The sequence below is a fragment of the Euphorbia lathyris genome, chromosome 2 (genome assembly GCF_963576675.1).
Source record: "Euphorbia lathyris chromosome 2, ddEupLath1.1, whole genome shotgun sequence".
In the NCBI taxonomy this organism is placed as follows: Eukaryota; Viridiplantae; Streptophyta; class Magnoliopsida; order Malpighiales; family Euphorbiaceae; genus Euphorbia; species Euphorbia lathyris.
In genome coordinates, this window is record NC_088911.1 from 87217823 (window position 1) to 87289911 (window position 72089).

Sequence of the window (72089 nt, forward strand, 5' to 3'; positions counted from 1 at the left end):
ATGTAAATAAATAGTGTTTTCTTGACATTTCAAATCGTTTCTTAAAACATCACGCTTTAAAACCTTAGTCCGTTCCAAACGACAGATTAAACGAGCCTTGTAATTAAAATCGTTTTCATTGTAAATAATAGAGTTTTGAATCGTTTTCTTAAATGATTTGTACAAAATAAAATTGACTTGTATGTTTAACCACATTTTCTCATCAAAGGTTTTTATCTCAATGTTTTCAAACTCTCGAGTTGTTCCAACGGCGATTCGGGTAAACTTCATCAAACGGGGTTTTAAAACGCACCTAGATCGTTCCAACGACGATTAAGGTGCGAACCATGTAAATAAACTCGTTTTGGGGGAACAAGTTAGTGTAGAATAAACACACGACATGACTTTTAAATACGGTTGTAAATAAACCACTTCTTTCTCCCCCCTCTCTGTGTATGTATAACATAAATGGGTGATTCTTTACTAATATGGCTTTTCAATAATATATGCTCAAAACGGTTTCAAAAAAAGAGAAAGAAAAGGGTTTCAAATGAATTTTAAACTTAAAGAAGTATACGATTAGTCCGTTATCGCCTAACATGCTGAGTAGGAGGCCGGTGGTTCATAACCGGGCGATGTCGGGGTGCCTAGTAGCCTTTCTCCGGAAAGGAGCTAGCCTTCTCGGCTCGTACCTAAGTTTTCCGAACCCACACCGGTCTCCCGCAAAGGATCGGTGTTCATTTTCCCATTCGTGGGTGGCGACTCTTCCATATCTCCGAGCTCCGGTCCTGCCGAGCAGCTTGATTCCACGATTGGTTGCTTTCGGTGCCAATCACCGCTTACGTCGCCATGAGGTTATCCACCCCCCGGTCCGCCCGGGAGATTAGGCCACGGCACCTCATCTAACAACAGTACACTCAGCAGAACAGTCAGTGTGACTGTTGTGGACAAAGAGGACACACTATAAATGTGTGTTTGTATGCTCAGCACCATCGTGCTGACCAAAAGAGGAAATACCCTCAAAGGGTAATCTTTTGTGACTATTGTGGTAAAGATGGCCACACCATAAATGTATGCCGTCACAAAATAAAATATGATGTTTCACCTGTTTATGCTAACCAACGAGGACCCAAAAAGAATTGGGTACCTAAAGATGAATAGTTTAACTTGCAGGTGAGCCTGAGGTGCACGGAGAAGTCAAAGCTATGGTACATTGACAGCGCATGCTCGAGGCATATGACTGGTGATGAAACTCAGTTCATCACACTTGTGCATAAACGAGGTGGAAATGTAAGCTTTGGAGACAATAAAAAGGGTAAGATAGTAGGATCAGGTACTATCAGAGGAAATCCTACTATTGAGTCAGTCTCCTTAGTCAGGGGTCTCAAATATAACCTATTGAGCGTGGCTCAGCTGTGTGACAGTGGTAGAAAGGTTGTATTTGATGCCACTGAGTGTCGTATACTCGAGGGAAAAACAAATGATTTAATTTTAACTGCCCCTCGTGTAGACAATGTTTTCATGTTGAGTTTAGAAAATAAGTTTTCGAAAAACATATGCTTAGTGTAAGCATGGACCTCCTTGCCAAATTAGCTAGAAAGCAATTAGTTGAGGGTTTGCCCAAACTTAGATTTGAGAAAGATCAATTATGCAATGCTTGTCAGCAAGGTAAACAAACCAAAAAGTCTTTTCAAAGTAAAAATATTGTCTCAACCAAACGTCCATTGGAATTACTACACTTGGATCTTTTCGAACCTGTCCAGCCACTCAGCTTGGGCAGTAAGAGATTTTCCTTGGTCATTGTAGATGATTTCTCTCGGTATACTTGGGTCATCTTGCTGAGTAGCAAGGATGAAGCCTTTGAGATGTTTTTAACACTGATTAGAAAACTTGAAAATGACAAAGACTTAAAATTAGCTCACATCCGAAGTGATAATGACGGAGAATTCAAAAACCAACAGTTTGATGAATTTTGTGAATTCAGCGGCATTGACCATAATTTTTCTGCTCCTAGAACTCATCAACAAAATGGGGTAGTTGAGAGGAAGAACAGAACCTTAGTCGAAATAGCTAGGACAATGCTGAGTGAGAATAGGCTTCCAAAGTATTTCTGGGGTGAAGCTGTCAACACATCGTGCTATATACTCAATAGGGTTTTAGTTAGACCTATACTTAAGAAAACCCCCTATGAACTTTGGAAAGGACGAAAACCCAACATTGGATATTTTCGTGCCTTTGGTTGTAAATGTTTTATACTCAATACGAAAGACAACCTTGCCAAGTTTGACTCTAAAGCTGACAAAGCGATCTTTCTAGGGTAATCAACTAACAGTAAAGCATATATGGTGTTCAATAAATGAACTCAGGTCGTAGAAGAGTCTGTATATGTTGAGTTCGATGAAACTGGCCCTGTAGGAAAGTCAAGTCAGTCTGCTGAAGATGACCCATGCTCAGCTTCCGCTGACCAAAATGGAGCCGCTGAGTCATTACCACACGGGCTGACCAAAGGTAAAAATGAACCTGAAATTACCTTTGCTGACCAATCTAAAACTGCAGAAATTTTTGAAACACCTGCTCCTAAAAACTCAACATTACCCAAAGAGATCTAAATCCCAAGAGGACACTCGGATAAGTCCATTCTTGATGCTGCTGAGAACAACCTGATGACAAAAAATCAGCTCAGGAGATATCTCAGCAATGTTGCGTTTGTCTTAGTCCATGAACCAAAGAACTTCACTGACGTTGAGCACGATGAATTCTAGATCAATGCCATGCAAGAAGAGCTTGATCAATTCAAGAGAAATGAGGTATGGGATTTAGTACCAAAACCTAAGAATCAAAAGACCATAGGAACTAAATGGGTCTTTCGAAATAAGCTAGATGAACAAGGTAATGTATTCAGGAACAAAGCCAGACTCGTAGCTCAGGGCTACAGTCAGCAAGAAGGCATTGACTATGGTGAGACCTTTGCACCCGTAGCTAGGCTAGAGGCTATAAGAATATTGTGTGAATATGTTAGCTTCATGAACTTTAAACTGTTCCAAATGGATGTTAAAAGTGCTTTCCTTAATGGAGTTATAAACGAAGATGCATATGTTAGTCAGCCTCCAGGGTTTGAAGATCCAAAATTTCCAAACCACGTTTATAAACTCAAAAAGGCCCTGTACGGCCTGAAACAAGCACCACGTGCTTGGTACGAAAGGTTGACCAGTTTCCTACTGACCAGGAACTATGTCAGAGGTAAAGCTGACACAACCTTATTCATTAAGAAGAAGGGTAAAGATACCCTGTTGGCACAAATTTACGTAGATGATATTATCTTTGGTGCTACTAATGAATCTATGTGCAAGGAATTTAGTAAACAGATGCAAACTGAGTTCGAGATGTCAATGATGGGCGAACTCAACTTCTTCCTTGGACTTCAAATTAAGCAAGGGAAGAATGGCATCTTCATTAGTCAGTCTAAGTATGCCAAAGAAATATTGAAGAAATTCGATATGGAAGAATGTAAACCCATATCTACCCTAATGAGTATTGACACTATGCTTTGCGCTGACGAGAAAGGTAAGTCAGTAGACAGCAAGTTATATCGTGGTATGATTGGCTCTCTACTTTATCTAACCGCTAGTAGGCCAGACATTCAGTACTCAGTATGTTATTGTGCGAGATATCAAGCTGACCCCAGGGAATCTCACTATATAGCTATCAAAAGAATTTTTAGATATTTGCAGAGCTCAGTTAATGCAGGTTTGTGGTATCCAAACACAAATGACTTCACACTCATTGGATACACTAACGCTGACTATGGACGAGATAAGCTAGAGCGTAATAGTACTTCAGGAGGATGTCACTTCCTTGGAAGCTGTCTAGTGTCTTGGTTTAGTAAGAAGCAATCGTCAGTGGCCCTGTCAACAACTGAAGCTGAGTACATTGCTGCTGGAAGCTGTGTGGCACAAGTCCTTTGGATTAAGCAACAGCTAGAGGATTATGGAATACAAACATAAACAATCGAAGTCAAATGCAACAACAAGAGTGCCATTGACTTATCCAAAAATCCAATCCAACACAACAGGATGAAGCATGTCATCATTAGGCATCACTTCATCAGAGACCATGTACTCAAGGGTGAGATCAAGCTGACCTGTGTTCCAATAGATGAACAACTTGCGGATATCTTTACGAAGCCCTTGGCTCGTGAGCAATTTAACATACTAAGGGAAGCTATCGGTATGTCTAATCCTCTTCAATAGATTTCTGCACTTAAATGAATGTTGAGTGATTATTACATGCTGAGTGACTATTAAATGCTGAGTGATTATTGCATGATATGCTGAACTGACATGAATAAAATCACCCTATGCTGAGTAGACATATATACTGAGTGATTACCATGAGATGAGTTACTAAGCATGCTATCCCTTCTACGTAAAACTGAGCACTCAGAACTTCAAACGTTTCGTATTCTAGATACTGAGTAAAGCCACTTGCACAATAAATGCTAGCACGTGCATTAAGTATCCACCTAGGATGATGTAAGCATAATAAATAGAAAACACATGTGCCGAATGTGTCATAAATGCCAGAGATAACAGTCGATTGATCAACTCGAGGTGAAACCGCCATTCCGACCTATCAAATCAATTCAAAACGACTATAAATAGTGGATGATTTCCCACTCAACTCTCTTTACACTTGAAATCTTTGGCATTCGATTTCTCTCTCTAACTTCCCAAAATCCTCTGCATTTCTCAAATCCTAAAGAAAATCATGTCTAGTGATTCCCAAAACCATTCCGATCAAGAATACGACGACAATCGCTCCGATGTAAATCCTCCGTCTCCTGCTGAGCAGGACTATGAAGAGACTTCCACTGAGTCTCAAGAACAAGGTCAGCATGACCAATCTGTCACTAAGGTCAGCATGAACCCTAAAACTGACCGAGCAACTCCGTCGAAAAAGAAGAAAGAGAAAACCAAGGAAAAGGTGTTCCTTCCAGTCTACAAAAGCGTGCAAAAATTTAAAGTCTTCCGTTCCCGTTGGTTCTCCAAAGGATTCGTAGAAGCTCAGAAACCTTTATGCGAATGGATCTCCAAAAACGACTGGACCGAACTCTTCAAACTCCCCGGTACCACTTACCCGTAGTTGGTAAGAGAATTTATGCAAATCTAAGGGTTGCCGAAGATGATGTTGACCACTTAGTGACCAAGGTCAAAAACAAGGACATCACCATCACTCCGACCTATCTCGCTAAGCTGTTAAAACTGACGGCCAAAGGATCAGAACTCAGGTGCACCAACGACTACCCGCGCATTGACTACCCAGTTGAGTTCTGTAAACCAAAGAACCATAAAGGTGAAATCGCCAGCACCTACATGGGTCAGCCTCAGAAGATGGCGCACTACATCCTGACCAACTTCCTGTTCCCCAAGGTCAACTCCTCCTCCTCAGCGTCGAACTTTGAGCAGTGCTTCATCTGGCACATGCTGAACTATAAGCCGCTCAACATGCCCGTATTTCTCATCGGTGCCTTCCAACGCAGTACCGGGACACTCAAGATGGGTTCCCTCATCACAAAGATACTGCAGGATCACAAGGTCAGCATGGTAGAGGAAATTGAGATTTCGGGTACGGAAATCACCACAGCAGTGCTGTTCGGTTTAGCCTACAACCAACCTATAAAACCGAAGAAAGGAAAGGGGGCTATGGGTGAAGAAGAACCCGCCGAGGAAGACATAGAAGGGGATAATATGGTTGAAGGGGATAATATGGTTGAAGCAGCACAAGATGCGCTGACCAAGAAATGGAAGAAAGTGATGGGTGACAAAGAACCTGCTGACCACACTAGGCAAGACAAAAAGAGGAAAGCTTACCAATCCTCCTCCAAAGATATTAACACAGATCCGAGAAAGCTTCGGATAATCTCTAGTGTGAAGAAAGCTGCTGCTGAGCAAGCTCAAGGGGAACCTAAGTCATCGGAGAAACAGAAAAGGCAAGTTGAGCCTGAGGAAGAAAGTGAGGAGACACCTGATCAGCCCCTAAAGAGGAAGAAAACCTCCGGGTTGAAGCCAATAGAAGCTGACCCACTTGACTTCGTGATTACTAAGGAATCACACTTCGTGCGGAGTCAAGAAATTGATCTGGAAAAAGGTTCCTTCTGGTCAAGAGGAAGAACTGGGTGATACTGAGGGAGAACCTCAAGCTGACAAGATGGGTCCTGCTGAGCAAAGTAAACCAGTTGATGCTGAGCAAGCTGAGAACCCCGCTAAGTCACTAGTGAAGGACAAGGTTGTGGAAGGCCTTGATACTGACCTTAACTCCTCTTCTGAGTCTCTTGAGTTTATTCATGCTGATCCTTCTCCACCAACCAAAACTCCTAAGGACAGTACGGACAAGCGTTTCAAACGCAAAGCTCAAAAGCCCAACCTCATCGATTTGTTGGATGACTCCCCACTCAAAGATCCAATCACAAACTTGACCGGACTTCAGTTCCAATTATTCACCAACATTGTTGAACCAACCCCAGACCAAATCAAGGAAAAACAAGCCTCTGTTTCTCAAGCTGAGGAACAAGCCGACCCGAAAGCTCCTAAGGGTCTAATTTCTGCCGACACTTCTGCTCAACCTTCCACTGAGCAAGTGCTCCAAGTCCATGCTGCTCACCCAAATGAGCTGGCAATGAAAACTCCTGCTCAAGATAGTTCTGAGTTGCCTCAACTTCCAAAATCTACTCAACTTCAGACTGACACTGAGCAGGTCAATAACTCTGCTGATCCACCTCTTCCTACTCCTACAAAGCAGAATGAAAATCAGTCAGCCCTTGATGCTGACCTGGATAAAAGTGCAGTTGCTGACCAAGCTGACACCTCCACTTTCCAGCACCAAACACCTCATCTATCCGGTGTTGATAAGATTCCGGCCCCTGAGCATCACACTGATGAATCCTACGCTTACTTGAATGCCTCTGAGTCTGTAAGGAAAATTATTGACTTAGCTCAAGCTCTCCTTCAGGATATTCATCAAACTCACGCCGATGCTGCTGGATCTGTTCATATTGAGCCAACTCAAATCTCCTCTGTCACTCAGCTTCTGACCGAAATCAAGGGTCTCAAAGAACTAATGAGCATCATGACATCTTTCGTTTCTCAACAGCCCAAGCAAGAGTCAATAATGAAGCTGGCTGAACTCCAGCTGATGATGGTGAACCATATGAACTCCATCCAAGGTCAACTCAATACCTTATCAGCTGTGAACTCCACATATGCAACCTTTGCTGAGGTTAATCAACATTTCTCCCAGCTGACCTCTGAGCTAACTAGAGCTCGTAACCTTATCTCCTCCTCCTCTCAGTGCTCCATCGAATAGATTGGTGAAGCCATTCGCCTACTCAACCTAAGTAAAGAGGAAATGGACACTGACCAAGTGAAGACCAACGAGATTCTGCAATGCACTCAATCCACCCTTGCGCAGGTCCGGCACATAAATGCTCAACGTCAATCATACGACACTGCCCTGCTCAGGATGTATCATCAATCCTATACACGGATGACAGAATCGATAACTTGGATCGGGAAATCTCAAGAGTATCTGCTAAGTATGCTCAGTGTCAATATTAAAATCCCCACTTCAAGTATGGCCGATGGCATGTAGGTCTTCCAAGGTCTACAAGAGAGTACGAGTCAACTGCAACTGTACTCATCCAAACTGACTCGTGCTGTTCAACAGGGAATCTTCTATGCTCCTTCTCCTCCATCTCATGATGCTGGCAAAACGGGGGAGAAAGAACGAACAAAGCAAGCTGTTGGAACTCAACAGAAAACGGAGGAGATATCTAAGCCAGCTGCCGGAACTCAGCAGAAGCCTGGTTCAACTTCTGCTGACCCGAGTACCCACACTCAGCAACAACGAACTGCCCAAACCAAACCCAAGTCAAATCAAGTTCAAGCCAATATTAGGAAATAGTGCTGGCAAATAGTCTATAGTGCTTGCAACTTATATTTTATGGCATGTTCTTGTTAAGCTGAGTTATATGATTTATAAGCATCTTTTATTCAAACTGATTTTATATATGCGATGCTTACTTGTTGTGCTTATATGCTGATCTGTCATACTTAACTATTCATTGAACAACAAATTAAATATTGTGAACATAAGGAATATACAAGTAAAATATACTCAGCACACAACTCTGATACCTATATGCGACACTGAGTAATAACTAAATGTTCCAAGCATTGACCTACTTCTGAAGGCTGACCTAGGCTCATCTGAATTAGATCTTGGAAGGTCTATAATTGAACTAAGTCAGTAAAGGCATGTCTTAATTTCACTCGATTAAATCTTAGAAGGTTTAGAGTTAATTTAAGTCAATAGATGCAACCCTTACGGGGGAGTAACTTCAGAAGAATAAAAGGTAAATCAATCATGGGGAACCTCAATGCTGAGTTCCAAAATTAAATACTTTTGCCAACATCAAAATGGGGGAGTTTGTTGAAACACCTTTCCACATGATTTTGATTTGACAAAATTATTTAAGTTAATCCCATGATTAAGACAATTAAATTTAAGTGCTTTGATTTAATCGTACTAATGTGTTTGTTCAATGTTGAGTATATTAATAAATGAGAACAGAAATAAAAAGTAAGACAAAATGAAGTCAGCATGAGCCACAGAAGCTGAGTAGAACACAACTCAACATCATAGAAGAAAAGTCTTCTTCTAAACAAACGCTTGAAGACGAAACTGACCAAAGAAGCTGAGTAAAACATAACTCATCCCCATCAAAGGAGATCTTAAAGGCGACATCAATTAAGTCAAGCTGAGTGTTCATTAGGACAGCACCAATGATCCGTTAACTAGAAGATAAAGCCCGATAAAGGTCTGCACCAATTCAGAAGCCTCAGAATTATGCCAAGAGACCTTTTCGAGACGCATGGATCAACTGGCGTTTTGCAAGAAGACAAACCTGGCGCAAGAAGACGAAACTGGCAAGCCTGGCGCCTGCTAGATTCAGACGATAGGATTGGCCTTCAAATCTGAATGCTGACCAATGAATGACGCAAGAAGACCGTTTGATTTCAACGGATATGTCCGAATTCAAATGATTGAAGCTTCAGATTTTACTACAAAAGGACAAGTTCATCACTTGGATCCTTTGCCGAAAAATAAGAAAGCACAGACAGAAAAGCAAATCTTCACAAGAGTGAAAATCCAAAATAGAAGCTGTCTATATAGAAAAATCAAGTTCTTACGCCCAAATCCAATCTCTGTGTAAAAGTCTAGAGTGAATTTGTATTCATCTAAAGTGTTCTTCGTTTGAGAGAACAAAATTTTGTATCAATTGTAAAGGTTGAGAGAGTGAAGCTGAGTACTCGGTCTTAGTACTCAGTGGTAGAGAAAATATGAGTGTTCGGTCATAACGCTCAGTAGGGTTGAGTAGACGAATAGAGGACGGTACTCTTGCATACTCAATTGCTTTGTAAACGGTGTGCTCTACCTTTAAAGAGCTCAGTAGTGGATTGAAAAAGCCCGGAAGGATTCTGGGGACTGGACGTAGGTGGTGAGGCCGAACCAGGATAAAACTGCTGAGTAATCTCTAACCCTTCTCTTGATATATATATGTATGTGTTGCTTGCTTAAATTACTCAGTATATAATTTGTATAAGCCGACGCTGAGTAATCAGAGTGCTGAGTTGGAAGCTGACCTCAAGTGTTATTTCCCAACTCACAAGTGAAACAGTTCTAGTCAGCATCTGACTAAAGCTGTCTTACACTACGCTCAAGCCTTGCTGACCAAAACTGAGTGGAGTTAATTAAAGAATTAAGTCAGCGTAATTAAACTAAAAAGTTTCATTAGTTCCTAACCCCCCATTGGAACTAATTATATTACATTACACGGGACCAACAAGTATGTCATCAAAATATACAACCACAAACTTCCCACTCACTGGGCAAAACACTTGATTCATCAGTCTCATGAATGTACTTGGAGCATTAGTCATCCTGAATGGCATCACTAGCCATTAATACAGTTCATCCCGGGTCTTAAAAGCAGTTTTCCATTCGTCCCCAACCCAGGTCTTGAAAGCAGTGCATCCCGGGTCTTGAAAGCAGTTTTTAGTGATTTTCAATATAATGACACTAAGGTATGAAAGGTAATCAAGTCTAGTAAGTGTATTGGCGTGATTTAGTAACAAATTTCTAGTGTTTATGAGACTAATCCTAGCTTCCATATGTTTTTCTCATTTCCCTCTCTAAATTCAAGCTTTTAGTGAGATAAGCTCTCAAATTTATTTCAATCTTTATTGCCTTGAATTAAAAATGACAGCTCCCTCTCATGTTATGGCTAAATAGATTATATGTGGAAGGATTAAGGTGACTTTGCAATAGTTGAAAGCATTTCGAGGTAAGGTGCATTCTATACAGAAGAGTTGATTGACTCCAAAGTTTAGATTTCAAGGCCGACTAGCCTTATCATACGAAAGATAGTTAATGATGGGTCGCATTCACATCAAGCACCAACAGTAAATATTTTGGATTATATGGAAAGGCCGATTGACCTTAAGTTAGACCCGATCAACCTTGATAGACATTTTTCTAAGTTTGACCTTTCTCACTTTGACTTTGGCGTTCGGGTTGGATTTTAACCCAATCAAACCTACAGATCAAGGTTAACAATAATACATTATAGGTGTCAAAAAAATCTGTGCTCATATCACTATTTTCATTCAGCCCAAGAATAAAAGGCTTATTGTTCAATTTTGAAACACCTATATAAATCTTTCATTGCTCTCTTGCCCGACCATGCTCAATCCTTGTATTAACGGATTTGATTGCTAGTCATAATTGAGTCAATTCCCATCTTTGAATCTGTATTTGCTGACCCTCCTACAATGTCTCCTCCATCCCTATCCTCCTTGAGCCAAAGCTCACCACCCACAAATCTTTATCGTCTCTCGGCCATAATCCATCCTCCCCACCCTTTTAGAAAATTCTCCTTTGAGAAACAAAATCATTCGGGACAGTGCATATCACTGTGACCAAACAAACGACAAATTAACATATTTGATTAGAGGTAGGCACTTCATACTTAAACTACACCACTCTCCATGACCCACTTGCAACTTTAATCTTCTTCCATCTTTTTAGAGGATTACGAACATCCAATTGAACCCTTATATGCACGAAGCTCTTCCATCCTCCAACATTGTTCTTCATGTCATAGTCAATTAAATCCCCTAGAAATTGTCCGAGTAATTTACCCTCTTCTATTGACATGCATCCCACCAAAACTTTATGCAATTAGACCCAAATAGAGAGGTGGATATGAGAATATTACTAGGAACATCCCCTTGTTTGAGATGACTGTGTAGCAAAAAGTGAACATCACAAATGTCCACGTCCCACCCCCTAGGAATCGTTTTAAGTCTAGTGCATGACAGAACTAAAAGAGAGATAATCTTGAACCCAGATCTCAGATATTCATCTCTTTTCCCAATCTCCAAACCTCGACATCCCATATTTCATCACTAGGAACTTGATGATGCAATTCGTGAGAAACCTACACACCAAGCAAAAGTATTTACCTCTGGTTCCCCATTATCCACAGTCGGCTCTAAGACTAGTTCCTCTTCCTCGTTCAAGCTCTAAGAAAAGTCATAATGGGGTGGAGATTCCCCAAAAACCGCGACGATGCAAATCAACGTGAATGGAGAATCACCGAAATATTCGGGATGAGAATAAGAGAGAACATTTTGACTTGAAGCTGAAATGAGGATACTATCCCTGAAATGTGAGGATCGCGCCTCTGAATAAATTCTTGTAGGGTTCTTTAAAAAATCCCATGAGAATCTACAAATTGTTTTATAATTTTAATTATATATATATATATATATATATTTAATTACTTACCAAGCTAACCTAATTCAATCCACTGGCTACCTTTAACCTTTAGTTATTGATTTACTTTCCACTCTCCCAACCCAAGTCTCAACCTCTAATTTTTAGATAATAATGGTTCTACTAATTGATATGTTTCCACAAATAATTGAAATAATTTCTTGATAATTCTCTTTGTTTGTTCTAAGAATCTTATATTTTTCCATTGTACGTATATATATGGCAAATGAAAATAAAAAAAGGGAAAAAATGATTTTTTTTTTGTACATAATGTGTATGTTATCAATAGTTGATTCAATAACATAGATGAATATAACTACAACAACGTTCTGGACATCTTATATAAAAGGCGACGATTTAATAGATTTTTTTAACCATTATCATTACTTTTACTTTTACAAAACCAATAATTAATTTCTTTTTGAATCATTAAAAAAAGTTCAATAATTATTTTTAATTTTATCTTTTTGAGACGAGGATATCTTGTCTTCTCTCGGTATCCGCACAAGACGGGATACCAAGGATAGAGATAAAAAAAATCCTAAAATCCTTTAGCTAGAATTTTACGAATCTATTTATGTAAGTATTGAGAACGGAGTGAAAAATGTATCATTGCCCGCCTTCCGTCTTATTGTCACCCTTAAGGTAACGGTGGGTTAGTGAGAGAATTTTTGTTTGAGCTAGGTTTGTTTGTTTGTTTTTTTTTTTTTTTTTTTTTTTTTTTTAATGGAAAAGGTTTGAGGTAGGTTTTAATTTAAGATGCTAGTACTGTCGAGAAAGAGAAAGTAACAAAGGATGTAATTTGCTGAATATCCAACAGTCAGTATGTTTGGGCTTAACTAAGTTAAGATGTTAGTGGGCCGACACAATTCCTCCACTCTTTCAGCTTCTCTGTCTGTCTAACCAAACCCTTGCACCTTAAACCCTCCTCCTCCTCCTCCTCCACCCAAACAAGAAGCTTTCTGTTATTACTCTCTTTTCAATGGAGGACCTAAGCTCCGCCTCCGACGATGAACAAGGTACGCAATTTTTCATTATACGTATCTTCCCAATAACTGCACCAACTCCATAATTCTTTGATTGCATTACCCATTCTGCTTTGCCATTATATTCATTTTCTGCTCAAGGATTTATAATGGAAATGGTGTGATGGTATTTTCTGATCCTCATCAATTGAATGAAAAACTCTGAGAAGATTGAACTTTGTTGATATATATATATTTTCTAATCTAATTCTGTTTTGGTAACATTTCTATTGAATTCGCACTACATTTAGTTTAGTGTTGTGTGTGTGAATGTCCAGACAGAATATAAATTGTCTATTTTTATTTTTAAATTGTAGTTTTCATGGAAGAGGAGGGCACTGTGGTGCAGGGAAAGGAAGTTACGAACCTTGTTTTTAAAGCAACCCATGAAGCTAAGCTTAGAGAACTATTACATAAGATCAATTCCATTGAGATTAAGTTATGTTCGGATGCTACGAAGGAGTTTATTAAGTTGCTCAAGGGTAATTTTGGGGGTGAGTTGCTGCGTCTTTATGTACAGTCGACTACGAATTTCTCAGAACTTCTGGGAGCTATGAAGCTTCGACAGGGGAAACCTGGAATTTCTTATATATTATCCTTGATTTCTGTAATTCTTAGTCATCCTGATGGAAAGTACAAGCCGAATGATAAGGAGAGAATTGGTATAAGTGTGATTCTTGATAAATTTGCACGATTTTTTATTGAAGAGAAGTTGGAGGAACTTTATAAGGAACTGACCAGTGATGAAGGAAAGCGCCAAAATGCAGCTCTTCTGTTAATGGCCTCAATAGTTCGGCGTGGTTCAGGTCTGGCTTCAGATGTTGCTAAGAAGTTTGATTTCAAACTCAAGGGATTTTCCAAGCTTGCAGAGTATAAAAAAGGGCATAATGACAAGAAACGGAAGCACTCAACAAGAAGGGCTTTTGTTGGATTTGCAATGTCATTTTTGGAGATGGCAAAGCCGGGATTGCTGCGGTGGGTCCTACAGCAGAGGGAAATGTACTCTGGTGTTCTTCGTGGGCTTGAGAATGATGATGATGAGACTGTTGCTTACATTTTGTCAACATTGCGAGATAGGATTCTCACTGAAGACTCGCTGGTTCCCCCATCTCTAAGGAGTGTTCTCTTTGGGAGCCTTGTTTTGGAACAGTTGGTTGGTATTTCGGGAAGGGAAAATTGTGGATCCGCAGAGGTCGCTTATAATGTACTACATCAGGCTTGCACTGATCCTTGCAATGGATTGATGCCAGATTACAATAGAAAGCCAAATCCTTTGAGAGGTAACCCAAGGAGACTTTTGGATCTCATGAAGAAGTTAAAGGCAACAGAGATAGTTTATCACAGAGATTTGCTTTTAGCTATTGTTAGGGGGAGGCTTTCCTTTGGTTCAGCATTTTTGGAGAAGTTCCCTTACAACCTTGAAGATTATGCATCTCCTAGCTGGTCAGATTCCTGTACATATCTGCATATACGTGTTAACTTTGATTTATTTGTCTGTTGTTTTATTGCTACTGTACTGGTATTGTTCTTTACCATCCATGTCCAAGCATATGCATGGCAACTGAAGCTCTTGCAGGTTTTCTACTGTTTCTCTTGCAGCAAACTTGATTTCCTCCATGATTGTTGGAAGTCCTTTTGGTTTCCTGGATTCTGAGTCTGGTGATCCACCTTCATTTGATAGCGTGGATGTGCAGAATGTCATGAGTATCTTCCATTCTCGTGCATTGAGCCGATCAATGATAAACAAGGGGCTACTTCACTCAGATTTTATTGTGAAGAATGGAACTTTACGGCTTCTTTTTGAGGCCTTGAAGTTGTTTGATTCCTTTTTCAAGGCTATTAACCTATCTTGTAACCAGAAACAACAGAACCAAAAATGGAAAGCTCTTGAGCAGGAAACCCAGAATGAAATTCAAACCTTGCTTCCTGATCCACAGGTTTTGCTGACTCTACTTTCTACTTTAAGTAGCCATGTGAGAACCAGTGAGTCATCCTTGAAAAGAACAGCAGATAGAGAAAGTTTTCCTCTTGGTGGCATGCGAAAAAAGAAACCAAGAACAACTGCTATGAATGAGGAAGCTGACATAATTATAGGTGGTATAAGTTCGGCCTCTGACATCGTTTTGCCTTCAGATGGTGAAAATGTTGTAGATTCACAAATACCACCCTCATCAGACAGTACAGTGGATTTTGTGAATGTAATGTCTGAACTTTGGGTTGACGTATTCTCTGCACCTGTCACTACACTGAAAGATGCTGAAATGTTCTTCTACTCTAAGCTTCTTGACGCTCTCAAGATATATCTTGTAAGCTCAATATTTCAACGTTTGTCTATCATTTCTAGCCAAGGCCATGTTCTCTAATGAATTAAAAGTTTATAAGTTGGGTGTTACTTGTTTCAACTTCACTGTGCTACTTTTTATATGGTGAGATTTGTATAGTTCTTTTGGTTTCTCCTCTAGAATCTCAGTAATGTTACTGTCTAGCCAGTAACATAAGTAAGATATTATGAATAACACAATAAAAGGATGAAGCCTGGAGATGGAGACTTTAGACGAAGTATAATTAACTATTATGAGAAGGATAGATGAGATTTTTAATAATTAATATCTGATAATGCTATATTGAACTCATAGCATTGTATTTATAGTCCTATATGGCAATCCAACTTGTATTTGAACTTCTGGACATATTAATATAGAAGTGCTTTTGTCATGCTAGTATTCCTAGGTACATTGTTTGTGCTACATATTTCTAATGATTTAGGCAATAACAGCCTTTTCAGCTTATTCAGTTGTGAATATGTAATAATGCATATTCATTACATATTTTGTTTCTGGCAATTTATTATATGTTGTTATTGTAAAAAAAAAAGAAAAAAAAAAAGAAAAAAAAGTTTGATAGGACATCAGATACAGAACGATTAATATGCAAAAGGTTCATCATAACTTGCCATTAGCCTAGGGGTGAGCATGGTCTGGTTCGGTTCAAAAACCAAACCAAACCAAACAAAACCGGACCAAATAAGTACAATTTTTATAAACCAAACCGAACCAAACTACAATTCGGTTCGGTTCAAACCGAACTAAATTATTTCGGTTTGGTTCGGTTTGGTTCCATTCCAAACCAAATTAGAGATAATTAACTAAATAATGTTCCTGAACTTTTTTTTTATAATTTTAAAATGTTTTACATATTTCTCTTTATTTTAGTTTGTTTATAAATCATAACAAAATTTTCAAATAATGTTTCTGGAACTTGTTCCTGGAATTTTTTTCCTTTACAATAATGAATTCATTAAAATAAAAATTTCATAATAATGAATGGAATAAGTTGATGTTGGGTATTATATGTGAGTTGTGTTCCTCTTTTCGACTTTCTCTATAACTTAAATTTTTTTAATTTTTTTTTAATAATCAAATAATATAATAATAGTTTAATTGTATTTATAATAGGCTTGGCACATTGGTAGTAACTAAATTATTTGTAGTGTACTGGGTAGTAATAATTTAATTCGGTTTTTTGGTTTATATCTAAACCGAACCGAACCAAACTGAAAACCGAAGTTACATAAAAATAAAAACCGAACCGATCCGAGCTACAATTTGGTTTGGTTTGGTTCGGTTTTTTTGGTTTTTGGTTTTTGGTTCGGTTTTGCTCACCCCTTGTTAGTGCCTATCTGTAATTCGGTACCACAATCTAATATATTTTTTGCACTTGAATCCAAGGGTTCCCTGTCTTTAACTTGCTCTCATAAGATTTTTTAATGCTATTTGAAAAGATAAACACTTATTTAGCACTTTGTGAATTTCACTCTTATTGTTGATGGATTTTTGCTGGAAGTCCTGTTATTATGTTGCCCTGTTAGTTTGTGTATTTTATCGAGCAACCATCATCTGATAAAGAATGTGATATCATGGGTTTGTAATTTCTGGAAGTCATTAGAAACCCTTCTCATTATGAATTATTATGATTTCACTTTTGTCTCATGCAGCTGAGAATGCCTACTGCACTGGAGGGGTCATTTGATTTTTTTACGAACCTTCTCAGCATGCCATCAGAATTACCGTCTAATCTTCTCATGTCTTTGTTGTCTCTACTAGTTGAGTACGTTAGAACTTCCCCTGGTAGTGGATCTGCCATTAGGACACCACCACTTATGTACAAGCATCTGCAGGCATTTCTTAATTTGTTAATATTTTCACCATTTGGTGACATAAAGATCCACACTTATAAATTGGCACAAGCAGCTATGTCAAGTACAGGTGCATTTGACAGAAACTTGCATGAAATTTCTGTTTGGTTGTCATTTTTACCGGGTTATAGTGCTGTTAAATCATCGGTTGAGGACCATGGAGTAGAAGTGCTGCAGAGCTTGTCAGCAGTTGTCATCTCATTCTTGTGTGATGCCATTTCTACCATTGGGAACAATTTACTTAGGCACTGGGATGTTGTCAGGAATTATACGTACCACTTAGATGAGTTTAGAGGTAATTGGTATATCTTTCATTTTACCTTTTATCTTTGTTTCTGGTTTTGTGCTTTAAATTCACACTTTTGAAGGTTGTCTTATTATTGTGCTTCCCATCTTTTGTTTGCTTGTACTTAATGTAGCTATAGTTGAGATTCTTCTGCACCAACTTTGCTCTTTCATTTTCTGCCTGCATTAATTTATGTTGTTATTTTGTCTGAGCTGTTTATAAATGGAGACACCTGTTCTAAATACACATTGTCAAATACTCGGCGGTTAAATGCTCACAGGTTTGATTTTTCTATTTTGAAGCCTACTGGCATGAAAAAAGTATCATCTGGTGTCGTATTTCCATGTCAGAATTTAAAGGAAGGAGATTTCTGCATCAATTTCAACATGGAAATGTAATAGTCTTTTCAATCATAGTTGGATTGTGGTTAAAGTATTGGAACCTTGTGTCCCCTTGAACTTAGAGTACTTTTGGTTTGAATATGACAAGACAGAGATAGACAACATGCTTAATATTGAAAAGACAATTAAGAGTATATTGAACACAATTAAGAGTCACGGTGAAAGCAGGGTGAAGAGCAGACATCTTCAGTTACATGATATGAGAGTATACACTGTACAGCCTTTGAAGTGATGACATTAGCATTTTGTTTTAAAACCACAAACTGGTAGTAATAGTCTTTTGGTTTGTGGTTAAAGTATTGGAACCTTGTGTCCCCTTGAACTTAGAGTACTTTTGGTTTGAATATGACAAGACAGAGATAGACAACATGCTTAATATTGAAAAGACAATTAAGAGTATATTGAACACAATTAAGAGTCATGGTGAAAGCAGGGTGAAGAGCAGACATCTCCAGTTACATGATATGAGAGTATACACTGTACAGCCTTTGAAGTGATGACATTAGCATTTTGTTTTAAAACCACAAACTGGTAGCTGAATATCCTCAGTTTTTGTTTGCTTGACTTGTTGCTTGTCCTTTTCTAGATGGAACTGATCAGTCTGCAAACCTGTTCTTGAATATGCTCTTAAATTTTTTATTTTCAAATTGACACCTAGATGCATGTCCAGATTGGAGTGGATTTATTTTCAGCTTAATATGGTATAGTTTGTAAGAGGGTCAACGTTGTTGTTCCTAGTGCACCGGGCCGCCCTTTTTTTATGGTATAGTTTGTAACTTTTGCTTCAGGAAAATGTACTTCACTTCCTTTTGAATGATCACTTGAACTGTAAAATGAATGTCAGGGTTTTTCATTCTATGGAATGTTCTTGTGAATTTTTTGCACAATTGTAAACCTAGGAGCAGTTCCAAAAAAACTGCATGAGGCCTTGATTTATTTCTTCTACTTCTTTATGTGCCCCATCTGGAACCACGCATCATGAAGTTCATTAAAATTTATGCTATGTTTGTTTGGAGGGCATGCGTCTTCATGCATCCAACTTCCTTTCCTTCCTCACTTCCCTCCTAACAAACGCAGTATTAGTGCCTTAACTACAAGCTTTTCTGGTCGAGAAATATTTCTTCTCCATTGAATCAAGTACATGAGCACACATTCCCTTCACAACAAGAATTATTACTGTTTACCTAACTGTTACACAGTTATTGATGTTATTTAGAGCATTGGAAATTCAGATTTTTTTATTTAATTTTTTTTTTCTTCTGTTTCCAGTTCAATGGATTGCATGAGATTGGCGGCTTGTTGTTTTCCCCAAAAAGTTGGGACAAGCCTTGGTTTGCATTTTGTAATACTTTTCCTGTTTCCTTCGCAGATAGTTCACCTGAATTCAGCCCTCTTGTCCCATGTGTCCTGCAGAAGTGCATAAGGTTACTCAGTTCAAAATCTGGAACCTTTTCTTTACCAGAGAAGTCTATGATATCTGTATATGTGTGCAATACATTGAAGTATCTATTGCAAATTCAGGTACAGTTTTTGTGTTTTAGCATGTAAATACAAAGATTGTATACATAAGTTGATGGGAGAACTATATTTTTGTAGGTAGATGCAAGCTTTTTAGCTGCTTTGATTAGTTCAGCTTTGTCTGAGACACTTCAGGATTGCTGTTCTGCGGATCAGTTCTGTGAGTGGAGGCCATTTAAGAATTTGTTGCTTTTTGCAGAGAGCTTACTGCATAAAAAAACATCCTGTTTCTTTCTCTTTGAGCAAAGGGATATGCCTGTTGATAGGTCTTTCATGAGAGTACTTGGTGAAGTAAGAAAAATTGTAGAGAGTGGGCATGCTGGTGAGATAGCTGGAAGTGCAAGAGCTTTTTCTTCTGCAATTATATGTACAACATCAGATGCAGTGCTAAAGAATTTTCCAGCAGTTATGACCCTTTCTCAACATATCCAGCTTCCTTTTTCCTTCTTATCCTTCATAATCTATCTTGAGCAAAGTTTTCTTGCTGATGTTTCAAAGCTATGGCCCACAGTATTCTTTGCCGGTCTAGAAAAGGCTTCTTCTATTGTTATTTTGCAAGGCACAAATGATGATGCTATTGCTCAACAAACAGTGCTTACTTTGCATGTTGATGCTAGCGAATCAACCGCTGCTGATGCATTTGCCTTGTTTTTGGGGCAGACACCTTTTCATGTGCTCTTTCCTGGAATTGTATGTGGTAGTGGTCCTTGTCTATCAGACTTCCCGAAGTTAAAAGAAATGCTTATGGCTAAACTAGCTGAGTGCACAAGTGATTTTGTGATTCCATATTTGCGCCTTATTCTATTTTGGTTTTATCAGATACAGTTATCATACAGAATAAAGCCATTGGCTAAATTTGAAGAATGTGCTGAAATCTGCTATATGCTTGTGAATCATATGCTTGCTCAATTGCTAGTTTACAGACCTGGTTCAGGGGATGTTCTTGCAGGTAACCTTATTCGAGAAGTGGCTGAAACCATCTTTTGTCATCCTGTTGTGAAAGCATCTTTCACTTGTCCTGCGGATGGTGATGATAAATTTATTACCGAGGAGTTTGCAGATGGAAACTTTGGGGACGATATAGAGGCTTTTCTTAGTTTTTGTCGACAAAGAGTTAATTTAATAGATAGTCGTGTCTTGGACATGTTGAAAACAACTTTTGACCGTTTGTCTTTACTTGACGGGCAACATTGTGTACTTGAAGAAGGTTCAAACAAGCAAATTATGAAAGCTTGCAACACCCTGAAACAGAGGCTATATATGGAGCTGAAGGACAAATTTAATGGGTGCATTAGAACTGATAGTTTATTGCCCCTTCTCCAACCATTTTATGCTTTACATGCTCTAATACAGTTTACTTCCCCATTTGAACTTTTTGAATTAGCAACTTGGATTTTTGATAGGGTTGAACTAAATGGTTCAACTGGACTAGAATCCTGTAGGGCATCTGCTCTTTCAATTGGATTTTGTATTGCCAGTGATGCTTTCAAAATGTTATCTATTTATTTGGAGCATCCTGTAAGAACCAGAGAACTGTTAAATTCCTTTTGGGATGTGAAAAAGAAAGACTTGGATGTTACCTTGATTGAGGATATGTATGTGAACCAATGCAAGTTTGCGTCTACGCTTAAACTAGATTTTGCATATTCTTGTTTGCTGGAAGCTTTGACTGCTGTCTACAGACTGAAGTACATGAAATGTGATTTACTTGATCCCTTAAGCTTGGTACTGTCAAGGGTTATTCTGAGCACTCCTATGGATATTGTTTTTCACTGCGTTCACGAGACAAGCAAGACAAAATCTAAAGTGTTGTTTCTTCTTGTTGACATGAGTCCTCTGCATCTATCAGCATTTGGGTACATATTATCTCGAATTTTGAGTGAAAATTTTCATTTTAAGAGAGATAAGGTGGAAGAGGCCTTTGAGACGTCTCTTTCAAATGTGGACTATATGTGGCTGCTTCCAGCTGCATGTTCATACTTGAATTCAGTTTTCATCAAGTTAGAGATGCCATACCACAAGCTGTATACTAAAATTTCCAAGTTTTATTCTGAAATACTCTTAAGGGGTTTCTGTGACTGGAAGAACTTTGTGTCTGGACATCTATTTGAGGATAATCATGATATCTTCTTGCCATCATCTATTGAAGAATTTGTCAATCTGTTGGATGCTAGTCATCTAGGAGAAGCACTGAATATGTTAAAATGCCATTTTGTCTTAAGTGGGCACATGGAATTGGAGCGAAGATTGAAGGTATGCAGTTGTCTCCTCACCCATTCCGGTACATATGATGAGCTGCTGGATTGTGATGTTGATGAACTGGAATTCTATCCACTTGAACAGTCACTTAACGTTGTTATTAGAGTTGCTGCAAAAATATTATTTTGCAGGATGATGTTATTTCCAAATGATAGTAAAATCCTGTCCCTACCAAAAGAAAAAGATAGGAATTCTAAAACAACCTCTTTGAAATTTGTGTCTAATGAAGAGGGTGAATCCAGAATGCAGTTTTTACTGAGCTTGGTGAATACTTGGCAATGCATGGTCAAGAAGTTTCCTTCAGACTCAGATAGTTCCAGAAAAGAGAAGAGCCCTGGTTGTCTGCAGTTGTACAGATACTTGGAATTGTTCATTTTAAAAAATATTTACGAATTATCTGTGGAGATGTGTGATGGTCTTATACAATTGCAGACCATACCTTTTCTTGAGCAATTGGTGAGGTCGTCTCTCCTCTACAGGTTTGATGATCCCAAAACATTGAATGTTCTACGGAGCATTTTGACATTATTTTTAGAGGGGAAATTTTCATACCTCCCATTTCTTCAGCTGCTGCTTGCTCACTCTCAGTTTGCTTCTACAATCCATTCTGTCATAGATCCAAATAGTTCTCAAACTGGTGCTTGTTTTAGGCCTATGCCAAGCATTCTCAAATCGGCTGTTATCCCCCATTCGAACATGAGGAATGATTCCCAAACAACTAACCCTCTTTTTCAGCAGTTGGAAATTCTTAAGTTGCTTAGAACGCTCATTCAGTTGAAGCCTGATCAGGCTGGTTGTTCTAAAAAAGATGACGCAATCAATTTTAGAGAACTCTATTTATTGCTTTTGTCTTCGTATGGTGCAACGCTCAGTGAAATTGACTTGGAGATACATAGTCTAATGTCTGAAATTGAATCTATTGATAGATCAGCCTCTGATGACCTTGTTGACTTGGATTACCTGTGGGGTCAGGCTGCTTTGAAAATAAGAAAAGAAAGGACTTTGGACAGGGACGCATCTTCAAAGATTATGACTAATACAGAAGCATTTGCAGAACATAGAAGAAGTCAATTCAGGGAAAACCTTCCTATTGACCCCAGAATGTGTGCAGCAACAGTCATTTACTTTCCCTATGACAGGACTGTGGGCATTGGACCAGGGGCATTTAAGAATATATGTGTGGTATGATCTTAATTATATATATAATCTAAGTTTATGCTGTTGAATAGCTTAATATTTTTGTTGTTACTTTGTTAGCAGCACCAGAGTTACACCCTTATTCTATTTGCAGGCACATTTTCCTAGTGTCAACAAAATGAAACGATATGATCCTGTTTTCATCTTGCGCTTCTCAATTCAAATTCTGTCAATGGGTTATATTGAAGCTATTGAGTTTGCTGGCTTGGGCTTACTTGCAATTGCCTTTGTTGGCACATCTTCACCTGATGTTGAGATGAGAAAATTGGCTTATCATTTTGTTCAGAAGTTTAAGGAGACATTAGAGGTAAGGTTGTCTATTTATATATCCGGTTAATGGCAAGTCTCTTTGTGTGTCTCGGATCTTATATGGTTGAATTTTCATCTCAATTATAGAGTGTATACAGGCTATGCATGTACATAATATATCTTGAATCTAACTTTTTTTTTGTGATGTTTTAAAAATTCGATTTGGATATGGCACCATTGAGGATGACACACTATTAATTTTAGAAACTCATTTGTAAAGCAACAAACATTTATTCAGTACTCTTTAAATATATTTCTTGGACTTCTGTATATAACAGACAGCAAAGTGTAGACTTCTTATTCATGCTATTCATTCTTCTTGATTTCCATTTTTTTATTGTCAAATTATTCTTTCAGAGATGCCAAAAGAAAAAGGATATAATGCTACTTCGCCTTCTAGTGATATACATGCAAAATGGTGTCGAAGAGGATTGGCAGAGAATTCCTTCCATCATGGCTATTTTTGCTGCAGAGGCGTCTTTGATATTGTTGGATCCTTTAAATGAGCATTACACAACCTTGAGTAAGCATTTGATGCATTCTTCAATGAAGGACGCAAAGGTATGCGCTCTACTGGCATTTTGCCACTACGTTTAGTTGTCTTCCATTTGCAACTTGCATTTTCAACAAATCATATATTTCCCTTAATTTGTTGTTTCAGGGCATACCTTTCTTTCGTTCTTTCTTTGAGAGCAACTCTGTTAACTTCAGAGCAGAGAGGCTATGGATGCTTCGGCTAGCATGTGCTGGATTGAATTTAGACGACGATGCTAATTTATATATGAAAAATTCCATTCCTAGGACTGTCCTGAGTTTTTATTCTACTCCTCTGGCAGATAATGCATCCAAGGAACTTGTTCTTCAGGTAAGCAGTCCCAGCATTACTTCTCTTCTTTTAATTTTATAATCCATTAATTTCTTTGGAAGTGTTAGCTAATCAAATACTCAAGAGGCAGAAGTATGGAACAGCATAGAACATTTTGTCTATGCTGGTTTTGACTGCTGTAATCTTGTATTAAATATTCATGGATTTCATAAAGTAAGAAATTTCTTATCTGCATATTATTGGTTTTTGAGTCACATACTTCTTATATATAAGATGTGAAAGTATCTCTAAACTGGAACCTAGAATTCCCCTCAGCATGCTCAGGTGTCCAATTGGTTTGGCTGTTCGAAATTTTACTTACAGAAGCCTCTTTATACCTGCACAGATTGCTAATTCTTATATACACCTAATGCCATATGCATGTGGAATATGTTTATAAATCAAAGGCTTAATGCATCAAAACCCCTCTGAACTTGTCCAAAATGTTTGATTGGCCCCCTGAACTTACATGGTGTCTAGTTAGCCCTCTCAACTTGCTTAAAAGAACTTATGGGCCACCTGAATTTGTTTAAAGTGACCTATTGCCCCCCTGAACTTGCTTACAGTGATCCATTTGCCCCCTGAACTTGTATAAAGTGATATACGTTGCAATTTATCTAAATCCGTAACAAAAAATCAAAACTTAAAAAATAAAGGCCCATTTCGTGATTTTAAGTCTTTAAAACAAATTAACTTTTTATTTTGTACATTTTTATAGATTTAGGGACTTAATCATGGCTTTTTAAACAAGTTTAGGGGGCTAAAAAGACACTATGTAAGTTCAGGGGCTAATCAACCTTTTTGGACAAGTTCAGGAGGCTTTTAATGTATTAAGCCTAAATCAAAAATCATCTACGTGTTGGTTGCTAATTTTATAAAATTTGTTGTATTTATTAATGTCATTCTTTTTTCTGCATGTTTTTTCTAAGGTTTTAGTTGTTAATGGCTTTTAACAAATTTATTTACTGTTGAGAAAATTTATGCTAGTTTGCAGTCTATGTTCTGATTCTATGACTGTTTCTGATTTTTCTGTTATTCATAGACCCAATATTTGTTTGGAATATGTGGTTTTACTAATGCACTTTTTTGTTTATATGTTTTAAATGGTCACTGGACGTGTATGTGCATTTGACTAATATTTTCCATGAATTTCCTTGTCCTGGTATTCAAATGGCCTTTGATGTGTTTTGAATTATTGTTATTACAGATTATATAGGTTACCATATATAGATCTTATTTGTTGGTATGGTGTGATATTGAGTAAATATCTTCTCTTAAAGAGGACGATAATGGGGATTTATGGCCTTGATCCAAATGTATGGAACAAACAAGACTGCCTGAGTAATGTCTGGTGCTCCCTGTATTATTCTTGCCTGAGTAATGTCTGGTGCTCCCTGTATTATTTATTTATTTTGATCTATTGAGATCTCGAACTTAAATTTATTTAAGTCGTCCTTGAAAGGAAGTGGTAAAGCTTGATATGTTATTTTAGAGTATTGATTAAGCATTGAGGTTCAATTGAGTGGCAAGTAGGGGTTCATGCTGTTGATTTAGTAATGTTGAATGTAGATGCGAGTGAAAGTATGTTCTCCCGAAATATATAAAACTGTTGAGACAGAGAATTGAGAATCATAGAGGGTCCTAATATATGCAATGATATGGTGAAACTGAAAAGTACTTGAATAAGTTGTTTCATGGATTAGGGAATTCAGAGATTTTGCTGAAATCATGCGGATGCTCTCTGAATATTTTCACTGTTCATGTAGAAATATTCAACTTCTTGATGCTTCAAAATGTAGAATGTCATGCTATTAACAGGGAGTGTTAAAAGGAGCCTTTCTTGTTTTATGGAAATTTAGTTGTCAGTTGTATCTTTTGATGGATGTAAAACGTTCTTTTAACGGTTGATTGAAGATTAATATCCAAGTCAATGGTTCATAATGTCACTGATGCACTTTGTATCATGTGCGGTTGCTTCTGAAAATTGATTGTTTGACGTCGTTGCTTATTAACTTGAGTGAAATTTGAAGCTTCTCATTTGTTTTTCAGGTAGTGAAGAAGTCAGTTAAATTGCATCACATTACTTGTGATCTAGTTAAAAAGCATGGCATAATTCCATGGTTATCATCTGTTGTGTCAAATTGCAGTCGGATGATAGATGAAAATGACAAGAGGTCTTCTTCCACGCTGTTGATTGTGTCCATTGAGGTAGTTACTAGTTTTTGCTTGTTTTATTGTCTCACCTTAGACCTGGTTTAGGTTTGGAAGACATGGTAAATTTTCCAGCTAGAAATTGAACACACCATTTAGTTATGGGAATTTTCTATATGGGGAATAGGAAAACGTATTTTCCACATTTTAACTTAAATTTAGAAAACTAATAAAAGATGTTTCATAGGAAATCTTGCTGTCTTCTTACCTTAAAAATATAATCTTTTTGTTTTCTGCAACCTCAGTAATTTGTTAAGAGTGTTTTAGTTTTAAATGTAAACTATTAGACTTTGTATATGTAGGTTTGTAATAATTGTTTTAATAAATAGTGTAATCACTATTTGTTAACTATGGAAAAAGTTACAACGATACGAACAAATAATATAATATGAAATAATCAGTGTATTAGATATACCGACCTTTTGTACATATGAAGTATTATAAAAGGGTGCTATACATAAAAATAATTCGCTTAAACATACAGAGTTGAAAATTGGCTTATGGTGTGAAAAATTCTTGTTGATATCGAAATATGTTATTATTATTATTTTTTAATCTTTATATATGGATTATATCCTTAAATAAATGAAAAGAAGAATTCATTATATCTACATTTACATCGAAGTATATTATATTATCAATATAATCTTTAGCTATTCTAAGAAAAACAACTCCAAATCAATATTTTAGTTTTTAGAACATTAAATGAAAAAAAAAGAGGCAAGAAAAAAAAACATGTTCTAAAATTTTGTTTTCCATTTCAACAAGTAGAATGTAAATTAGGAATAGGAAAAGGAAACTCGAAAATGAATATGGAAAATCTTCACCTTTTGAACCTAACGAAGGCCTTAAAGTTTGTCTGATGAAGTTTATGTTCCATAGTGTAGTATTTGTCCCTCCTTTCTCAAAATTGTTTCTATTTTATTTGGAAATCACTTACACAAGTTTTTCTAAATTCTCAAAATCTTACAAGTGAGAAACAATGAACTTGTATTAAATTGTTCTTTTTTACTTATTTTCCTTGGCATCTGGATTCAGGTTGTGCTGGATATTCTTCAATCCAAAGAGATTTCTGAATGGTTGCAACATAATGCGCTGGAGCAGCTGATGGAACTCACGTCTAATCTGTATAAACATCTTATTGGTGGCTTGAAGTTGATAAAAGACAATGTTACATTAGTTGATTCAATACTACAGATAATGATATCAACATTGAAAATGTCTCAGAAAAGGATGATATACGAACCACATTTTACTATATCTTTTGAGGGCTTGTACCGAATTTACAAGTCCTGTGATGCATTTCATACTTCAAGTTCTAGTCCAAATGCAGAGTCTGGGCTCACAGCCATACTTATGAGCACACCTCCAGTCGACATTTTTTATGAGGTCTTTCTCTCTATCTCTCTCTCTCTCTATCTCTCTACAGACAGTACAGAATTATAGCTACTATCTAAACATTATGGGAAGTAGAAATAAGGACCAAGAAAAGTAGGTTGACAATAACTTGATTATGTTACGACAAAGAGAGGAAAAAAAATAGAAGAATCTTTGACACGAAGAATGCTAGTTTCTGAAAATACCATGGATTGTGCCATTGGTAATAAATCCTAGATATAAGTAAATGCTAGTTGTCTATTGTGTTGGATCTAATACACGAGATTTAAAAAAAATGGGTGTTCTGCCTGCGAGCTCTCATAATATAAAAGACAACAATTAAGGAATGCAGGTTAGTAGTGCCTGTATTAATGAAATCTAACGGCGATTATCTGAAACTGGACTCAGTTTACTTTTTGTTTCGTTTTTTAATACTGCATTCTTGGTTCCTTTTTCAGAATTTTTTGTCAATTCAAACGTTTCTTGTGTTTTCTACACTGCTCTGTCAGATATGTTGCTTACCTTGCAGATGTTCTGTTTTAAGGAAATTTTCTCTTAAATGTATTCTGCAGAATGCGGAAAAGCTATCGGGTTTTCTTATGTGGGCGGTTTCTATTGCATTGAAGTCAGATTCTGAGAAAAAATTTCACATGAAAAATCACGTTAGTTTGAGGATTGACTCGGAGGAAGTGCCATCCGATGATGAGTCTATGATCTCAAAACTTTTACATTGGCTTGTTGCCACCGTCATTCTTTCGAAGCTTAATGATGTAAATGCCAAAGTTCCAAAAAGATCAAGCCCAAGAACTTTGCAGACCCTTTTGGAATATGTAGATATTGGATGTAGAAGAAGCAAGAGCTGTAAATCTGATTGTGAAGATGTATTAGCGACGACAATAGTTTTCCTCCAACAGGTAAATGGTTCGAGTTCCACAGCTGTTCCTTCGGTTGTTTCTGCTCTACATATTCTGCTTTTCTGCTACCCCTCCAAATATTCAGGTATATCCTAAGTCTACTAATTGCTTCCTGTACTTGTCTGTTTGGATCTAATTCTTCAACTTGAAATCCGATTTATTTAACATTCCGAACCAAAGTTTCATGTTCTCTCTGATTAACATGTTGAATTTGGCCCAGATTTATTGAGTGGTTATGCAAGTGATGTGGCAGCACTGCAGGCAAGAATTCATTGCCCCACCGAAGCCAACCCCAAATGGAGATGGTAATATATAATTTTTCTTGCAGTTTCTACTCCTCCATCTCTCTTTTCTTGTCTTTTCCATCAAGAGATTGATCAATTGTGCATAAGTTAATGCAGGCTTGTTAGTTAGCCAAGACTTTTGTTGATGATAGTAGTAGCAAGTTAAGTTTTTATGGGACTTTTGGTGCAGGTCATTTGAGGAAGGTTGGAGGGATGTTGAAATTGAAAGGAGTGATTCAGAGAAGATGGATGAGTATCAGGCTTGCCAAGCTCTAATGCTGATCATCTCTAACATTCTTAAAAAGAAACCATTTGATTCTCTAGTTTTGTCACATCGAGATAAACTAATTTCTGATGTTTTTGAATGGGAAACTAGTTTTTTGGAGTAATGGTAGGTAGCTCAACTCATGTAAATATGTATCAGTTTACTTTGGCTACTAATATTGTGAGGATATTATTCTTTCTAGTTTTACAAAAGCTTCATATGAGCCAAATGTACAAACAAGAGAAACATCTATTTCTATCTGTATCATATTTTACATGTATAACTTATTCGTTTGACTTTATTTAGTATGGATGACTTATAAATAATTTATTAATTAGTCCGCATGTTATGTTTTTACATTTTTTTTTGAGTGAGAATCGGAGAACGAGAAGAGTGAGACCCGAATATCCTAATTAGGTTGGCATCTTCGGGACTATATCTAACCAAACGAGTCCAAAATCTATTTAATATTTTAAAGTTGAATGTTCTCAATAGTGAAATTGGAACACTTTTGTCAATTTTTTCCAATTGAACCCTTATAATCTCAATCCTCCTTTTTATTTAACTGGTTTTATTGTCCTTTTGGCCTTTTTTGTCTTATTTTTCCAATTGAGTCCTTATCATTTTCCTATCTCATGGTTTTATAGTCTTTTTGGCCAAATTTTCAATTAAACCCGTCTGACACAACTTTTCTTGACACTATCCCTGGTTTTCTTACAGAAAAAACCCTTCTTAACCTAAACGGCATCGTTTTTACAAGCCCCTTTTAGTAAATTAATCATTGTGGGGTTGCATACTCTCCAATCCACTCATCCCCCATCATTTCCAGCAGTTTCGCGATTTTCCTTTCTACCTAATCTCTCGCTCCTGCGTTTTCCAAATCTCTTTTCCCCTTCTTCTCAGACGCAACAACCACTGCCATCCTCTATCTTCTTCGGTTCGAGATTACTTTCCAATGGCTTTCAATCGGATTCTGGAAATGAAGAAGAAGATGAAGCAGTAACTCTGATTCGATGTCGAAAGCTTTGGTTTACCAGTCATCATTTTTCGATCGGTTAGTAAGTCTTCTTCTCCTATTACTGTAGCGTTAATTTTTTTTTTTTCTGTTTCAAGAGATATCTTTATCTTTTTTATCATCGGACTTTGTATATGAGTTTTGATGAACCCTCCTGTTTAGGCAGTTGTTATGATTTATAGGTTTTTATTATTATCATCCATTGCTCATTTGTCTTTTAAAAAACATCCGCATCAGTATTCTAACTCACTCTTCATGTATTTTTTCAGAATCAATTAACCCTCCTGTTTAGGCATTTGTTCTGATTTACATGTATTTATTATTATCACTAATCTTTCTTCATCGATTCGCTTAAGAGATGAGGAATGGAAGAGTAAGAAAAGGGGGTTTTATTTATGTATGGTGAGACCTTGAATGTCTTAGGCAATGATTCGCATGGATCTATTACCCTTGCACATTATGTTTTTTTTTTTTCGTTCCCTGGTTTTCTGTTTAGGAGATCTTAAAGCATCCACCGATATGTTTTCTATGTGATTTCTTACTGTCTCAGGCCATGATTCGTTTGGTGATCTAAAAGCATCTTCATCGACATGTTTCGAATGTAGATGACCGTGGTGAGACCTTGACTGGCTCAGGCAATGATTCCCATTGATCTATTACCCTTGCACAATATGTTTTTTTTCCGGTAGTTTTCTGTTTAGGAGATCTTAAAGCATCTGCACTGATATGTTTATAAGTGGTCTCGAAGTGATTTTCCATGAAAAGTACTGCTTAGTCTTATGCGTCAGTTGAATATTATGTTACAATAATTGTAGCAAATGGTTGTCATATCATCTATTTAATACTTTAAAGTTGAATGTTCTCAATAGTGAAATTGGATTTCTGTTTCAAGAGATATCTTTATCTTTTTTATCATCGGACTTTGTATATGAGTTTTGATGAACCCTCCTGTTTAGGCAGTTGTTATGATTTATAGGTTTTTATTATTATTATCATCATCGATTGCTCATTTGTCTTTTAAAAAACATCCGCATCAGTATTCTAACTCACTCTTCATGTATTTTTTCAGAATCAATTAACCCTCCTGTTTAGGCATTTGTTCTGATTTACATGTATTTATTATTATCACTAATCTTTCTTCATCGATTCGCTTAAGAGATGAGGAATGGAAGAGTAAGAAAAGGGGGTTTTATTTTTCAGTATGTATGGTGAGACCTTGAATGTCTTAGGCAATGATTCGCATGGATCTATTACCCTTGCACATTATGTTTTTTTTTTTTTCGTTCCCTGGTTTTCTGTTTAGGAGATCTTAAAGCATCCACCGATATGTTTTCTATGTGATTTCTTACTGTCTCAGGCCATGATTCGTTTGGTGATCTAAAAGCATCTTCATCGACATGTTTCGAATGTAGATGACCGTGGTGAGACCTTGACTGGCTCAGGCAATGATTCCCATTGATCTATTACCCTTGCACAATATGTTTTTTTTTCCGGTGGTTTTCTGTTTAGGAGATCTTAAAGCATATGCACTGATATGTTTATAAGTGGTCTCGAAGTGATTTTCCATGAAAAGTACTGCTTAGTCTTATGCTGTGGATTTTCAGGTACTTTTCAATTACTCATTACACTTTTAAAAATCGTTTATTATTTTTAGGGTTCCTCACGCATAGATCTATACTGTTTTACTTCATGCAGGGTTCTATCGTTTATTATTTCACATGTCTTTTCTTATAGACAGTAAAACTCGAATCATTTCCATGGTTGAAATACACATATCTCTGGGTTCATTGGTTCCTTTTTGAATGGATATGCTCTTTGCATCTCTTTGAGAACTGGTATTATTAAGATCTTCATTTTTTGTGTGGTCACTGTTTAGGTTCAGCTTTTGTTATAAATCTTTGATCTATTTTCTTGGTGTTAGGTTTGATGAATTTATTCTCATTCCCTTTTTTTTCTCTCGATACCCCTAGATATAAATAGAACGTTGTTGCTTTGGGTTTCAACATGGGCTTTCTGATAAATTTCTTCTCATTCCCATCCTATGGCTCTCCTTTCATCTTTTATGCGATTTGTCTTTCTCTATCCATCAATTGTGAATTTGGCTAATTTTTTTCACAAATACTTGAAAAGTTTTCGATCATGTTTTGAGAAGTAATTGATAACACACCGTTACAATCTCAGGAAACCGATTTGGGAGGGCAGATGGAGTAACTTCTGCGGGAAATGTATGAGCTGAGGAAAGCAATGCAAGCCTGCTTTTGGTCGAGAAAGTAGCAGTTCAACCAGAACAAGGTGAGCTAGATAATGAAATTCTATTAAAAAAGATACGTTTGTTACTGCTTTTGGTTGAAATTGTTATTATTTGCTGAATGAGCAGCAAACTGTTTGCTAAAAAAGGAACTCTAATGCTGCATCTGCTATGATAAGCAAGCCGACGCATTTTTGTATAGGTCAATTTCATAATTTTTTCTAATGTAAAGCATTCATGGGAGGGATGGAGGTTTTTATTGAAGTATCAATTTAGGCTCCACGTACAAAATAGCACCAGTATAGGCTTAACGTTAAAAAATGGTCCAATTTAGGTCTCGATAATGGAATGCTTCACGCCGTTTATATTATTCCATTAGGTTCTTCCAATTGTACGTGGAGGGAGAAATCAAAACTTAACCGAGTAATATGAATGTCGTGTCCATTCCGTTCTCAATGTCTAAATTGATACCTTTTTTAACGTTAGCCCCATACTGGTGCTATTTTGTACGTGTAGCCTAAATTAATACTTTCCCAAAGCCATAATCCTATTTTGGTATCTTATCCGTTATTTCTTAAAAAAATGTTTATCTAATTGGTGCAGAACAGGGAAAAAAACATTTGCTTCTTATAATAGTGTCTGTAACTTACTCTTCGGCTACCTACTAGGTGTTAAGCAGAAATTGTAACTGCATATACTCTCTTAATTATAAACATCAAATAGAAGTATAAATGTAATCTCTAAATCTTCATTTACAGTCTTAAATATAGTTCACATTATTCTACAGTTTATAAACCTGATGCCTGTTTCTTTTCTTTTTCTTTTTATTACAGGATGTTAACCTGATGCATGGAAAACTTCAGCGGGAAATGTATGAGCTGAGAAAAACAATGCAAGCCTGCTTGGAAATGCAGATATAAATGCGCAGCTCCGTCGAGGAAGATGCAGTACAACCAGAACTAGGTGAGCTAGATAATGAAATTCTCTTAAAAAAGATACATTTTTTACTGCTTTTGGCTCAAATTGTCATTATTTACTGAATGAGCAGCAAACGATTTGATAAAAAAGGAACTCCAATGCTGCATCTGCTATGATAAGCAAGCCGACACATTTTTTTATAGGTAAATTTCATAATTTTTCCTGAAGTAAAGCATTCATGGGATGTCATATAATGTTGAATATGCAATTTTTACTCTAAAAGATTTTAAGGTTGTCAATTTCATTGATGAATAAGGTTATAGAGTTATTTAGGACAGTTACGTGTTTGATTAAATCACATGTTTTTTTGAAATTAAAGATATTGTTCTATTCTATTATCAAATCATAAAATTTATTATTTTTTAGGATCAGGTACCAAAATAGGCTTACGTTTTTTAGTGAAGTATCAATTTAGGCTCCACGTACAAAATAGCACCAATATAGGGCTACGTTTTTTAGTGAAGTAATTGGTAACACACGGTTACAATCTCAGGAAACGGATTTGAGGGGGCAGATGGAGCAACTTCAATGGGAAATGTATGAGCTGAGAAAAAGCAATGCAAGCCTGCTTGGAAATGCAGACACAAATGCGCAGCTCCGTCGAGGAAGTAGCAGTTCAACCAGAACCAGGTGAGCTAGATAATGAAATTCTGTTAAAAAATATACATTTTTTAATGCTTTTGGCTGAAATTGTTATTGTTTACTAAATGAGCAGCAAACTGAAGTTGCTGAAAAAGGAACTCCAATGCTGCCTCTGCTATGATAAGCAAGCCGACACATTTTTGTATAGGTAAATTTTATAATTTTTCCTGAAGTAAAGCATTCATGTGAGGTCAAATAATTTTTTTTTTTTATCAATAGAGGTCATATAATGTTGAATATGCAATTTTTACTCTAAAAGGTTTTAAGGTTGTCAATTTGATTGATGAATAAGGTTATAGAGTTATTCAGGCCAGTTATTTGTTTTATTAAATCACATGTTTTTTTTTTGAAATTAAAGATATTGTTCTTCAACTCTATTATCAAATCATAAAATTTATTATTTTTTAGGATAAAATATCAAAATAGGTCTACATTTTTTAGTGAAGTATCAATTTAGGCTCAACGTACAAAATAGCACCAATATAGGCTTAACGTTAAAAAAAGGGTCCAATTTAGGCCTCGATTATGGAATGATTCACGATGTTTATATTATTCCATTAAGTTCTTTCAATTGTATGTGGAGGGAGAAATCAAAACTTAATGGAGTAATATCAATGACGCGTCCACTCTGTTCCCGATGTCTAAATTGATACCTTTTTTAACGTTAGCCCCATACTGGTGTTATTTTGTACGTTGAACCTAAATTAATATTTCCCCAAAACCATAGTCCTATTTTGTTATCTTATCTCTTATTTTTTTTTATAAAGAATGTTTATGTAAATGGTGCACAATAGAGAAAAAAAACATTTGTTCGTTATAATAGTGTTTATAATTGATTCAATTTATTAATATAAGAGGTAAAATTGTTTTCACTGTCGTTATAGGTCAAATTGCACCATTTTAGACCTTATGCACCTTATTCCATTTTATTTATCTATTTTTATTGAAGTCATACATATTTTTACTGATAAAAAGAAAAAATTGTTATTATTTAATGCGATATTAATTTTTTTTTGTTATGAGTTAAAATAATTAATAATATATATATAAATAACTACAAAAACTACTGTAAACTAAACAACGAGAAAACCGGTCAAGAAAAGACATGACGAAGGGGAGCAAGAGAGACGGTGCGACATCTAGGGCGATCGGAGGTTTGGCTGGGGCGACGGGAAGCACGGCTAGGTGCGAGTCCTTGTCGCTGGGGGATCGGGCGGAGGGGAAGGCGGAGGCTGCCGATCTGGAGAAATTTAGGGCGTTTGTTGGGGGTGATGGGGCGGCGATCGGCTTTGCCCGTTACCGCCGTCGGAGTGGGGAGAGGGTAGATCGTGTTCGGCCAGGATGCTCGGATGGGGAGGGGCTGGCGGTGGGGCTGGGAGTCGGTGGTTCTGGCGATGGCAAGGGGGAGGCGGATAGGCTTAGGGCAAGGGATGCGGCGGGGAGTGAGGCTGCCTGGGTTAGTGGATCGGATTCGGGTAGGGTTACGGGTAAGGAACCGGGTGTGCTGGATCCGGTCGTTGGGTCTGGGTCTGGTGAGCAGCGGGTTGGCGTTGGCGATATTCTGGCCAGCGGTCCGGCCCTGTCGGCTCCGGTGCCATTCCCGCAGTTGGCAGCCCTTTCCCAGCCGGTTGCTCTGGCTATTTTAGCCTCGCAGGATGTGCAGGCCATGGCAGGTTTACAGACTGTGCATCCTGCATTTACTATTCAAGCCTCATCAATTCCTTCCTCAAGGCCCGTGGCCGGGAAGTTGAATATTGTGCAACCAGGGCATATTAGGGATCAGGCTTTGTCCCCACGCCCTAAAGATACCCAGGGCCAGCATATCCAGCTCTATCAGAAGGATGGGGGATATCCCTCCTGGAGGGATAAGGTGTTAGGGGTTACTGAAGAGGATCCCCTGATGGAGGTAGACACTATAGAGGATGATTCTGAAGATTTCCTTTCTGACTCCGATATAGAGGATGGAGAGCCAGACAACCCCATGTGTCCTAGAATTCGTCTTTCCTCGGAAGACAAGCGTATCATCAGGTCTAAGTGGAAATTGGCGCTTATTGTTACTGTGCTGGGGAAGAGGATTAGCTTTAATTACTTTGCCCAGAGGATCCAGGCCCAATGGGCAAAGAAAGGAAAGGTTACCATCACAGACAATGAGAATGACTATTATGTTATCAAATTTACAAGGGCTGAAGACTTCAATGCTGTGGTTAATGGAGGTCCTTATATTATCTCCAATCATGTCTTGGCGCTGAGACCTTGGGTCCCAAATTTTGATCCTCATGACTGCTCGGTTAACAGGATCCTTACTTGGGTTAGGTTCCCAGGCCTCCCTCTAGAATACTACAGTGATAGATTCTTGAATAAGATTGGTAGCCTTGTGGGGAAAGTTCACCATGTTGATAAGACAACCGTCGAGGCGGTTAGTGGCAAGTTTGCCAGGGTCTGTATTGACATTGATCTCGCTAATCCTCTTCTTTCTCAATTCTGTGTTCAGAATAAGGTTTTTCATATTGAATATGAAGGTATACACAATATATGCTATGAATGTGGTATGTTTGGCCATACCTTTGAGGGTTGCCCTAAGAAGAAGAAAGTGGTGGAAGAGATGGTGCAACCTATTATAGGTAGTGCTGAGAAGAGTCAGGGGGAAGAAAGGGGTTTTGGCCCATGGATGCTTGCCAAGAGGAATGTGAGAAGGAAGCCACGTGCTAATGCTACTACCAACCATTCTATGGATATCAGTAAAAAGATGACTTCTCTCCAGATTGTTCCTGAGATCAAGGTCAGACCCCCGGACTCCAAGAAGGGTAGTGAGGCTGGTGTGGATCCAGCTTCTGGCTCGGGGTCTAGGTTCGGTGTTCTGTCTATGGAGGAAGGACAGGGCTCGGATCCTTCCAATGAGCAGATTGATTTAAGCATGCCAAGTCTAGAACCGGCTGAGCCGGCTTCTAGTCTGGGTAACTCTATTAATCCTCTCTTTGTTGCTAATGCGAATGCCATTGAGAGCTCCCAGCCTCTCCTATCAGCAGGGAAAGGGGTGAGTAATGAGGTTAGTAAGCTGACTCCTCTTCCTGATATCCCTATTGGAAAAGCTATAGGTGTGAATAAGTTAAATATGAAGAAACCTAAGCCTAAAGCGAAACCTATAAAGAACCTCAATAGGTCGGATTCTTGGGATAAAAGGGGGCCGTCTGGTACCTCCTCTAGGCTCTCCGGAGCCCCGAATAAATACCTGATCTAGGGTATGGGCTTGTGTCTGTAGTTTTCCTTTCTGATGGATTTCTTTGTTTGGAATGTCAGAGGTGCGGCGAGCAAGGCAACCCGCATCCATATTAATGATCTCATTAAACAATTTAACCCTTCTTGCTTTGTTCTTCTGGAGACCAAGGTCAGTGGTGCTAAAGCAGACGAGGTGGTTAGAAAGTTCAAGAGTTGGAATTGTGTCAGATTGGAGGCTACGGGCCGGGCTGGGGGGATTTGGTTCTTTTGGAAGCCAGGTCAAGTCAATATTGATATTGTTACTATGGACAGTCAATTCATCCATAGTAAGGTGTGTCTCCCGAGTAATAAACCCTTCTTTGTCTCCTTTGTTTATGCCGACCCTGTTTTGACTAACCGAAGAAGGATGTGGGAGATTCTTCATTCTATTAGTTCCAATATGGTGGAGGCGTGGTTGGTTGCCGGGGATTTTAATGACATTGCCACCTTGAGTGATCAGAGAGGCGGGGGTAATCATTATATTAACCGATGTCTTAACCATAAACATAGTATGGATCTTTGTGGTCTGTCGGACCTGGGAGCTGCCGGGCACAAGTATACCTGGAAAAGGAACAGTGTGTTCGTTCGTTTGGATAAGGTGTATGCTAATGTTGCTGCTATCTGTAGGTTTCCTGAGGTCAATGTGCTTAATCTTCCTTTCCGTCACTCTGACCATTGCCCTATCCTTATTAGGATGGTCAAAGGAAACCGGATGAAAGGTAACAGACCTTTTAGGTATCTTGTGGCGTGGGACTCTCACCCCGAGTTTAAGGCTTTTGTTAAAAACAACTGGCATCCTCACTCCAATGTCCTTCTCGCTGCTGAGGAGTTCAGGAAGAATGTGGCTGGTTGGAACAAGAACATCTTTGGTCACATTATCAGAAGGAAGAACAAGCTCTTGAGAAGGATGGAAGGCATCCAACGTTGCTTAGAGGTCCGCTTCGACCACAGCCTGAATGGTCACCTTAGATCTCTTCAGAACGAGTTGGAAGCTGTGCTTAGATAGGAAGAGCTTCTTTGGTTCCAGAAATCTAGGAAGACTTGGATTCAAGATGGCGATCGGAACACCAGGTACTTCCACCTCTCTACGATCATTAGAAGACAGAGAAATAGGATCGATGCTATAAAGGACGCCAATGGTGTTTGGATTTTTGAGGAGGAGGACATTCGGCGTCTTGCCCTTGATTTCTACAAAGACCTATTCAGAGAGGAAGCGGTGAACTTGGAGAGCGCCTACTCTGATACCTCCTTTCCTCGGCTTGGGGAGGATGCTATTAAGGATGCTTTCTATCCTATTGACCGAAAAGAAATTGATCTGGCCTTCTCTAGCATCGGTTCCACTAAGGCTCCTGGGATTGATGGAATCCCCGCTAGCTTCTATCACAAACACTGGGATACCGTGAAAGAGGGTATTTACAGCTTCGTGTTAGGAGTTTTTGGTGGTTCTAATGATATCAGGTTAGTTAATAAGACCCTCCTTGTTCTAATTCCTACGGTTGATAAGCCCTCTTCCTTCCTCCAAATGAGACCTATCAGCCTTTGTAATGTTTTGTACAAAGCTATTACCAAGATTGTGGCTAATAGAATCCGGAAGATCCTGCCAGATATTATTAGCCAGAATCAAGGGAGCTTTGTGCCTGACAGACAAATGATGGATAACGTTGTCATTGCCCAGGAGGTTGTCCATTCCATGAAGATTAAGAAAGGTAAGAAAGGGATTGTGGCTCTTAAACTAGACCTGGAGAAAGCCTATGATAGACTTAACTGGAGTTTTCTTCTGGATAGTTTAGCCAAAGCTGGTATCCTGGATAACTGGAGGAATTTGATTGAGAAGTGCATCTCCTCTCTTGTGTTCCAGGTTATGATTAATGGGGACATGTCTGATGATTTCTCTCCCTCCAGGGGTATTCGTCAAGGGGATCCTATGAGTCCCTTCCTTTTTGTTATTGCCATGGAAAGACTTGCCCACCTGATCCAAGAAGCGGTGTGCAAGGGGTCTCTCCACCCTGTTTCCATCAGCAAACATTGCCCCCCTGTTACCCATCTGTTCTTTGCGGATGAAGTGATGCTCTTCGTGGAGGGGAATGTGGAGCAAATTAAGGTGGTTATGGATATCCTCAATCGTTTTTGTGATGCTTCTGGCCAGAAGATTAATATCCAGAAGTCCCGTATGCTTTGTTCTAAAAACATGGACAACAGCTTGTGCAAAAGACTTAGTGAGATTTCTGGCATCCCCCTGACTCATTCGTTGGGGAAGTATCTTGGGGTCCCTCTTCATAGCGACAGGGTCTCCAAAGCCTCCTTCAAAGACATTCTGGATAAAACTAACAGTTCGTGTGCTAGCTGGAAAGCTAATTCTCTTTCCCTTGCTGGTCGCCTTACCTTAATCCAATCTGTTAACTGTGCGGTTCCGAATCACATCATGCAAGCCTGTAAGCTCCCTGAGCCGGTTCTTAACGAGCTTGATAAGATTAATCAGCGTTTTCTTTGGGGAGAGTCTGGTGAGGGGAGAAAGGTTCACCTGGTCCCTTGGAAGGAAGCCTGCCAGCCTAAAAGCAGGGGGGGTCTTGGTATAAGGCAAGCCAAGGACAATAATAAGGTCCATTTAATGAAGCTCCTTTGGAGAATGTGGCAGTGTCCCTCCTCTCTTTGGGTTCGTCTTCTGCGCGGCAAGTATCGGAAGGACAAAATCTTTGGAGGCCCGAAGGAGAGGGTTGTCAACTGCTCGTTCCTTTGGAAAGGGCTTAGCGCAGTTTTTGCTGAGTTCTGTACGGGGATTGGCCTGGAGGTGGGCAATGGTAAATCTATTAGTTTCTGGGATGACACCTGGATTGGTGATAAGCCGTTGATTGATCTGTGTAGATCCCCTCCGCCAAATGATATCCGTCCCTGGAAGGTTGCCGATGTGGTGGACTCGGAGGGAGATTGGATCTGGTCAAAGTTCGACTCCTTCCTTAGCCTGGAGATCCTCCTTAAGATTAGAGGAGTTAAAGTTAGCAATCAAGATGAGGATAAAGACAGGCACTGCTGGGCCTTGACTAATAATGGTCTCTTTTCTTGTAAATCGGCCTATGAAGCTTTTTCCCCTAACAGGGCTGATCCTCCTTTGGAGATTTGGAAGACCATTTGGGCCCTTAAAGTCCCTTATCGTATTAGGAGTTTCCTATGGCTAGGAGTTAAGGACAGGTTGCTCACTAATGCTGATAGGCACAAAAGGCATTTGGCTGAGTCAGGTGCCTGTAGTAGGTGCAGAGGCCAGGTGGAATCCTTGTGTCATGCTTTGAGGGATTGCCCTAATAGAAAAAAGATTTGGGAAGGGATTCTCCCTTACCACACCCTTCCTTCTTTCATGGCTTATTTTGCAGCTGACTGGTTCTCTGATGGTGTCAATGGGAAGTTGTTGGCTAACATAGAGCACGGTGACATTTTCTTCGCTATTATCTGTCACCAAATTTGGAAATGGAGGAATGAAGAGTTATTTACCGAGAAGACTACCCTTATCCCTGACTTACTTGCTTTCTTCTCCAAAAAGCTCTCGGTTATTTTAAAAAGCTATGAAGGGGAGCCCCCGGTTAGACCCTCCCCGGTTAAAGTTGTCCATTTAGTGGGTTGGAATAAGCCTAGAGAAGGGGTTGTTAAGCTGGATACGGATGGATCTTGCCTAAGCAATGGCAGAATTGCTGCCGGAGGTGTTCTTCGGGATGCTGGTGGCGCTTGGCTGGCTGGGTTTACCCATAACTTGGGGATGGGCTCGTCCTTTTCTGCGGAGCTCTGGGGTATTCTGTCAGGTATTAAGCTAGCCATTCGCATGGGGGTAAAGAGGCTTTCGGTGGAGTCTGACAATCTGGAGGCAATCAACAGGATTTCGGATAGCCAGGCTGTTTGTCTTATTAGCCAGAATCTTGTCAAAGCTATTTCGAGGCTTCGTCCTGCTTTCGAGACTCTTAGTTTCTCCCATATTTATAGGGTGCAAAACCGCGTGGCGGATCGCTTGGCTGCTGCTGGGCATGGGGGGATGTTAGGTGTTTCTACCCTTTCTGTTTCTCCTCGTTTTCTTTTGTCTATTCTTCTCGAGGATAGGGTTGGGGTCAGTCTTCCTAGACTGATCCCGGGTTAGGTTTTTTGTTTCGTTTGTTTTCTTTTCCTTTCCTACCCAAAAAAAATAAATAACTACAAAATGAATAAGGTATTTACTACAAAAAAAAAAAAAAAAATCTATTATTATAAAAATTTAATATATCATTGCATTTTTAAAGTTTTTTTTTTAAATGTTCAGCTTATTAATAATGGATTCTAAATGAAGTTAACATTAAATTTAATTGATATGATTTAATAATTTAGTTGTCTATAATTACATGTTTTTGAAACTTAATAAACAAATATTCCATAAGGATGGAAAAAGTTTAAAATTACATTATTTACTTATTTTTTAATAATTAAATTTAAAATAGTTTTCTTACCAAAAAAAAAAAAAATTTAAAATAGTTTGATATTTAATGTGGATTGTATTTAAACAGGTATATGTTTAATAATTGAATTTAATTTATTTTAAAGTAAGCATTTTTTTCAATCATACAAACAATAAAAAAAATTAACATAGTTAAATAGTATATAATTGAAAAATAAATAATTCAAATATAATTTTTTTTGTCAGTTTTACTTTTATATGGTCTTGCTTTTCTTGAGTTTTTTTTTTTACTTTTTAAATTTCTTAACAACCGAATTATAGAAAATATATCATTTAATATGATTGAAAACAAATTTATTTATGAAAATAGAAAAATAAATAAAAATGAAAGTCTAAAATAAAATTTTTAGATTAAATAAGTATTTTTTTGGAATAAATTTTTTTTGTTTTTCAACCCACAGTATATTTTTTAAACAATTTAGTAATCATTGAATTAAAAAAAAAATATGTATTTAATGTTATTGATATAATTTAATATTTATTTAGCTATTAAATAAATTAATATACAAGCAATATTAGTCTTCATTTCTTTTTTAAAAATTAGAACTACAAAAAATTCAAGTTTTTTGGAATCATAAATATTTTTTCTTTCAATTATATATATATATATAGGGGAGGGATCAAGTGAGAACCCTCCTTTAGGTGAGGACACTTTGTTATGTGAGAACTAGATGAAACGACGTAGTTTTGATACCTTTAATTAAAGATTAAATAAGAAAATGAGGATGGAGGGATTCGAACCTGGGTCAAGGGCATAGGAAGAGTGTAGCGCCCGCCATATTTAATTTTGTTTGTTTATTATATAATTCCTTTATTTATATATTATTAAGTGCCTCTGATGTTAAAAAAAATTCAATACTATATTTTTTAAATAAAAATACGTTTGCTTTAGTTTATTCATTATATAATTCTTTTATTTATATATTATTAATTGTCTCTGATGCTAAAAAAATATAATACTATATTTTTTAAATAAAAATACGTTTGCTTTAGTTTGTTCATTATACAATTCTTATTTATATATTATTAAATGCATCTGATGCTAAAAACTATATTTTTTAAATAAAAATATATTATATATTTTAATAAAATTTTATATTAATATTTTATTTATATAAGAAAATATATTTTTTAAAACATACGTTAGAACATATATTTTAACTTTTAAAACACGAACTATAAAGTTTAGAACATACGACATATTTTTTAGAATATACGTTATGTTTTTTAGAACATACGTTATGTTTTTTCGAACATGAGTTATAAATTATATTATAGAACAAATGCAAAAATGAACTAGATATCTACTGATTTTTTAGAAATTTATACTTAATTTTTAGAACACACACTATAAACTTTAGAACATACGTTATGTTTTTTAGAACATACGTTGTGTTATTTAGAATATGAGTTATAAATTATATTATAGAACAAATGCAAAAATAGTCCATATAATATTTTTTAAATAAAAATATATTATATATTTAATAAAATTTCATATTAATATTTTATTTATATAAGAAAATATATTTTTTAAAATATACGTTATAACATATATTTTAACTTTTAAAACATGAACTATGAAGTTTAGAACATACGACATATTTTTTAGAACATATGTTATGTTTTTTAGAACATGCGTTATGATTATATTACAGAACAAATGCAAAAATGATCAAGATATCTATTGATTTTTTTAGAACATTAGACTTAACTTTTAGAACACAAACTATAAACTTTAGAACATACGTTATGTTTTTTAGAACATAAGTTATGTTATTTAGAATATGAGTTATAAATTATATTATAGAATAAATGCAAAAATGGTCCATATGGATTAAAAATAAGTATGGTGTTCATGTCTTGAAACTTCCAAGAAATAGCATTTAATGTGGTTGATATGGTATGATTACTTATTTGACTATTAGGATTAAAAATATATATATAAAAAAAAGTCTAAAACAAGTATGGTGTTCATGTCTTGAAACTTCCAAGAAATAATTGTTTTTGGCATCATATGTCATAAGAAAAGTCTAAAGCAAGTATGGTGTTCATGTCTTGAAACTTCCAAGAAATAATTGTTTTTGGCATCATATGTGTTTCTTTTATTTGACATTATTTATATACAATTAATGCACATAAATTATTAAAATATAGTTTTGTTTATTTTTTCCTACATATATAATCTAACTTTTTTAAGAAATTTATCTATATCTTAAGTCATTTTTTATGAGTAATGTTTAATATTATTTAATTTTTTGATCTTAGTAAAATTAATTAAATAATACATATTGTTTGAAAAACAATATTAAACTTTTACTATATTTTTTATTAAAGAATTCATTCATACATTCTTGTATTTTTTTAGCATTTTTCAAGTATTTCAAATGGTTAGTAATTGAATTTAAAAAACATAGCATTTAATGTGGTTGATATGGTATGATAACTTATTTGACTATTAGGAATAAAAATATAAAAAAAAAAATCTAAAACAAGTATGGTGTTCATGTCTTGAAACTTCCAAGAAATAATTGTTTTTGGCATCATATGTCAAAAAAAAAGTCTAAAGTAAGTATGGTGTTCATGTTTTGAAACTTCCAAGAAGTAATTGTTTTTGGCATCATATGTGTTTCCTTTGTTTGGCATTATTTATATACAATTAATGCACATAAATTATTAAAATATAGTTTTGTTTATTTTTTTCCTACATATAATCTTGAGTCATTTTTAATGAGTAATGTTTAATATTTTTTAATTTTTTGATCTTAGTAAAATTAATTAAATAATATATATTGTTTAAAAACCAAAAATAAAACTTTTACTATATTTTTTATTAAATAATTCTTTCATACATTCTTGCATTTTTTTTAGCATTTTTCAAGTATTTCAAATTGTTAGTAATTGAATTTAAAAACCATAGCATTTAATGTGGTTGATATGATATGATAACTTATTTGACTATTAGGATTAAAAATACATATAAAAAAAAGTCTAAAACAAGTATGGTGTTTATGTCTTGAAACTTTAAAGAAATAATTGTTTTTGGCATCATGTGTCATAAAAAAAAAAGTCTAAAGCAAGTATGGTGTTCATGTCTTGATACTTACAAGCAATAATTGTTTTTTGGCATCATATGTCATTTTATGTGTGTCATAAATTGTCATGTTATATGTTTTTTTGTTTGACATTATTTATATACAATTAATGCATATAAATTATTAAAATATAGTTTTATTTATTTTTTTCTTACGTATATAATTTTGATTTTTATTGTTTTTGTGAGATACATATAATAAACATATATAAAAAATTATTTATATACATTTAAGTTAAAATGGATTTTAATATATGTAAATACAATAAAATAATATTTTTTGTACAATACATTATACAGTACTATTTTTTCAAAAAAACTTTAGATTTATAGTTTTTTTAAAATTTATTAATAATTAAAAGTTATATAAAAAAACTAACATTAAATGCTATTTAATATGATTGGATAAGTTATTTCTTCAACTTTCCATACAATAACTTTTTGAGAGTTTAAAAAATTACATTTTCAATAATCTATCATTTAATGTTATTTGTCCTATTCCATATAATTTCTTACCTATTATTTGAAATCCATATGTCAGTAAAAATAGGATTTAATATACATAAATATAACATGATATTATTTATAGTAGATAATATAGAATACTATTTTTTTACAAAAAGCTTCAAATTTATACTTTTTTAAAACTTATTAATGATTATATATATAAAAAAACAAACTAGCATTCAATGTCATTTAATATGTTCCCATTTTTCCATACAATAACATTATTATTTTCTTCCCTATTTCAAACCCATATGCCATTTAATGTTTGCCTCAAATTGTCATGTTATTTTTCTTTTGTTTTACCTTATCTATATACAATAATCTATATACATTATTACTAAAGAGTTTTTCTTTTCTATACATATATACTTTTGATTTTTTATTGGTTTTGTCTTAGATAAATATAATAAATATATATAACTTTGTATCAAATGTTTTAAAATTATTTTTCATCAATTGTTTTATTTTTTAAGAGTTTTAAACTAATTTGTTAACATTTTTTTTATCTACTTTGTTACAAATCTTTTTATTTTTAGTATTTTAAAAGTAATGCTTACATTTAATAATACTATTTTTACAATAAAACTTTAAATTTATAATTTTTTTAAATTTATCAATAATTATATATAAAAAACAAAGTATTATTTAATGTCATTTAATATGTCCCCACTTTCCATACAATAACTTTTCAAGATAAAAATATATATCTTCAATAATTTAGCATTTAATGCTATTTGTCATACTCTCTCTCATGAAGATCAAAATTTCTATAAATGGAACATCACATGTACACTTACATTCACCCAACCTCACTAGCTTTTACATGTTGGATGAATGATTTGATAATGATAGGAATATGGAGATAGACAGATAAGTAATAGGCACAATAATGAATTGAATCAGCTTAATGATTATGGCTCAGAGGCCTTGTATTTATAGTGAGCCAATAATAGTTTGTATAGGAATACAATACATAAGTATAGTCGTATTGAAACTCTACCTAGCTAGGAATATAGACAGAGTAAAACTCTAACTAGATAGGAATCTATTTACAGAGATAATTAGAATATTATCTCTAACACCCCCCCTCAAGCCGATGGCGGGCACGAACGAAGAGGCGGGAGCATAGCATCGTGAAACGAGCCGGAGCTAGCGGCTTGGTGAGTATGTCTGCAACCTGATCATCGGTTGGAATAAATCTGACACTGAGAAATCCTCTGTGAACTTGTTCATGAACAAAATGGTAGTCTAGCTCAATGTGTTTCGTGCGAGCATGAAACACTGGATTTGAGGTGAGATAGATTGCTCCAACATTGTCACACCATAAATGAACCGGGGTGGGTAATGGAAATCCGAGATCCGAGAGAAGAGATTTGAGCCATAGTAGTTCGGCAGTGGCATTTGCTACTGCTTTGTATTCGCTCTCTGTTGATGATCTGGCTATTGTGGGTTGCTTGCGGGTCTGCCATGACTATGCCAAAATCTGATGTACCCTGAACATAGCGTGGATCGTCGATCATCAGGACACCCTCCCCAATCACTATCTGAGTAGCAATGGATGTGCTGTATTGGTTTGACAGACATGACTATGCCAAAATCTGATGTACCCTGAACATAGCGTAAAACCCTCTTCACTCCTTTCCAGTGTTCATCAGTTGGACAGTGTAGAAACTGATATAATTTGTTAACTGCAAATGCAATGTCAGGACGAGTGAATGTTAAGTATTGAAGTGCCCCCACAATGCTTCTATATTCATCTCCAGAGGTTAAGCTGGTGCCTAGCTCCTTCGAAAGTGTTGGTGTGGTGGCCATGGGCGTTAGTGTGGGCTTGGAGTCAATCATCTTCACTCTGTCGAGGATGTCAGCCACATACTTGGCTTGACACATGTGAATGCCATCCTTCTCATATCGGATCTCAATTCCAAGAAAGTATTCTGCTTTGCTAAGATTGCGAATGGGAAACTCACGTTCGATGGCTGCAATAGTGTTGGTGATGTGTGCCGGGTGGTTCTCTGTTATGAGTATATCATCAACATAGCACAGAATGTAAGTCTTTTCAGTATCGGTGCGTCTGATGAACAAAGAGTTGTCAGCCTGTGACATTTTGTACCCTAGGGAGAGGAGGAATGTTCGAAGACGAGTGAACCATTCTCGCGGTGCTTGCTTCAATCCATAGAGACTCTTTTTGAGAAGGCAGACATGATCTGGTTGATCACTATCCCGAAACCCCTGCGGTTGTTCCATATATATGGTTTCTGATAAGTTTCCATGTAGAAATGCATTGGAGACATCTAGCTGATTGACGAACCAGTTGTTTGCTGCTGCGATGGCAAATACAGACCTGATGGTTGTGGCTTTGATTACTGGACTGAATGTTTCTTTGTAGTTAATCCCAGCTTTTTGAGTGAATCCTCTTGCTACTAAGCGAGCTTTGTGACGCTCAATGGTTCCATCAGACTTCTTCTTTGTACGAAAGAGCCACCTGGAGGTGATGACATGCTGATCATGTGGTCTCGGTACAAGTTGCCATGTGCCATTGTCCAGAAGAGCTTGGATCTCTTCAGACATGGCAGTACGCCATTCTGATTGTTTGTTGGCTTTACTGAAGCATGTGGGATCCACTGTGCCATTTGGATGTGTAGCTAATAGTCCCTCAAACCTTCCTCTTGACTGAAGAGATGACTGTCGAAGTTGCATATAATGTTGTCGTGGACCAATCAGCGGTGCATTGCGAGGCCTGGGCCTTTCAGGTGGAATAGGAGCATGTGGTGCACTTTCAGGAGGAGGAGAATCTGTTTGTGGTATGATGTTCTCCTCATGAGGAATTGCATTCTGTATTTCCGGTGTGATAATGTCCGCAGCATCAACTGGAGTGTTAGGATCATTCTGAGGAACAGGTGTTGATGCAGTAGTGACCACTGGTGACAGATATTGAGGTGGAGCTAAAGGAGCACTGTGTGTGGCTTCAGAGTCAGGAGGAGGAGTTGGGGTTCCAGGATGGGGTCCAGGTGTGATGGGTGCAGAGTATGGAACTAGGTTAGAAGAAGATACTATAGGGTTGGGATTAGAGAAATTACCTGGATACGGGCCGAGTAGAGATGGTAGTTGACATGATGTGCTTGCCCCTGAGTTGCTAGTTGAAGGTGATGATGCAGTGATTGTTGATGCAGGAAAGACTTCTTCATTGTGCTGCACAAATTTGCAGATGTATATGCGTCCTGTGGCATATTCAAGACATATATCCCCGGAATGATTTTCTGATGGACCAAGGTAGACACATAGCTTGGAACGAAAATCAAATTTGTGCTGATTGTATGGACGAAGAAGGGGATAAACACCACTGCCAAAAATGCGTAAGGCCTTATAGGCAGGTTGTTTCTTGTAGAACAAGAAATAAGGTGACTTGTTGTTTAGGATTTTGGTGGGTAAGTAGTTAATTAGCCTAATGCTGTGTATCATGGCATAGTTCCAAAATTTTGGAGGTAAAGATGCATTGGCTAGCAAAGTAAGGCAAGTGTCAACAACATGTCTAATTTTTCTCTCAGCTATACCGTTTTGTGCATGAGTGTGAGGGCATGCAATCTTGTGTATAATGCCATGACGTTTGAAAAAAGGTTGTAGTTTTTGAAACTCCCCCCCAAGATCAGAGTAAATATTCTTAACCCTTGCACTATACTAATTAGAAATCATGGCATAAAAATCACAGAAGGTTGAAAAGACATCACTCTTATTCTTTAAACAAAAAACCCATCCAAATCTGGTGAATTCATCAATGATTATTAAAAAATAACGGTGGCCAAGACAAGAAGCAACTGGAGCTGGCCCCCAAACATCCAGATGTAAGTTTTCAAAAGTAAATGTGCTAGAGCGACTAATAGATGGTAAAGAGCTCATTGTAAGCTTGCCTAATGGACAAAAAGAACATTTGCTAACTGGTTTTGAAGAGGATGGATTGTTTCCTTTGAGAACTGAGCTGACTGTCTGATTCTGACAATGTCCAAGCCGTGCATGCCACCTTTCAAAAGACACCTTCTCTCCAACTAGCGCCTCCTTCAGGGTGGGTGTAAGCACATAGAGTCCATCTTTACTCGGGCCCCGTAACAGGATTTCCCCAGTTGTTTGGTCCTTCACAAGAAAATGGTTAGGCCAAAATTCAAAGAAACATGAGTTGTCACGGGTAAATTTTTGAACAGATAATAAAGATTTGGTAAGCTTGGGAACAAGTAGGGCATCATTAATTTTCAGATTATTGATATTTGAATTTCCAAAGTGAGAAATTTGCAAACCTTGACCATTGCCAAACTGAACTGTATCATATCCTGGATATGGCTGCATTTGTTGAAGATGAGCCGGATTTGCCATTATGTGATTAGTTGCTCTTGTGTCTGGGTACCACGACTGATTAGGACCCATGAATGGATTCGGTGGTTGTTGCCATGCCATATGCGCTTGTGGTCCAGGATTGTATTGTGCTCTTGAATTGTTCTTTGGCCTTTTGCACTTGTCAGCCCAGTGGCTTGGATCACCACAATTGTAGCACTTGCCACTTCTTCTTTTCTTTGGATTCTGCTTCTTTACTTGATTTGTTTCCATGGTGGATACATTGGCCTCAGGCTGAAGCAGAGTTGTCTTTCTGGTCGATTGAATCATGCCCTCAACTATCTTCAAGCTATGCAAAATCTCTTGATAGTTGATGTTTGTACCGCGCTGAGTTACAAGATTCTGAACAGTGGAGCGATACTCTTCTGCTAAACCTTTGTAAAGGACTGACGGTAGTAGATGCCGAGGATAGGGATTCCCTGAGGCAGCCAGATCATCAAGGATGGATTTCACTTTTTGCATATATGCCGTAACAGACATTCCTCCCTGCTCAAGTTCATGCAGTTCGACTCCCATCTGAAACTGCTTGCTGCCTGTAATTAGCCCATAGGCATCCTCTAAGGCTAGCCAAATGTCATGTGAATATTTGAGATATGCAATTTCAGAAAATACCTCTTCGGTGATTGAATTTAGGAGCAAAGTCCTAACCACATTTTCTACATCATCCCATTGAATAAAAGATGGATTTATGATTAAATCCGTAGCTGATGTCACAAAACCTGTTCTAGGAATAAATTTGGGTGGAGGTGGTGTTGAACTGAGAATATGAGGAAGAAGATGATAGGTTTGAAGGGTGGATTCCATGGACATTCTCCATGCTTTGTAGTTGTTTGGTGTTAATTTGATGTTAATGTTGATATTTGTGGGTGGTTGTCTTGGTTGTTCAACATGAGTGGAGATAGGTTCTGAAGGGACAGGATTGTTTCTAGTATGAGGAATGGATGGGGAAATAAAGTTGTGTCTAACATTGTTTGACGGTGCATCAACAGTGTTATGAAACGAATTTGAGAAGAAAGAAGGTGAGGGATCATGGGATAATTGAGTATTGTAACAAAACGGTGAAGTATAAGATTCAGAAATAACCTGATTTCTATTACTGGTTTCGGCTGCCTGATACGCTGCTAGGGCAGCAAGAACTGATGGAGAAAATAGAGTTGGAGGTGTCGTCGATTGTTGCAATTGAGTGGATGGCTGCTGAACCCGGGTTTGTTGATTTTACGGCAGCGGAACTGCTGCCTGGTATGCCGCAAGCGCGGCTAGCACCGCTGCATCGGCTGTGGAGTTCGTCGGAGTCACGAGAGGCACGGCTTGCACGTTGACAGCAGCGGTAGCGGGGATCGCGTTGACAGCGGCGGTAGTGGGGATCGCGGCTTGCGCGTTCTGCTGCTTCGTGCCGCCAAGGCTTGCCGCTTGGAATGCGGCTAGCGCATCGCGGACTGCCTGCGGCAGGAGGTCACCGACGGTCTGTTGCTGTTGCGTGGGTTGCGGCTCACGGTGAACGACAGCCGCTGTGAGGGCCGCCTGCGGCTCACGATGTTGCTGACGCTGTTGCGCCTGTTGTGCGGCTAGGGCGTCAAGAACCGCCTGTGGCAGCAAATCTGTCGCGGTTGTCGCAGGCGGCTGCGACGCTTGTGGCGGAGGATTGTTTGCTGCGAGGAACGACGATTCACCGGTTACAAACGGAGAGGTGAATCGCCAACCCGAGCTCGGTGCGACTGAATCGCCGGACACGATTGGATCTGCGGCGGCAGACGAGGCGGCGGCAGTCGCAGTGGCGGCGGCTGCGGCAATGGCGGCTTTGTATTGGGAATAGGTCGGGGATTGAGGATGATCAGAGGATTCGGAGGATGCGGAAGTTGATACTACTGATACCATGTTGGATGAATGATTTGATAATGATAGGAATATGGAGATAGACAGATAAGTAATAGGCACAATAATGAATTGAATCAGCTTAATGATTCTGGCTCAGAGGCCTTGTATTTATAGTGAGCCAATAATAGTTTGTATAAGAATACAATACATAAGTATAGTCGTATTGAAACTCTACCTAGCTAGGAATATAGACAGAGTAAAACTCTAACTAGATAGGAATCTATTTACAGAGATAATTAGAATATTATCTCTAACATTACATACTTCTTATTTGGTTAGTTTGTTCAACTTTTTTTTTTAATTTGCTTCTTTGTATATCTAATTTGTTCAATATTTAATTTCATTGCAATGACTAAACATTTTCTTTGTCAACAGATTGAAACTTGCCTGGCTATCCTTCTACCTCTTGCTCTTTCATACTTCTTATTTGGTTAGTTCACTCAACTTTTTTTTATTTGTTCTTCTTTGTTTATCTAATTTGTTCAATATTTATTTTCTTTTTGCAATGACTAAACATTTTTTTTTGTCAACAGATTGAAAACTTGCGTGGCTATTCTTCTAAGGTATTCTGCTATACCTTTTTATATACATATAATTTGTAATTATGTTTATTTCTTCCAAACACCCAATTGTAATTGTTTGTTTGGAAAACATAAATCTAAAATTTGCTATATTAAAACAATCTAAAAACAAATAATTTACTACATGTATTAATTTTATAATATTATTTTAATTTATTGAACAGATGGTTTTATCAATAAAGATACCTTTGGACTCTTTGCTTAATGAATTTTTTACTCGAATAGAGTTTCCTCCGTACACTGAAAATTTTAGTTGGGATCCTGACAGTGATCTATTTTGCTGTTGTATTTTGTTACCCTCTCTTAATTATAGAGGTATTGACTCACAGCCAATTGATATATGAGGATATAGTGACAATAATTTTGATGAAGCAAAATATTACGCTGTCTATCAAACACTTGCATACTTAAAACCACTGTATAATATTGAAATCCATGATTTCAATTTTGAACTAATTTCGGAACTAAATGAAAAAAAAAAAAATTCTCGACGTTGCTCGCAACAAAGGAATGAAGACTTTGATATCATTAGATCATAAATATGATAAGCTTAAGGAATCATATGATCACACCATTTCAGTCCTTCGATCAATTAGCAGTATATTTTGTGGGTTTAGATTAGCTGATCCAAGTAATAATTAAATTTGTAATTTTTTTTTTTAATTTAATGTATAACTTAAAATTGTATTTATACATATATATTTTCGTATTATAGTTGTAGTTAAAAAAATAGTATAATTACTATTGTTTGTCATATTTTTCAGTATTAATGATATTATATGTATTTTTTTAACTTAAGTAATTTTGTTTCTTTGCTTAATTTATTTTTTCAAATTTAATATATTGTAATATAAATAGATATGTAAAATTCATGCATGTTGCATGCATAAAATTAATATATAAATATTTCAGATTACATTTTACAGTAGATAGATCCTTATTGTTTAGAATAGATAGAATTTTATTGTTTAGAAATATTTTATTATAACTATATGTTTACTTATTTTTTATATTTTTATATAATTTTTTAACTATTGACATATATATTTTTTTCCGTGGTTTATATCTTGGTTTGCTTTATTATTTAGTCACATTTGAGTGACTTTTAAAAATTAAGTTTTTTTTAAACTAATTATTGGTATACTGTTGATTTACTTTACAATTTAATCATATTTAAATAACATATTAATAGAAATCACTTTATTTTTAAACTAATAAAAAATTAATTCTATTTACTCACATTTTATTTTTTAAATATAAAATATGTAGTATTTTTGTATTAGTTTTAAAAATGTGAAAATATATTAGTTATCATAATTTTTTTAAAATATTGTTTATTAAATTATTCATATTTTATCAAATTATTATTTACAAATATAAATTAATTTTCTAATACATACATATTATATCATTGTCCTTTTAACTTATTGCAAGATGATACAAATTTTATGTTACTTTTATGTATTATGAAAGTACAATTTTTTTTTTAAATTACATAAATAAGTTTGATATAATTAATAAGTAGATATAAATAAATTTATTTTGCTTTTATTAAGTTATTTTTTTTATATGTCAGATGACAAATATGATCGTTTTCTTGGAAGCGGTTCTCCGATGTACCCTAAATGAATTAGGTCTACCACCACCAATAATTGATTGTGAACATAATGAATTTGGTCTGTACACTTGCCGAGTTTCATCCAGTTATCGTGATAATCTTAACAATGAACAAACTTTGGTCTTGCGCGGTATAAGTCCGGAGAGTGAAAGCATGGCTAGGAAAAAAGCTTGCTACTCAGTTTTAAGAGCACTCCAACAGTTCTACAATTTTGAAGTAATTGATTTCAATCATAATAATGCATTCGTCTTACATGAAGCTTATATGGAGGCGTTGCATGAATACAAAAATACTATTTTAATCCCTCATACAAATCTTCTTTCAGCTTATAGTTCTTTAAAAAAAAATGTCTAGAGTCAAGTATTTAATATCCCAACTTAAACCAATTATTAATAAGATAAACAAGCTAACATGAATGTAAATGTTCAGCTTTTCTATATGTTATTAAAAAATTGTAATAAGTAGTTTGCTGCAATTTATTATCATGTAGTACTTATTGATTATTTTGATTGCATACTTAATATTTTTTTTAATGTATATGTAAGCTCCGTTGTCTTAATACATATATGGAATCAGTTTCGACACGTAATCTTGAAGACCACAATCTTATAGAAACCCCAATACAACTTAACCTTGGTAATCTAACTAAATTTCTTTTTAAAATTTTGTAGTAGCATTTACGGTTGTGAAATTTATTTATTTTTTAATTATTAAAATGCAGATAATGATTACGACAATTGTTTTCTCCAAATCTTAAGAACAGAACACAACCCATCCAAACGGAAACGTTTGTCAAAACATATCAATACGAGTTCTTCTTATTCTTCAACCATATTAGACCTCAATCCTTTTGAGCATTCCTCTTTTACATATCCTGGTTTGCAACAACAAACTAATTTGGTTGATATTCCGATTTCTATCGACCAAACAATATCGATTCGCTACAACAATGCAGAGTGCATTAAAAGTTCGTACGAAAATTTATCTTCTTTATTTGCTAAGGATAAAAGCACGAAAAAAATGCATGTGGTTTGCCCAATTTGCAAACAGATGCATGTGGTTTAAAAGTTTACAAATAAAGGTCCGAGGTATGTTCTATTTACAAAATAAAGTATTACAATTATACAGTTAAATTCTAATTACAACTAAAGACATTTTTATCCTGGAAAAAATTATTCTTATATATCAGCAAAACACAACCCTCGAAAAAAAACTTTCTAAATCGAAACAATAAATAATATGGTGAAATTTTACGTTTTTACTAATCTGACAGTTTATGAACTAATTTGATATTTAAGTTCATTTGCATGGTTGCAATTTGATTTTGGGATATGTGTTTTGTCAATATATAAATGTAATTGAAAAAAAAAATCTCTTATTGTCATCAATTACTTAAAAGTTTAAATTTAAATACTTTGCTTTGTTAAAAAAAGCATACCACATACCTTTATTTGCAAACTTTTAAACCACGGACCCTTATTTACAAATAAGGCAAATCACGAGCATTTTTTTTCTTACTTTATCCTTTTCTAAATACTAAATTTTTTAACTTTTTTTTTTAAATCTAGATGTACCACTCTCTAATTATGGAGTGCCGTCGTGCATTTGCCCATTTTGTGGGGCTTTTTTTTGGCGGGAAGAGGCTATGAAATCTACATTTAATAATACTACACCGACATTTAATAGATGTTGTAAAAAAGGTTTAATCAAATTACCTCATTTTCCCAAACCTCCGGATTATCTTGAAACTCTTTTAAACAATCAAACTAATGCAACTTATACCAAATTCATGGATAACATACGGATTTACAATTCAATGTTTTCATTCACTTCTATAGGTGCCAAAATAGATAACAATATAAATAAAACATCAGGTCCATATGTTTTTAGAATTTGTGGACAAAACCACCATCTGATTGGTTCTTTATTGCCTCCGGCTGATCAGCAACCTAAATTTCTCCAGATTTACATTTATGATACAATCAATGAGATATCAAATAGAATTTCTAATTTCACCTCTGCATCAAATGAAAATTTTATTGATGAAGACATAATTAGAAACCTAACAAAAATGTTTGATGAGCATAATCAACTTACTAAATCATTTAGAATGATGCGAGACCGCTTCAACGAAAACAATTTACCACCTTTGAAATTACGTTTGCTTGGTAGACGTGAAACAGATAACCGACAATATGATGCTCCACAATCATCCGAAATTGCAAGTTTAATTGTTGGTGAATTTGACCATTATGATGAAAGTAGAGACATCATTGTTGAAACTCAATGCAACACATTAAAACGGATAAGCATTTTGCATCCTAGCTTAATGTCTATGCAATATCCAATACTATTTCCATTCGGAGAAGATGGTTTTCACGATAATATTAAATATTCTGTTTCTCCCGTTCAAAAAACATTGAAACGAAAAAACGTTACAATGAGGGAATATTATGCTTACCATCTATTTTCTAGAAATGGAGAGACAAAAACGTTATTTAAAGCAGGCAGATTATTTCAACAATTTGTGGTTGACGCATATTCATGTGTAGAACAAGCACGTTTAGATTTCTTAAGACACAATCAAACGAGTCTTCGATCGGAAATTTATTCTGGATTACGTGATGCTTTTTTTAAAGGAGATCAAGATGGTTCGAGTATTGGTAAAAAAATTATTTTACCTTCTACTTACACAGGTGGTCCTAGATATATGTTAGAACATTATCAAGACGCTATGGCTATTTGTAGATTTTATGGAAATCCGAATTTGTTTATTACGTTCACATGTAACCCACTATGGTCAGAGATCATCGAAACGTTAAAAATGACACCTAATCAAAAACCGGAAAATAGACCTGACATTATAACAAGGGTATTTAGAATGAAAATTGATGGCCTTATCGATGATATTAAGAATAAAAAAAATTTTGGTAACACAAACGCTCTTTTGTATACAGTTGAATTTCAAAAAAGAGGTCTACCACATATACATTGTTTAGTATGGTTGCAAAGAATTGAAAAAAAATTATCCATAAACGAAATAGACTCTTTAATTAGTGCTGAACTACCATGTCCTAGGTTTGATCCTGTTGGTTTTAAATGTGTTTCTAAATTCATGATACATGGTCCATGTGGTGTTATTAATCCTAAGTGCCCATGCATGAAGAATAATAAATGTTCAAAATTCTACCCCAAAAAATTCCAACCCCAAACTACCATTGATGATCAAGGATTTGTCACTTACAAAAGAAGAGAAAATAATGTTTATTTTGAGAAAAATGGTTTTAATATCGATAATAGGTTTGTGGTACCTTATAATCGAGATTTGATAGTCAGATATTAAGCACACCTAAATGTTGAAGCATGTTGTTATTCTACTATGGTTAAATATCTCTTTAAATATATAACAAAAGGAACAGATAGAATTCGTGCAATTATTCTAGAACAACCTTCAGATGATGGAACTGAAAACAATAATATACCTGTAGTGAACGATGAAATTAAAAATTATCTTGATTGTCGATACATTTCTCCTACAGAAGCATGTTGGCGCTTATTTGAATTTCCTATTCATCATAGAGAACCATCTGTTGAACGTTTATCTATCCACTTACCTAACCAAAATGTAGTTTTATATCAGGAAAATAGATATTTGAACAATATACTTTATCATAGCCAATCTCATAAAACAATGCTTACCGAATGGATGGTTACAAATGGTTTACATATGCATGCCCGAGACCTTACATATGTCGAATTTCCTACTAAATGGGTTTGGGATTTTAAAAATAAAATTTGGCTATCCCGCAAAAAGGGTATGTCTTTAGGAAGAATTTGTTTTGTTCATCCAAATTCCAGCGAGTTATATTACCTCCGGATGCTTCTTAATTTTGTTAAAGGCCCTACTTCTTTTGAAGAAATTCGAACTATAAATGGTGTTAAATATCAAAATTTTCAAGAAACATGTAATGCATATGGTTTATTAGGTGACGATAAAGAATGGAGCGAAGCTTTAAAAGAATGTGCCTTCACAGGTTCTGCAAAGCAAATTCGTAATCTGTTTGTAATTATTATTATTCACTAACCGATTACAATTTACCTATGCCATTTCGAAGTGAAGAATCTTCGATTGAAAATAGATTAATACAAGAAGAACTAGCATATGATATTATAGATTTAGGACTAAAACATCAAAAAATGGTGGGTTCGCTTAATAACGAGCAAAAAATATTTTACGATTTGGTTATTTCTGGTATTGAAAATAATCAATCTTTTATGTTTTTTTTATACGGTGAAGGGGGTACAGGTAAAACATATTTATACGAAACGATCATTGCGAAATTAAGATCAGAATCCAAAATAGTGTTAGTTGTTGCATCTTCAGGTATTTCTGCCCTACTTTTACCAGGCGGTAGAACAGCCCACTCACGTTTTAAAATACCATTAGAACCAACATCATTTTCTACATGCAACATTAAAAAAGGAACAAATCTTGCTGAACTTATACAAAAATGCTCATTAGTTATTTGGGACGAAGCCCCAATGACTCATCGATATTGCTTTGAAACGGTTGACAGGTCTTTTAAAGATATTTTACTTTCTAAAGATTCGGAAAATCTAGAAGTTCCTTTTGGAGGTAAACCAATTATTTTTGGAGGGGATTTCAGGTAGATATTGCCGGTAATTCCTAATGGATCAAAAGAGGATATTTTAGATGCATCGATTACGAACTCTTATTTGTGGAAACATTTTAGAATTTTTATATTAAAAACAAACATGAGATTAAAGGAAATCACAACTGAATTTGCACATGAAAACTATAATTCTTTTGCTAAATGACTTCTTGCTGTTGGGGATGGTCAAATTGCAAGACAAACAAATTCTGCAATTAATGCAGAAAATAATTGGATTACAATACCAAAACAATTGGTTTCAGCAACCACGAATGATCCTATTTTATCAATTATAAATGAAACATATCCAAATTTCAAATGTAATTATAAGTCTTTTAATTATTTGCAAGAAAGGACAATTATAACACCTCGAAACCATGTAGCAAATACTATAAATGATTATATGTTAAATATGGTGCCTGGATGTGTGAAAACATATTATAGTTGTGATTCTATAAGCAAAACATCTTCAAATCTTGAGGAATTTGAGGTTTTATATCCAGTAGAGTTTTTAAATTCTATCAATCCTTTTGGGTTTCCTACTCATGAACTGTCACTTAAAATTAACACACCGGTTATGCTTTTGAGAAATCTTAACCCAGCTATTGGACTTTGTAACGGAACTAGATTACTTATTATGCAATTAGGACAAAGAATCATAGAAGCATGTATTTTAACAGGTTCTTTTATTGGTAATAGAGTCTTCATACCACGTGTTACACTAAATTACACTGCAAAAAAAATCCATTTACTTTACAGCGAAGACAGTTTCCTGTTAAAATTTGTTACAGTATGACAATCAATAAAAGTCAAGGGCAAACACTTAAACAAGTAGGTTTATTTCTTGATGAACCAGTTTTCACACATGGTCAGCTCTACGTTGCTTTATCACGTGTAACAAACAGTGCGAATCTCAAAATAGTTTTACAGTCAAATGCGACTCAAAAAGAACAAACAAATGAAGAAGACGAAATACATAAATGTTATATGACAAAAAATGTCGTTTATACTGAAATATTCAAAGACATAACATAGAATTAAATGGAATCTTACTATAAAACATGTAATGCATGTTATAAAATTTTTTTAATAGTGTATTTTTCATGCAGGTACAATATGTCTTACGTTGCACTATCCAACATTAACAAGGACACTAAAAATGTCAGAATCAAAGTTCGAATTGCTAGGGCTTGGGACTTTGTGAATCATAGAAATGTTAAACAAATCTACAGCTTTGACCTACTACTTATTGACGAACATGTAATGTCTATTTTGTGTTCTTATATTTTGAAAATAATTATGGACTCACAGAGGTTTATGATATCAGGGGGACACAATTCAGGCGACGATTTCAAATGATATTTCTGAAAAGTTCAGAACACTTCTTCTAGAAGGTAGTGTGTATCACATTTCAGGATTCCAAGTTATTACGTCACAGTCGAAGTATCGAATTTCTAGCCATCCTTTTCGTCTGCGTTTCCCTTACAACACCTACGTTAGGAAACTCGAAACTACTACAATGGACATTCCATATGACATATTTAATTTCCTTTCTTTTGAGGCGGTTGTAGAGCGTACTGGTTTGTTGGACTATCTAATCGGTACGTTTTTTTATATAAATAACAATGTTTTATAATTTTTTTTAATTTAATTTTTTAAAATTGTTTCAACTAACATAAATTACGCATATTAGATACCTTCGGTTTAATTACAATGGTTGGAAATTTAGAAGATATCCGAGTTAATGACCAAATTAAGAAGAAACGAAACATAAGCCTCAAAGACTCCAAGTAAGTTTTAAATTAATATATAAATTAAGCTCATGATTTCTATATTGGAAAAAAAATAATAAAATTTAATATTTTTATTTGTAAATAAGTGGACAAGAAATGAACGTTGTTTTGTGGGATAAAGAAGCCACCACTTTTCCTTAAGATTTGATTTTTTCTATTGCTCAATACAAGCCAATTGCAGCAGCCTTTGTGTCCATGATACCTAAGGCTTTCAATGGTATTATTTTAAACACTATATATATATATACATATATAAATGTTATATTTAATACGAATATTGACATTTCTATTATTGTAGATGAAGTTAGCTTAAACAGTTCGTCCGCCACCAGATGCTACATAAATCTAGAAATCCCAGAAATCATTTCTTTTTTGGAAAAGTAACTTTTGTTTATCTACTTATAATTACAATACACACACACACACAAAATATAAATATAACATTTTAGTTGCTAACATTTATTACACCCATTTTAGTGTTGAAAAACCTTACCCTTTGCTGGAAAAAAGCACGTTGAACTTCCCAAAAGTCATGACTATAGAGGAAGAGAAAGAAGCAAATCGAAAGACAATTGCTGAGTTACTGCAAATAGATATTCACACCGACAAGGTTTTGTTTAAGATTATATTTGATCAGCATAAAAATTAATACTACCAATCTCAATTTCATTTTTCTAAGGAAATCAAATTCACATGCAAGGCAAAAATCAAAGAAATTGACCCCATTGATGGTTGGTGGTACCGGGCATGTCCTACATGTAAAAGTGGTATTCAAAACTTTGACGACAAATTGTGGTGTAAAAATTGCAGATTCATTGATGATCTACCACTACCATGGTAAAATTTTGAATTGTTTATACTATTCATACATATTTAAATTATTTTCTACTAAAATTATTGTGCTTATTTTATAACAAATATTACAGGTATAGAGTGAAATTGGTTGTTGAAGATGCTACAGGTACAAGCACATTTGTAGTTTTTGGGCATATGGCAGCAGATTTAATTGGCATTCCTGCAACTACTCTTGCAAATAGTTTTAAAGAAAGATATGAGGTTCCACCTGTAATGACAAAGATTTACGGTGTCGAAACCGTATTTCAAATTCAAGTCAGTCATTTAGTTGATGATCCATCCAACATATCATTTAAAGTAATTTACATTTTTAAGGACACTCTGGTAACACCTAAAAAAGAAGTTCCAAGTCCAAATTCAACACCTTCCACTCATTTGAAGTCACCCATATCTCGATGTTCTTTGTCTCCAGTGGCAAAACGAAAGTTACCAATTGTTGAAAACCAACCAGATGTTCATCAATCATCAACAGAGGTTCAAAACAAAAGAAAGCGTAATGAGTAAGTACATAAGTAATAGTTAATTTTGTTTTGTGAATCACACTTCTGATATTAATATGCTTTCTCAGGGTGACCTCAACTTCATCAAAAAAGAAGTAAACAATAGATCAAAAACGATTATTGAGGTTAGTTTTTTTTAAATATTTTTTCCAAATACATTCTTGGTTTATTCTCATCATGACTATTTAATTTTTTTTACAGGGCAATTGAAGTTGCAGCCACTTCTCAACTATCTTTCCTAATTGTTTCTTTACAGTTATTTATGAATTGTACCTGAATTTATTTATTAAAAGATGTTTAATCAGATTACCTCATTTTTCAAATCCTTTAGCTTATCTTGAACTCTTTCAAACAATGAAGTTAATGCAACGTATTATAAATTCATGGATAATATATGGTTTCACAGTTCAGTATTTTTAGTCACTTCTATAAGTCCCAAAATAGATAATAATATAGATAAAACACCAGATCCATATGTTTTTAGAATTTACGGACAAAATCACAATCTAATTGGTTCTTTATTACCTTCAGATCATCAAACATCTGGATTTCTCCAGTACATCTTTACGATACAGTTACTGAAATTACAACAGAACTTCTAATTTCAGCTCATAATCAAACGATAATTTTATTGCTAAACATATTACCTTCTCTTAGTTAACGAGGACCTAGGACGATCTCGGGAAGAAAAAAGGCAAATAATATGAGGAGGATGACAAGCAGTAGTATCTCTGTGATGACGAGGTAAGGGATTTCGTCCATGGATTCACGCTCTTTCGGATTTGCCATTTTTTTATGTGGATGAAGAGAGACAGACAGATAGTGGATATGCAGTGGTTTAGCAGCGGCGTGGAGTTATATCTATATGAATGACATTATATAGTGTGCAATTTTTAGGGTTGAATATGGACCATCTTTTTGTACGACGTCGTTTTTATACGTACGTATATTAGGGTAGAATTATGACGGTATGCTGACGTTATAATGACGTATTTTATACAAAAAATAATTATACACTTTAAATATATTACAAATATTCATAAAAAATATAGTCTTTATTATATTAGGTAATATTCATAAAAAATCTATTACAAAATCTGTTTTTTTTTTCGACTATATTATTTAATTATTTTTTTCCCGAAGCAAAGCGGGGGTATCTTCTAGTGTATTATTAAAAAAGAAAGAGTTACAATTGAAAAGAAAACAAAAATAAAACAACCTGATCAGGGCGAAAAGGGATCTAACAAATTCTATAATTTGGACGACCACAGTTGTCATCCGAAACAAAAGATTGACATTGAGCAGGGACGGAATCCCACCAAAGTAGACCAGCATAAGAAACACACATCGAGACAATTTGCCTCTCTATTTCCTTTGCAGAATATGAGAGACTTTCGGAATTCCATTTTTGAGTAATACACAAAACAACGCTGCCATTGAGGCCGAATACCAGTTAGTTGGAAATAATTATATAGTTTCAAAGTTTTGATTTCATCAACCCTTTAGTTTTATTTCATAAAAAAAAACTCTTTAGTCTTATTAGAATTAATGGTTAAATTAGATTAAATAAAATTCAAAATGATAAAATTGTCTTTTATCCTATTTAAAATGATCGAACATTTTATTTGTGTTTTTTAATGTTTTTTCCCTACATATTTTTTTAATGTTTTTTATATAATTATAGAACTAATTTAATAATGTTATGGAATGAAAAATATTTAAAAAATTCTCAAAAAATATATTTAAAACATATAAAATTAGAAGTAAAACTATATAAAATAATAAAGAAATTATAAAAGTATTTTTAAATCTCTAATGAACAGAAAAATATGATTTTAATTTTTTTTTCAAGATTCATAATAATATTTGATGTTAGTTCAATATTAGTTAAACAATAAAAAAATGAATAAATAAATAAATAAATAATAGCTTTTTTTATAATTAATATATACACTTCGGTGTATATATAGTATATAAATTTCGTTAAGAATATTTTGATTAAATTGGAAAATTAAAAAATAATATTTTTTTATATATATAACAAAGACAAATATAACAAAGACAATTATGCACAAAACAAATAGAGTGATTAATTTAAAAAAAAAATAGAGAGAAGATTAAAGTATTACTAACAAAAAAAATTATAGACTTTTAAATGTGTATAAATTGAATATAATAGGTAAAAGTACATACATCTCAAAAAATTTAATTTTGAGGTCGTTATTGGTCAAATTTGTTAAAGTCAACCCAAAATGGCTAATGATGTCAACCACAAAGTTTGTTTTGCAACAAAAAAACCAATCGATATGTAAAAAAGTGAAACCACATGCATTTTATTTTAAATTAACCCTAAATTTTATAATCCCAAGAATGGAAAAGTTGTGATAAGCAAAGATATGAAGTTCGAAGAAGAAAACTCCTAGAATTGGGAGGTTCCACAAGATAAAAATTATGATTTTCTTCTTGTATTTTATGATGATTTTGCTAGTCAGCATGAAGATGTAGTTATCACACCACCGAATTTACCTTCCATATCTCAAACAAACGTTGCAGACTCATCCTCGGAAAGCTCATTAGAAAGACAACCTCGAATGAGAAGTTTGAGTGAGATTTATGGAGAAACTGAAGAAGTAGATAACACTACTTTGTTTTGTTTGTTTGCTGATACAAAACCTGTACAATTTGAAGATGTTGTCCAGGAAAAGAAATGGAGACAAGCAATGGATGAAAGATGAATTCCATAAAAAAGAATGACATTTGGGATTTGACAACACTTCCAAAGGCAAACAAACAGTAACAGTAAAGTGGATTTTCAAAGTGAAGAACAATGCCAAAGGAGAAGTATAAAGCTCATCTTGTTGCAAAAGGTTTATCTCAAAAGGCCGGAATTGATTATGAACAAGTTTTTGTTCTAGTGGCTCGAATGGAGACAATTCAATTAGTTATTTCATTGGCAGCTCATTAAGGATGGAAAATTCACCAAATGGATGTCAAATCAACGTTCTTAAATGAAACTCTTGAAGTAGAAGTTTATGTGAATCAACTATTGGGTTACGCTGTTAAAGGTCAAGAAAATAAGGTGCTGAAGTTAAAGAAGGCTTTATATGGCCTTAAGCAAGCTCCAAAGGAGTTGTATTCTTGCACCGATGACTATTTTCAAAAGAATGACTTCACAAGATGTCCTTAAGAGCATGAATAAGGTTATAGAGTTATTCAGGCCAGTTATTTGTTATATTAAATCACATGTTTTTTTTTTTGAAATTAAAGATATTGTTCTTCAACTCTATTATCAAATCATAAAATTTATTATTTTTTAGGATAAAATATCAAAATAGGCCTACGTTTTTTAGTGAAGTATCAATTTAGGCTCAACGTACAAAATAGCACCAATATAGGCTTAACGTTAAAAAAGGGTCCAATTTAGGCCTCGATTATGGAATTATTCACGATGTTTATATTATTCCATTAAGTTCTTTCAATTGTATGTGGAGGGAGAAATCAAAACTTAATGGAGTAATATCAATGACGCGTCCACTCTGTTCCCGATGTCTAAATTGATACCTTTTTTAACGTTAGCCCCATACTGGTGTTATTTTGTACGTTGAACCTAAATTAATATTTCCCCAAAACCATAGTCCTATTTTGTTATCTTATCTCTTATTTTTTTTATAAAGAATGTTTATGTAAATGGTGCACAATAGAGAAAAAAAACATTTGTTCGTTATAATAGTGTTTATAATTGATTCAATTTATTAATATAAGAGGTAAAATTGTTTTCACTGTCGTTATAGGTCAAATTGCACCATTTTAGACCTTATGCACCTTATTCCATTTTATTTATCTATTTTTTATTGAAGTCATACATATTTTTACTGATAAAAAGAAAAAATTGTTATTATTTAATGCGATATTAATTTTTTTTTGTTATGAGTTAAAATAATTAATAATATATATATAAATAACTACAAAAACTACTGTAAACTAAACAACGAGAAAACCGGTCAAGAAAAGACATGACGAAGGGGAGCAAGAGAGACGGTGCGACATCTAGGGCGATCGGAGGTTTGGCTGGGGCGATGGGAAGCACGGCTAGGTGCGAGTCCTTGTCGTTGGGGGATCGGGTGGAGGGGAAGGCGGAGGCTGCCGATCTAGGGAAATTTAGGGCGTTTGTTGGGGGTGATGGGGCGGCGATCGGCTTTGCCCGTTACCACCGTCGGAGTGGGGAGAGGGTAGATCGTGTTCGGCCAGGATGCTCGGATGGGGAGGGGCTGGCGGTGGGGCTGGGAGTCGGTGGTTGTGGCGATGGCAAGGGGGAGGCGGATAGGCTTAGGGCAAGGGATGCGGCGGAGAGTGAGGCTGCCTGGGTTAGTGGATCGGATTCGGGTAGGGTTACGGGTAAGGAACCGGGTGTGATGGATCCGGTCGTTGGGTCTGGGTCTAGTGAGCAGCGGGTTGGCGTTGGCGATATTCTGGCCAGCGGTCCGGCCCTGTCGGCTCCGGTGCCATTCCCGCAGTTGGCAGCCCTTTCCCAGCCGGTTGCTCCGGCTATTTTAGCCTCCCAGGATGTGCAGGCCATGGCAGGTTTACAGACTGTGCATCCTGCATTTACTATTCAAGCCTCGTCAATTCCTTCCTCAAGGCCTATGGCCGGGAAGTTGAATATTGTGCAACCAGGGCATATTAGGGATCAGGCTTTGTCCCCACGCCCTAAAGATACCCAGGGCCAGCATATCCAGCTCTATCAGAAGGATGGGGGATATCCCTCCTGGAGGGATAAGGTGTTAGGGGTTACTGAAGAGGATCCCCTGATGGAGGTAGACACTATGGAGGATGATTCTGAAGATTTCCTTTCTGACTCCGATATAGAGGATGGAGAGCCAGACAACCCCCTGTGTCCTAGAATTCATCTTTCCTCGGAAGACAAGCATATCATCAGGTCTAAGTGGAAATTGGCGCTTATTGTTACTGTGTTGGGGAAGAGGATTAGCTTTAATTACTTTGCCCATAGGATCCAGGCCCAATGGGCAAAGAAAGGAAAGGTTACCATCACAGACCTTGAGAATGACTATTTTGTTATGAAATTTACAAGGGCTGAGGACTTCAATGCTGTGGTTAATGGAGGTCCTTATATTATCTCCAATCATGTCTTGGCGCTGAGACCTTGTGTCCCAAATTTTGATCCTCATGACTGCTCGGTTAATAGGATCCTTACTTGGGTTAGGTTCCCAGGCCTCCCTCTAGAATACTACAGTGATAGATTCTTGAATAAGATTGGTAGCCTTGTGGGGAAAGTTCACCATGTTGATAAGACAACCGTCGAGGCGGTTAGGGGCAAGTTTGCCAGGGTCTGTATTGACATTGATCTCGCTAAGCCTCTTCTTTCTCAATTCTGTGTTCAGAATAAGGTTTTTCATATTGAATATGAAGGTATACACAATATATGCTATGAATGTGGTATGTTTGGCCATACCTTTGAGGGTTGCCCTAAGAAGAAGAAAGTGGTGGAAGAGATGGTGCAACCTATTATAGGTAGTGCTGAGAAGAGTCAGGGGGAAGAAAGGAGTTTTAGCCCATGGATGCTTGCCAAGAGGAATGTGAGAAGGAAGCCACGTGCTAATGCTACTACCGGCCATTCTATGGAAATCAGTAAAAAGATGACTTCTCTCCAGATTGTTCCTGAGATCAAGGTCAGACCCCCGGACTCCAAGAAGGGTAGTGAGGCTGGTGTGGATCCAGCTTCTGGCTCGGGGTCTAGGTTCGGTGTTCTGTCTATGGAGGAAGGACAGGGCTCGGATCCTTCCTATGAGCAGATTGATTTAAGCATGCCAAGTCTAGAACCGGCTGAGCCGGCTTCTAGTCTGGGTAACTCTATTAATCCTCTCTTTGTTGCTAATGCGAATGCCATTGAGAGCTCCCAGCCTCTCCTATCAGCAGGGAAAGGGGTGAGTAATGAGCTTAGTAAGCTGACCCCTCTTCCTGATATCCCTATTGGAAAAGCTATAGGTGTGAATAAGTTAAATATGAAGAAACCTAAGCCTAAAGCGAAACCTATAAAGAACCTCAATAGGTCGGATTCTTGGGATAAAAGGGGGCCGTCTGGTACCTCCTCTAGGCTCTCCGGAGCCCCGAATAAATACCTGATCTAGGGTATGGGCTTGTGTCTGTAGTTTTCCTTTCTGATGGATTTCTTTGTTTGGAATGTCAGAGGTGCGGCGAGCAAGGCAACCCGCATCCATATTAATGATCTCATTAAATAATTTAACCCTTCTTGCTTTGTTCTTCTGGAGACCAAGGTCAGTGGTGCTAAAGCAGACGAGGTGGTTAGAAAGTTCAAGAGTTGGAATTGTGTCAGATCGGAGGCTACGGGCCGGGCTGGGGGGATTTGGTTCTTTTGGAAGCGAGGTCAAGTCAATATTGATATTGTTACTATGGACAGTCAATTCATCCATAGTAAGGTGTGTCTCCCGGGTAATAAACCCTTCTTTGTCTCCTTTGTTTATGCCGACCCTGTTTTGACTAACCGAAGAAGGATGTGGGAGATTCTTCATTCTATTAGTTCCAATATGGTGGAGGCGTGGTTGGTTGCCGGGGATTTTAATGACATTGCCACCTTGAGTGATCAGAGAGGCGGGGGTAATCATTATATTAACCGATGTCTTAACCATAAACAGAGTATGGATCTTTGTGGTCTGTCGGACCTGGGAGCTGCCGGACACAAGTATACCTGGAAAAGGAATAGTGTGTTTGTTCGTTTGGATAAGGTGTATGCTAATGTTGCTGCTATCTGTAGGTTTCCTGAGGTCAATGTGCTTAATCTTCCTTTCCGTCACTCTGACCATTGCCCTATCCTTATTAGGATGGTCAAAGGAAACCGGATGAAAGGTAACAGACCTTTTAGGTATCTTGTGGCGTGGGACTCTCACCCCGAGTTCAAGGCTTTTGTTAAAAACAACTGGCATCCTCACTCCAATGTCCTTCTCGCTGCTGAGGAGTTCAGGAAGAATGTGGCTGGTTGGAACAAGAACATCTTTGGTCACATTATCAGAAGGAAGAACAAGCTCTTGAGAAGGATGGAAGGCATCCAACGTTGCTTAGAGGTCCGCTTCGACCACAGCCTGGATGGTCACCTTAGATCTCTTCAGAACGAGTTGGAAGCTGTGCTTAGACAGGAAGAGCTTCTTTGTTTCCAGAAATCTAGGAAGACTTGGATTCAAGATGGCGACCGGAACGCCAGGTACTTCCACCTCTCTACGATCATTAGAAGATAGAGAAATAGGATCGATGCTATAAAGGACGCCAATGGTGTTTGAATTTTTGAGGAGGAGGACATTCGGTGTCTTGCCCTTGATTTCTATAAAGACCTATTCAGAGAGGAAGCGGTGAACTTGGAGAGCGCCTACTCTGATACCACCTTTCCTCGGCTTGGGGAGGATGCTATTAAGGATGCTTTCTATCCTGTTGACCGAAAAGAAATTGATCTGGCCTTCTCTAGCATCGGTTCCACTAAGGCTCCTGGGATTGATGGAATCCCCGCTAGCTTCTATCACAAACACTGGGATACCGTGAAAGAGGGTATTTACAGCTTCGTGTTAGGAGTTTTTGGTGGTTCTAATGATATCAGGTTAGTTAATAAGACCCTCCTTGTTCTGATTCCTAAGGTTGATAAGCCCTCTTCCTTCCTCCAAATGAGACCTATCAGCCTTTGTAATGTTTTGTACAAAGCTATTACCAAGATTGTGGCTAATAGAATCCGGAAGATCCTGCCAGATATTATTAGCCAGAATCAAGGGAGCTTTGTGCCTGGCAGACAAATGATGGATAACGTTGTCATTGCCCAGGAGGTTATCCATTCCATGAAGATTAAGAAAGGTAAGAAAGGGATTGTGGCTCTTAAACTGGACCTGGAGAAAGCCTATGATAGACTTAACTGGAGTTTTCTTCTGGATAGCTTAGCCAAAGCTGGTATCCCGGATAACTGGAGGAATTTGATTGAGAAGTGCATCTCCTCTCCTGTGTTCCAGGTTATGATTAATGGGGACATGTCTGATGATTTCTCTCCCTCCAGGGGTATTCGTCAAGGGGATCCTATGAGTCCCTTCCTTTTTGTTATTGCCATGGAAAGACTTGCCCACCTGATCCAAGAAGCGGTGTGCAAGGGGTCTCTCCACCCTGTTTCCATCAGCAAACATTGCCCCCCTGTTACCCATCTGTTCTTTGCGGATGATGTGATGCTCTTCGTGGAGGGGAATGTGGAGCAAATTAAGGTGGTTATGGATATCCTCAATCGTTTTTGTGATGCTTCTGGCCAGAAGATTAATATCCAGAAGTCCCGTATGCTTTGTTCTAAAAACATGGACAACAGCTTGTGCAAAAGACTTAGTGAGATTTCTGGCACCCCCCTGACTCATTCGTTGGGGAAGTATCTTGGGGTCCCTCTTCATAGCGACAGGGTCTCCAAAGCCTCCTTCAAAGACATTCTGGATAAAACTAACGGTTCGTGTGCTAGCTGGAAAGCTAATTCTCTTTCCCTTGCTGGTCGCCTTACCTTAATCCAATCTGTTAACTGTGCGGTTCCAAATCACATCATGCAAGCCTGTAAGCTCCCTGAGCCGGTTCTTAACGAGCTTGATAAGATTAATCGGTGTTTTCTTTAGGGAGAGTCTGGTGAGGGGAGAAAGGTTCACCTGGTCCCTTGGAAGGAAGCCTGCCAGCCTAAAAGCAGGGGGGGTCTTGGTATAAGGCAAGCCAAGGACAATAATAAGGTCCTTTTAATGAAGCTCCTTTGGAGAATGTGGCAGTGTCCCTCCTCTCTTTGGGTTCGTCTTCTGCGCGGCAAGTATCGGAAGGACAAAATCTTTGGAGGCCCGAAGGAGAGGGTTGTCAACTGCTCGTTCCTCTGGAAAGGGCTTAGCCTGGAGATTGGATCTGGTCAAATTTCGACTCCTTCCTTAGCCTGGAGATCCTCCTTAAGATTAGAGGAGTTAAAGTTAGCAATCAAGATGAGGATAAAGACAGGCACTGCTGGGCCTTGACTAATAATGGTCTCTTTTCTTGTAAATCGGCCTATGAAGCTTTTTCCCCTAACAGGGCTGATCCTCCTTTGGAGATTTGGAAGACCATTTGGGCCCTTAAAGTCCCTTATCGTATTAGGAGTTTCCTGTGGCTAGGAGTTAAGGACAGGTTGCTCACTAATGCTGATAGGCACAGAAGGCATTTGGCTGAGTCAGGTGCCTGTAGTAGGTGCAGAGGCCAGGTGGAATCCTTGTGTCATGCTTTGAGGGATTGCCCTAATAGTAAAAAGATTTGGGAAGGGATTCTCCCTTACCACACCCTTCCTTCTTTCATGGCTTATTCTGCAGCTGACTGGTTCTCTGATGGTGTCAATGGGAAGTTGTTGGCTAACATAGAGCACGGTGACATTTTCTTCGCTATTATTTGTCACCCAATTTGGAAATGGAGGAATGAAGAGTTATTTACCGAGAAGACTACCCTTATCCCTAACTTACTTGCTTTCTTCTCCAAAAAGCTCTCGGTTATTTTAAAAAGCTATGAAGGGGAGCCCCTGGTTAGACCTTCCCCGATTAAAGTTGTCCATTTAGTGGGTTGGAATAAGCATAGAGAAGGGGTTGTTAAGCTGAATACAGATGGATCTTGCCTAAGCAATGACAGAATTGCTGCCGGAGGTGTTCTTCGGGATGCTGGTGGCGCTTGGCTGGCTGGGTTTACCCATAACTTGGGGATGGGCTCGTCCTTTTCTGCGGAGCTCTGGGGTATTCTGTCAGGTATTAAGCTAGCCATTCGCATGGGGGTAAAGAGGCTTTCAGTGGAGTCTGACAATCTGGAGGCAATCAACAAGATTTCGGATAGCCAGGCTGTTTGTCTTATTAGCCAGAATCTTGTCAAAGCTATTTCGAGGCTTCGTCCTGCTTTCGAGACTCTTAGTTTCTCCCATATTTATAGGGAGCAAAACCGCGTGGCGGATCGCTTGGCTGCTGCTGGGTATGGGGGGATGTTAGGTGTTTCTACCTTTTCTGTTCCTCCTCCTTTTCTTTTGTCTATTCTTCTCGAGGATAGGGTTGGGGTCAGTCTTCCTAGACTGATCACGGGTTAGGTTTTTTGTTTCGTTTGTTTTCTTTTCCTTTCCTACCCAAAAAAAAAAATAAATAACTACAAAATGAATAAGGTATTTACTACAAAAAAAAAATCTATTATTATAAAAATTTAATATATCATTGCATTTTTAAAGTTTTTTTTTTAAATGTTCAGCTTATTAATAATGGATTCTAAATGAAGTTAACATTAAATTTAATTGATATGATTTAATAATTTAGTTGTCTATAATTACATGTTTTTGAAACTTAATAAACAAATATTCCATAAGGATGGAAAAAGTTTAAAATTACATTATTTACTTATTTTTTAATAATTAAATTTAAAATAGTTTGATATTTAATGTGGATTGTATTTAAACAGGTATATGTTTAATAATTGAATTTAATTTATTTTAAAGTAAGCATTTTTTTCAATCATACAAACAATAAAAAAAATTAACATAGTTAAATAGTATATAATTGAAAAATAAATAATTCAAATATTTTTTTTTGTCAGTTTTACTTTTATATGGTCT

General features: G+C 36.4%; 2 protein-coding genes across 11 annotated transcripts; both read left to right on the forward strand.

The window, feature by feature from the left end:
• The first annotated feature begins 12783 nt into the window (after positions 1–12783).
• Positions 12784–29288, forward strand: LOC136218844 (uncharacterized). Of its 2 annotated transcripts, XM_066005978.1 has the most exons (14): positions 12784–12893; positions 13217–14342; positions 14476–15205; positions 16894–17389; positions 19151–19302; positions 19378–22740; positions 22850–23062; positions 23422–23625; positions 23726–23929; positions 25979–26137; positions 27179–27529; positions 28090–28516; positions 28652–28736; positions 28906–29288. In XM_066005978.1, exons 1-14 carry the CDS (start codon positions 12857–12859, stop codon positions 29102–29104), a joined length of 7746 nt encoding a protein of 2581 aa, XP_065862050.1. In that variant the 5' UTR covers positions 12784–12856; the 3' UTR covers positions 29105–29288. The 2 variants fall into 2 exon arrangements, with proteins under 2 accessions (XP_065862050.1, XP_065862051.1); XM_066005979.1 differs by lacking the exon at positions 12784–12893 and having other exon boundaries at positions 14185–14342; positions 14499–15205.
• Positions 29289–29778: 490 nt separating this feature from the next.
• Positions 29779–54088, forward strand: LOC136218846 (uncharacterized). Of its 9 annotated transcripts, XM_066005985.1 has the most exons (12): positions 29779–30034; positions 30546–30630; positions 31353–31599; positions 31691–31830; positions 32177–32287; positions 33077–33206; positions 33292–33364; positions 33715–33851; positions 33937–34011; positions 51818–51872; positions 51976–52005; positions 53600–54088. In XM_066005985.1, exons 8-12 carry the CDS (start codon positions 33736–33738, stop codon positions 53993–53995), a joined length of 672 nt encoding a protein of 223 aa, XP_065862057.1. In that variant the 5' UTR covers positions 29779–30034; positions 30546–30630; positions 31353–31599; positions 31691–31830; positions 32177–32287; positions 33077–33206; positions 33292–33364; positions 33715–33735; the 3' UTR covers positions 53996–54088. The 9 variants fall into 9 exon arrangements, with proteins under 9 accessions (XP_065862057.1, XP_065862054.1, XP_065862055.1 ...); XM_066005982.1 differs by lacking the exon at positions 31691–31830 and having other exon boundaries at positions 29781–30038; XM_066005983.1 differs by lacking the exon at positions 31691–31830 and having other exon boundaries at positions 29781–30038; positions 30546–30609.
• The last annotated feature ends 18001 nt before the right edge of the window (positions 54089–72089 follow it).

Bases quoted from the DNA above. Each gene is read 5' to 3' on its own strand.
- LOC136218844 (XM_066005978.1), top strand. From the start codon at position 12,857: ATGGAGGACCTAAGCTCCGCCTCCGACGATGAACAAG. The intron at 15,206-16,893 runs GTAAGCTCAATA...TGTCTCATGCAG, and splicing joins ACGCTCTCAAGATATATCTT to CTGAGAATGCCTACTGCACT. The intron at 23,626-23,725 runs GTATGCGCTCTA...TTGTTGTTTCAG, and splicing joins CTTCAATGAAGGACGCAAAG to GGCATACCTTTCTTTCGTTC.
- LOC136218846 (XM_066005985.1), top strand. From the start codon at position 33,736: ATGGAGCAACTTCAATGGGAAATGTATGAGCTGAGAAAAAGCAATGCA. The intron at 34,012-51,817 runs GTAAATTTTATA...CTTTGTCAACAG, and splicing joins GCCGACACATTTTTGTATAG to ATTGAAACTTGCCTGGCTAT. The intron at 51,873-51,975 runs GTTAGTTCACTC...TTTTGTCAACAG, and splicing joins TCTTTCATACTTCTTATTTG to ATTGAAAACTTGCGTGGCTA.